The 60,948-nt window shown below is 44.8% G+C and overlaps 3 protein-coding genes across 5 annotated transcripts; 2 read left to right on the top strand and 1 right to left on the bottom strand.

Annotated features, from left to right (window-relative positions):
- Positions 1-13,611: 13,611 nt before the first annotated feature.
- Positions 13,612-16,715, bottom strand: PTTG1 (PTTG1 regulator of sister chromatid separation, securin; the record flags this gene model as incomplete). The annotated part of the gene is made up of 5 exons (XM_082489932.1): positions 13,612-13,756; positions 14,147-14,296; positions 15,147-15,240; positions 16,145-16,323; positions 16,634-16,715. 5 exons carry the CDS (start codon positions 16,713-16,715, stop codon positions 13,677-13,679), a joined length of 585 nt encoding a protein of 194 aa, XP_082346058.1. The 3' UTR covers positions 13,612-13,676.
- A 1,272-nt stretch (positions 16,716-17,987) lies between these two features.
- On the top strand, positions 17,988-33,501 carry SLU7 (SLU7 homolog, splicing factor). 3 transcript variants are annotated; one of them, XM_082489837.1, is made up of 17 exons: positions 17,988-18,158; positions 18,553-18,728; positions 19,370-19,523; positions 19,818-19,898; positions 20,483-20,647; positions 22,139-22,204; positions 23,770-23,817; positions 24,324-24,455; positions 24,735-24,832; positions 26,239-26,306; positions 26,810-26,949; positions 27,862-28,023; positions 28,478-28,582; positions 28,778-28,852; positions 29,140-29,244; positions 30,245-30,429; positions 33,036-33,501. In XM_082489837.1, exons 2-16 carry the CDS (start codon positions 18,565-18,567, stop codon positions 30,422-30,424), a joined length of 1,743 nt encoding a protein of 580 aa, XP_082345963.1. In that variant the 5' UTR covers positions 17,988-18,158; positions 18,553-18,564; the 3' UTR covers positions 30,425-30,429; positions 33,036-33,501. The 3 variants fall into 3 exon arrangements, with proteins under 3 accessions (XP_082345963.1, XP_082345962.1, XP_082345964.1); XM_082489836.1 differs by lacking the exon at positions 33,036-33,501 and having other exon boundaries at positions 30,245-31,131; XM_082489838.1 differs by lacking the exons at positions 23,770-23,817; positions 33,036-33,501 and having other exon boundaries at positions 17,989-18,158; positions 30,245-31,131.
- Positions 33,502-44,840: 11,339 nt separating this feature from the next.
- C1QTNF2 (C1q and TNF related 2) lies at positions 44,841-47,951 on the top strand. The gene is made up of 2 exons (XM_082490146.1): positions 44,841-45,967; positions 47,314-47,951. Exons 1-2 carry the CDS (start codon positions 45,697-45,699, stop codon positions 47,925-47,927), a joined length of 885 nt encoding a protein of 294 aa, XP_082346272.1. The 5' UTR covers positions 44,841-45,696; the 3' UTR covers positions 47,928-47,951.
- Positions 47,952-60,948: the final 12,997 nt, after the last annotated feature.

Genomic DNA, 60,948 nt, shown 5'->3' with positions numbered 1-60,948 from the left:
TTTGCTCCGTAGTTGCACAGAGGGTTTGGATGTTACCAGAACAGCCCAGACCCCTGCAGCTTTGCTCAGGGTCCCCCACGGCACCCAGTTTATGTGACCTAGCGTCTTAGAAACCCTGCCAGAGTTATTCTATTCAGGTTTATCATTCTCTTAATTATTTTGCTGTGACTGGCTTTAACATCTGCGAAAGTAAGACTGTGAGACGCAGTACAACACAGTCAGACCCCACACAAACTACAGCACCTCCGTCCTGGCCTGCAGCACCTCTGCTGCCTTGCTCCTGCCTGAGAGCTGCTGCCGGTGATAAGCCCTGGGCTTGTGTGCACCCTGCGCTTATGACAAATGGCTGTGGCCAAGATGAATGCAGCATTTCAACGGGTGAAAAAAATCTACTGCTGCCCTATCAGTCAGCTTGAGTGAAAAGAAATGATGCAAAGTAGTATCAGCCAGCACAGTACAATTTCTGTAACAAGCTTCATAGATGGCTTCACTAGATGCTTTGCAGTCAGAAGTTAAAGAAAACAGGAAGGTTTCAAACGAGTTACGAAGGCAGGAAGTGAGTCAGCCTTGAGCAGGAGGGACAGCAAACAGCAACCCCTTCCACTGCAGACACCCAGCCACGGGACACGGACGTCCAGAACCGGAGTGAATGAACCTGAGAGCAGAGAGTGCCAGCAGGGCAAGAACAGAGAGAAGGGACCCTTCTCAACTGACCACAGCCCAAAGGAGGAAAGATTTTCTCCATGCAGAAGAGTGTCTTCTAACCAGTTTTCCTTCTCCATGTAGAAGCAGCCTAACTACCAAGCCACCAGCTAGTCCCCACCCTTCCCAGGCACACCAAAGCCTCCTGCGCAGTTCTGCTCAGAAAGAGTGGCTGAGAAGAGTCCTCCAGAACAACTCAGCTGGGATCAGGATTTCAGGTCCCCTCAAGCATCTTGAAATTCGAACATTGGCCTCTCACGCAGTCAGATGAGTACTGTGCTACTGGAAATAGAAACACCAACACGTCCTCCTCAGTTGCCATCCTATTCTGCCCACGTCCTGCAGGAGAAGATATTGCTCTGAACATAATGTCACGTCAGCCTCCACAGAACAAGGAGGCCAAGGAACATCTTAGCAGGGCTTAGGCATAAACAAGACTCTAGCTGTTTGCCTAGAAACAGATGCTTATCAGAGAATTCATCTGGAGTAAACAGAAGAGCCATAAGCCATCAGTGCTACCACAGCTCAGCAGCATTATGGCAGGAGTTCTGAGGATCTGCATTTCAGGGATAGGTACACAAAAGGCACAGGTCCTTTGCACCTCCAAAGGTAGGTGCACCTCCAGGCACACAAATTACATCTAAAAATAGAAGCTGGGTTCTGAAGTCACACAGACAGCTTTGAAAATTGTACTCTAGATATTTGACAGTATCACCCATCACACAAAAATGCTGCATTCCAGGAAACAACACTCACCCCTTAAGCCTGGACAGTCACACAAGCACTGAGACCCCAGATTGGTAACAAATACCCACCAACTTTTCCAGGCTCCTAAATGGGACAAAATAGTTAAAGAATTAGCTGTTCCACAGACAGTGCAACAGGTTCTTAATATGTTGGCCTCTCTTTCAAGCACACTTTTGAATCTATTAAGAGGACAAATAATTTTTTCCTCTCTATTAATTGGAAAAATAGGATGTTAGTTCCAACTGAAAAAAAAAAACTAAAATCTGGAAGACGGGCAGAACTGGCTGAGTTCCAGTGCTAGAAAAGGCCCTTGCCCATCTGCTTCTTCTGACAATAATTTTCTATAAAGCAGCAAACAACTGTAGCAAAAGACTTAAGTGTCGCAGCACAGCCACATACACCAGGGTGGCGAACCAGGACAGAACTGAAGTAGAGTCTGAGCTTCTTCGAGGCAATTAGATTGCAATGCAAAGCATTTCCAGATCCTTCCTAGTTTCAAAAGAAACTCAGAATAAGGCGTGGGAAGATGGGCACGGAAGAACAAAACACTTCAGAAGAAGGTTTACTAACACTGAAAGAAGCTGCTGAGAACTTCTTATCTGAAAAAGAGGCTGGGGCAAGACTGGGTAGAAGGTACAAAGCAAAATCCAGTACTGGGTTGCAACTTGCAAGTTTTGAACATCTTCCAGTGGAACAATTATTCTTAGAAAAGTGCTGTGCTGTTGGAATCAATTTCCAACAGGAATGTTTCCATTTTCGTTTTGATTTTCATTTTTTTTTCTCTCACACATGCTTTGATAGGTCAGTGTGCTTCTGGAACTAGGGTGTATTGCATATACAAAATGAAGCTTCATTCCTGAATTTTAGAGTTAGATATTTTAAGTCAGCTTTTGAATTAGAAGTCTTGATTTCATAAGAATGGGACACTTTAACTGACAATTTTAAATATCTAAAAAGAATGTATAAATTCCTTCACAAAATCGAGGAAATGAAACATAATAGGCTCTACTCCAAGCATAGGATCACACAGCTGCTAAAAAAAACTCTCAGGGGTTGTGTATTTTTTAAGAAGGAAGGTGATGGGCAAGGACTAGGGAATACCTAAACAGCCTTAAGAAGAAAACTGTATGGACAAAGCTTTCAAGCTGATAACAGGTTGAGAGCAAAGAAACTGTCATTCATTGTTTGCTGCTGGGTTATGTTTGGACAAACAGAACTTGGTAAATTCCCTGAAAATAAACAGAATCCATCACAGAGAATCACAACTTCTTTCTCCTGCCTGGAGTTTCCACAAGCAGTGGGTACAAAGAACTCAAATTCTGGCTAATCACATTTTAAAAGGAGATTGCTACCATGCCGAAAGAAATGCAAAACCCTCTGAACTAATAAATTCTGGGAGCACCTTGTATTTGATTGAGAAGCAAGATGATAGGTTAGCTAAACATGATGTCAGTTTATTGATTCCTGAATCTGGAACGGTTTTGCTTACCTGGCTTACAGAAAACTGAAGCCAAACAATAACTGATTCAAGCTTGATTTGGGGTTGTTTGGTTTTTTTTCTTGTTCCAAAACTGAGTCATAGAGACTTTGCAGAACTGAGCTGTAACAACAGCCAAAAAAACCATTCCTGTTGAGGAAACAGTTCTGTTGAAAGCTGATATCCCCTGATGGGGACATCCCAGCACAGAGGGTGTTTGTGCCTGCTGAGATCTGCTGCGTGCCGCAGCCTGTCCCTCTCAAGCCAGATGATTCACCAGCGCATGGAGCAGCCGTTTTATCGCTGCTCTGCAGAAGTATTCAGCGCTGCTCTTCAGACCCCAGCAGGGACCTGTCCACCACACAGGTTTCTCAAGCCTGCCCGAGCTGCTTCAGAAGGAAGGCTGGCCACATTATTCACCTTGCAGGCTGGAGAACTGCCTGTTGGTCAGGAGAGCAGGCTGCAGGGCCCCACGGTTGGGATTTCCCCACAACAGTCCCAGGGACATCCCTTGCAGCAGGGACAGGCACGTGTTGGTTTTGTGTCTCTGTGGATGGAGGGGAGTTTACCAGAGAGGGAAGAACAGTATGATTTGCACTTCATGACCCCAGGAACTCTGCTCGCTCTCCCCTGTGCTCCCGCTGAGGCACAGCTCATCGTCTCGCCATCTTCTGAGGTGTACACTCACACTGCAGCCGGAAAAAAACTCTGTGGGGAATGTGAACGTTTCCAGGGATTTTTGCTTAAGCCCATTAATATCCAGTATCCCAGCTGGCTATTTATGGAAGATTAACAGCAGCATCTTGCTTGGATGTCAGAGGAAATTTGAGCAGCAGCAGTGGGGAGAAAAGTGACAGAGAACTATTAAAAGACACTCTCTGTCATTGCACAGCAATCACACTGTCACTGTTCACAAGGAAATATGTTTGGTTGTTTTTTGAAGAAAGGGTCAGCCTCTGCCCTCTGGGACGACAAGGGTCTATAATTCAGGATCAAGGAGAATTCTCCATCTTATTGGGATCCCCGTCACACACACAGGCTGCCGTGGCCGCGGGAAGCAATGGCAGTGGGCCGCGCAGGGAAGCCCAGCTGAGGCCTGTGGCTACATGGCGGGCAGAGCACAGGGAGCAGCAATGGACACAGGAGCCGTGCAGCAAAGGCCCCGCACGGGCTGAGGCCTCACAGACACAGCCCTCAACGAGAAGAATTTAGGAAAAGCTTATTTCTGTCCTCCTTTTCCTGCTATCCAGCGGCAGGGCTCCCTCCAGTGGCTCAGCTTGGCAGGAACGGCTGCCTGACAGCCAGGAGAGCCCCGGGCTGCCGAGAGCCTCCAGCGCCAGCTCCTCCTGCCACCAGCTCCCCCCGGGCTCAGTACCGGGGTGCTGCTTCCTATCCCCGGATCCTTCATCCGCCTGTACCCCTCCTCACACCAAGAGCTGTCAGCCACGTCCTTCCCCTCTCGTCCTTCCACAGCACCCACGCTGAAGCCCCTCAGAGACCATTACCGAGGTCTCTGGATCCTTCCACAGCCGTCCTGTGTGACCATTGACAGTGCTAACGCCCTCTCTCACCGGTGGAATGTTTTATCCGCAAGTAATCCAGATCATGTCATCTGCCTTTTGTGCTCATCCTTCAAAGCTGCCACCCTGACTTTTCCATTTTTACTCAGGGTCTGGCTCTGCCTTGTTTGAACGGCAACGCAGCAAGTTCAACACCTTGCCCGATGGCAAATGCCTCGTGACTCCTGTGTCGATGCACAGAGTCATGACACTAAAGGAATTACAAACAATTATCTTTGCGTTAAGTACATAGAAACATGCCCATATTTAAATTCATATTACCTTCTATATCCGCAGGTGAAGACTGGACCAACACAACGCTGAGCTCATGATCGTCACTGCAATAATGAGGGCCCGGCTTTCCCCGCAGGCAGCAGTCTGGCAGGAGGCGTCTTTCCTCCAGAAGGGCAGCCTTGTCCCTCATGCCACCACAGCAAAGGGCTGCCCATACCGAAGGGATGGGGTCTGTCTCTCCTACCAGCATCAGGAGCTCCCACTTCGTGGCTGTGGTGAGGAAAGCCCAGTTCTCCCAGTCCCACCGAGGGGCTGCCTGTCCCAGTGCTGGCATGGCCCCTCACTGTTGGTGTGGGGACATCCAACTCTGCCTCCACACGTGAAGTTCTCCCCATGGACTTTCCCACCACACATGCAGTACCAAACCTGAGAATTTTGACTAGTTTTCAACCCACAGCAGGCAACAGGGGAAAAAGGCACTGGGGAAACAGCAGCGCCCACCAGTACTGCTCAGCTACACTCACTCTGCAGAGACTTTGCACAGCAGTTTGGGTTTTGAGACATGCCAGTTTGACTACTTTATGAAGGACTAAAGGTAGGATTCCCAAAGTGGTGCTAAAGCACAATTCAGGAGAATTCACAGTCCTGCACGAGCACTACACAACTCGCAGGTACTGACAACGCTGAGGCTGCAGAACCTGAGGAAACACACGGGAGCCACCTTGCCGCTGGTGCAGCCAGCCACTGACGGGGCAAAAAGGCCAGAGCATGAGGGAGGAGAGCCAGAAGGCTATGGCATGTAAGCCATAAGGCTCTACAGGTCTGGAAGGAGGCAAAAGGGAATTTGGACGTGTCCACACAAGCTGCAATTACCCCCTCCTGACCACAGCACTTTTGAAATTCCTGACTGTTTTTACTCAGTGCTCTCTGAAATTTTGTCTGAGTTAGGAAAGAGCAGGAGATGCAGGATCTAGTCTCTAGGAAACACCAGAGCAGATCCCACAAAGTTGTTGAAGACTCACATGAAGGCAGGGCTCAGCCAAGGCTGCAGTTCTGTGAAAGGCTGAACTTACAGCATGCACCCAAGTGTCATTTTTAATTGTGCTGATGATTACCTCTGGTCTGCTGGGCAGAAGAAATTAGGTCAAATTTACCTTCAGAGCTGCCCCAATCATGCCTTTATTTTTTTCTGCAGGACCTTGTCTCAAGTTGGAAATACGCTCTTGCCACAAAGAGAGGCTGTCTGACAGTTCAGCTCCAAAAGACTTTTTTATCAAGGAGGCTCAAGGTTAATTGTGAAAATGAAACGAAATGCATATACCTGAAGCCAAACCGAAGGCCTAAATGTAAAAGGTTCTTTCCTAAATGTTTGAATAGCTCAAAACCCAGCTGTTTGTCAGTGATTTTCTCCAGAGTTGTCTTCCAAAGGAAAATATTCAACCCCAAAATACCATGGTTGTGAGCTGAAGCATGAATGCCATCTACACTAAGCACTGCTGCCAGAACATGCCTCAATGGTATGGCAAGGTAACGCAGGTTTTCCTCAGGTCAGAAATCAGTGTTTTCTGGGACATTCTGTTGGCTGTTTTAAGATCTGTGAAGCTTACTGTGCTGGTTTGAGCTGGGATAGAGATAATTTTTTTCACGGTAGCTAGTATGGAGCTATGTTTTGGACAGTGTTGATAATAGAGGCATGTGTTTGCTATTGCTGAGCAGCGCTTACACAGCATCAAGGCCTTTTCTGCCCCTCACACCGCCCTATCACTGGCCGGAGTGTCAGCAGCTGCGTGGTGCATAGGTCCCAGCTGCTGTTAAACCCCAACAGTCCTTTTAGGCATCCAACACAGGACTTGAAGGGTTCAAGATAACGACAGATTTGCTTGGAATGTACTAGGAAGAATTTATAGCTGTTATTGCTGTTTGGCTATTAATCAGCAGGCTCCTGTGCTTGCCATAGGGCTTGCTTACCTTACTGTATATTAATTACAGTCTAGTGCTTGTCGGTGGCTGCTTTTTGCTTTCGCTGCTTGCTGTACTGCCTATCACCTTACTCTGCTGTGCCTGGGAATGTTCTGATAACAGCGATGGCGATGCGCCTGGGCTGGCAGATGGCCAGGGCATCGCTGCTGGGTCTGTGCTGCTGTACTGGACAGGCTGGAACTCCAGTGTGAACTTGAGGTGAAGGGACTGCGACCTGTGGACGAGTCCATGTGGGAGCAGGACACCCCAAAGTCTCTGTAGCCATGAATAAGTCCACACCAGAGCAGGTACATCTCAAATCATCTGTGGCCATGGTTGCATCTGTGTTGTGGCAGGCCTACCTCTGAAAGGTTTGTGGCCCACAAACCAAGTCCACGTTGGACGCCAACATCTGTGGCTGTGGATAAGTACCTGCAGCAGGTACACCTTGAAGCATCAGTGGCTGTGTATGAGGTGATGCTAGAGCACCTCAAAGTGCGTGGCCAGGGATAAGGCCACAACAGAGCAGTCCCCTGGAGGGACTACAGCCATGGGTAAGGCCACATTGGAGGAGATTTACTTCTGAAGGGACTGCAGCTGTGGGTAAGGCCACTTTGGATCTAGAAGTTGAATTTAAGATACAATGAGGGAAATGTCGCCAAGAAGGATATACCTCTGCACACATCTTGTCTATCACCCTGCATCATTATGGCTATTCTTTGAATCTTCAGTGTCCCATGCAAAAAAGCTTTCCTTCCCCTCTTTCAAATCCCTTTGTGTATAGCTACACCAATCATTATACCATCTCAAAGGAAGCATCTCTAATTCCACCTTAAGTAACTGAAAAATAATACGAGAAAAATAATCTCCATCACCAAAATGGTACTTCCATCTTACTGATCTTAAATGTCCTCAGAAACTCTTAAGACAAGTTTAGCATCTCAGCTACTGATATCCTTGCAGACTGGATCTTAGGTCTTTTTCAGTGCTATGTAAATCATCATTACTAGTTACAATGAGACCAAACCAAGTCTGATCTTGTTCCAGGTTTAAACTTTTACAAAGTTAGTATTTGGGATGAGTTCAGGTCACTTCAGATGGTGATATCAAATACATAAGGGACATACCTGATATATGCCCTTAAGCAAAGGAGTCAGATCTGCAGGAAAAATACTCACTCAGAACAGTTCTCGAAGCAAATATATACATTATAAACTCCAAGCTCTCCCCTCTTCCAGTCTTTACAAGTTCTCAGTTTTGTCCCTTGACTAACAGAAAGGGGAATCACTTCTACTGGCACAATTCACTTAAACTGGCTACATGACACAGAGGGACTTAAAAGATGCTTTTACCCATTGGCTACATATTTTGAGCAGAAGTACTCAAAGGAAGCCCAGCCTGAGCCACTGAAGACCAATATCTGAAGGCCTCCAAAGGCTCCACCTTCCATACAGCTTACAGAAATAATTTGTCTAGCACAAAAATTCAAACATGATATGTAGAGCTAGAGGTATGCCTTCAGCTCCGCAAACCTCTCTCCAACTTCATTAACTGACTGAGATTACCTCATCTGTTAGAAAAGCACAGAACACCCACCTCAGTAAGTTGTTTGTGCACTCCTTTTTCTTTCTGGTATTCTTCACAATCTGACTGCAGGAAAATAGACATTAGGGCCATTTTAGAACTTTTCCCTATAATTTTGTAGATCATTCGAGCACGACAGGCCCACCATGCTTTTAACTTCTCCCAAACTGTAGTTAGAACTAAATTTATCAATTATGCTTTTCTTACATGCTTTGCAAAGTTATACGCAAAAACATATGCTTGCACAGTCAGATCCCAAACAACCAGTTACTAAATATATATTGTGTATATAAACTGTATATAAACCTCATTATAGACATGTTGATCTGATCAGTGCCTGTGTCTCTTGGAGCGCAGTGAGCACCACTTCAGAGTAGTTAAGAGGGACATTATTGCATTTCTATACAGTACTTCACTAACTCTAATTAAACCACAGCGAAACTAAAAGTTACAATATTCATGGCTTTGCTAACCCTAGAGAGACCAATTGCCTCCAGGCTTCTAATTTCTGTTTTTTTTAAACAATAAAAGATAAAAATGCCCTTGGCTGATATACTATTCCCTGTAGTCACAGAGTAAAGGCACACTGAATTCCTTAGTGCTGACTCTTATCCTCCATTTCACATTAATGAAGTAATGAAACCCATTACAGATGCCTGCACTGCGCATGATGTACCAAAGGCAAACATCATCACACCACAGCTGTCAGGTTGCGGGAGTGAGAAGCCGTAATACATGCTGTTACCATGGTGCCACCCGCTGCCAGATCATTACAAATAGGATGAATTATCTGATACGCACTGAAGTAATTTTACTCAGCCTGCTAAGAGATTATTTTTATATGAATCTCCAAGTTCTCCTTACAGAAATTCAGGTTAGGGTTTAAAGGGATTCTCACAGCCAGAACACTGTCAAAGAAGATGCTTTTCAGAGTCATGATCAACTAAAAAGGTACCTGCTCTGTGTACTTGGTTACAATCCGGATTTCCCAGTCATGGTACACAGTTACACTGGCCTATTAAGGCTCGTTCAAACTGAGAACAAGGCACCAAGCAAGCATTCATTTTCATCACAGCCATGCATTTAAAATCCCAAATATCTCAGATCTTTGCAGGAAGCAAAAACTGATCAAGCAAGTAAACCAAAACATTACAAGCAGTTTTAAATAGTACTTCTGTTGTGCAGGTTAGTGCTCAGACACCATTTTGAACTCAAGCTGCATCTATTCCTGACAATACCCCAACAGAAAATACAACTTGATAAGTATAAAAGCTGCATATGTCATATCAACATTTGAACAGTTCCTTAAGGAAGTTGATTTTTTAGTCATCAGTAGAAGGCAGTGTCAACACCTAGCTGAAATAGCAAGAAACAGTGCAGAATTCTCAGCGACCAGGCTCCCTGCATCTCAGGAAGACAGCAATTCATGCGCTGACAGCAGCTGGTTTCGCAGCTCTGAGGCTGAGGGAGTTTGCATTTTCTAAATAGGAGACTAAGCTTCTGTAGCTGGGATCTCCTCGAGTCACTGCAGGCAGCAAGCTCACTCCACAGGCTGAGTCTCAGCACAGCTGTGCTCTCGTGCAAGTCACAGGAACGTGCATTTCCCTTTAACCCCAGCCAGCTGAGTTGAAAAGTACATGAAATGGGGGAAATAAAAGCCAGCTGAAACAAATGGGTCTTTCTGATGAACATTTACAGAAGAAAGCTTTGTAAAAGCAAAAACTTGGACCCGCATTAACCAGAAATCCCGATGGGAACATGAAGCCCCAGATACACTAGGCACACTACTGCAGGAAATAAAGATATTCCCAGTCACCTAAAATTTAGTGCTGAGAATTAACATCTAACCAAAATTGAAATTAATTTAATCATTCATCTGCTATAGAGAGTTAACTCTAGCTTATCTCACACATGTGTCTAAAATTGGACATTAGCTTTTATTTATTTTTAGTCTTTTAAACCAAAAGGATCATGGCCAACAGTTTAAAAAGCTAATCAGTCTTTAAACACTAAGTATTCGTTAGCTGTAATGGTAGTAAAAATAAAACTGTTTTTTGTATTGTGTTGCTGAATGCAGATTTATAGCCCATACACAAGAATCCTAGCAACACTCCTGGTCTGGGCTACATAATGAAACATACCTTTTTGATCTCAACTGTTTACAGATAAAATCTTGAAAATCTTGCTTGCTTCTTATTCAGACCTAACTTTGACTAGCTTGTATTGCTTCCCAGCAGCTATGAGAGACAGCATTTGTAGAAAATCAGGTGAAACATCCAAAAAAGGATCCTACAGAATATGTTCCTCTGCACCCAAAACACCCTTTCATAATTTCACAAAAAAATAAAGAAAATTGGGGGTGGGTGAAGGAAAGGACACAAAACCTATGACTGTTTCTTTTTCCCTAGACTTTGAAATGATTTAATAATTTAAGTAAAAGAAGATTACACTAGTGTGAACCCATTTAGTTTATTCTAGCATTATTACCTTGTGTTCTACACCACAGCAGCACTCATTCTCATGCAGACAGACCAGCAATATTCCCAAGTCTCTGACACACACTGTACTTTATGCACACCCATTCTGCTGTCCCCACAAGTAACAAGTTTTTGGGCTTCAAGATTAAAGTCTATCAGTATCAAGAGGCCTATCTGAATCATCTAATTATCACCTTTACAAACATTATACAGATGTGTGTTCATTTTGGTATGAAATCAAACCAGCAAGCATGTTTTAAGTGTTTGATGTGTGTGCATGTATACACACACGTGGACATGGCACAAAAAGCTTTTTTTCCTGGAGCTTCAAATAATAGATCTATGTGCTTGATCACAGTGAATATTATAATTAACCCAAAATAATTTTTTACCATTATAAACTTCTGTAACACATACAAAGCACTAGTGTCTCTCTCCAGACGAGATATGTTTGTACAAAGAGTTACAACCTACATTTATGTTGGTTTAGTGTCGTATCCTTATGGTATCTCACACCACATTACCTGGTGTTTTGCATACCAATGACTATTTTTACTTGTGTGGCTGCATAACAAGCGGCCACGAGATGGCACTGTTTCAGTGGCTTAGTCACAGGCATTTTTCTGTAAAATTGAGCTTAGACTGTTTTCTCCCAGCTCATTGGAGCTGGTAAAGACAAAAAGTCAAAGGAAGATACATTTTGTCACTTTCTTTTATAACTATGGCTTAACTCCCATGGCTGGTAGACTATACCCACCAAACTTCAATCTCAGCCGAGATGGCCAAGTTATTTCAGTATCAAAAACTATTAAAATGCAATTAAGGATCAGCCAAAACCTGAAATCTCTCTATAGAATTTCCTTAATTGTATCTTTTTCTTCTGTTTAGTTTGATATTCCTCTGAATTCTTTGAAGTTTCGAATCAAAGACAAGAAACTAAAGATAAATTAAGGACCAGGTATTGTATAATTCATTACAGTTTAACACTTTAGCTGATACCCTGACAAGTTTGAGGGAGAAACAGAATGAATGTCTGTTTTCACTTCATCAGATGCCCGATAATTCAGAAATAGCAACAGCAACTTGATTGAAGGTCAGAATTTGCAACAGGCCAATTCCCAAAATGCCCATCTATCTCCTGGTAAGTAAAAAGCATTCAGTAAATGAAACAGGTCTTGAGGAAACATCCCAAACTAGGAAACAGTGAAAATGGGTATTCTTTGCTTGGCCTGTTACCCTTTTCAAGACTTGAAGGAGCCTTCATTACTATGCCATCACAGCAGGGCAAATGCATTCCCTTCAGCGCCTGCAAACCAGACAGCCTATTGGAAAACACAAGGGCGCCTTAGCTGCCTGCAATTTTAGGTTTTCTAGAAACAATGGCATGGAAGGAGTATGGTTACAGAGTCACATACCATCTTCCTTTGCAGTCCAGTTGCAGCCTCCAAGAAGCAGAACTGTGGGATACAGCACTGACCCAGGCCAAATTAACTCCATTCCTTAGCTAGAGCATTTTCATCTTTTAGTCAGCTTGCCATCATTAAAGCATATTTCTTACTTCAGACACTACTGTAAGTGTGAGCTGAAAAGCTAGTCTTGCCCCTGCCTGCCCTTATGTAGTGCCACATTATACTAATGGTAAATCTGAGACGGTAATTCCTCCTGTTCAGAGCTCAGGTGCATTTTGGAAGAACTGAAAGGCCTTCTACCTTAACAGATGACCAGAACACAGGCACAGCATTGTGATTCATGTTAAGGATGAGCTAAAATCCCCCTCACTACAAGAAGGACATTGAGGTGTTGGAGCATGTCCAGAGAAGGGCTACAAAGCTGGTGAAGGGTCTGGAGGACAAATCTTATGAAAAATGACTGAGGGAACTGGGGTTGTTCAGCCTGGAGAAGAGTAGGCTGAGGGGAGATCTTATCACCCTCTACAACTACCTGAAAGGAGGTTGTAGAGAGGTGGGGGCTGACCTCTTCTCCCTAGTGAGAAGTGATAGGACAAGAGGAAATGGGTTCAAGTTATGTCAGGAGAGGTTTAGATTGGATATTAGGAAACATTTTTTCACTGAAAGGGTTATTAAACATTGGAATAGGCTGCCCAGGGAGGTGGTAGGTTTGCCATCCCTGGGGGTGTTTAAAAGAAGGGTAGATGTGGTACTTAGAATTGCTGAGGTTGGAAGGGACCTTTAAGATCACCGTGTCCCTATGATTCCAATTCTAAAAGGCAGCTCAGGCTGCTGTAATCTGACTAGACCAGAGCACTATCCAGGAACTATAAAAGCAGTTTAACTTAAGTCAGTTGTAGAGGTCAGCCTTCACTTTATGTGATTAAGAACTGGAGTTGAGGCCATTACAATGCAAGAGAAGATTATTGAACCTGTGTGCTTATAATTTGAAGGATGGCGTTCCACCAGCCTTTCCTTACAGAGCACAGACAGTATCCAGCAGCAAGTGCCACAATGCTGTGAAAAATAGGAGTAGTCTATAGCTACATAAGAATCCAATATGTACCATCTTAGACAGCCACTGTGAAGATCAAACAAGTTCAAGAAAAGAATGCCAGAAGAGTACTAGCACTAATTTACACTAGATATACAGATTAGTCTTAAACTCTTGCATGTTTAATGGATAAAGGATAGGTTACATACACAGTGAGGTCAGAAGTGCCTCTTAACCTATTATGACCAAGTAGCCTAATCAGTAGATACTAAATCCTCAATATGGTTCACAACAGTGAATTAGTCTTGCTTAGAAGCTTATCCAGGCTCTGCTTTAATTGCTTGTCAGATAGTGTCCCTTTCAAACCACTATTTTACTACCTACATCTCAGGTCTACTGAAAATAGACAAGTCTGTATTATACAGATTAGATTACCCTTTATTAAAATACAAAACTACATGAAATTTGAACTCAATAGAAGCTTCAGAATATACATTAAGGGTCATAATTCGGAGGTGGCATGTCAGTGATCTCATCCAGGGTAGCAAGGAAGTCAGCAGTTGACTGTAGCAAGTCTGAAAGTTAGAAATAGAGTAAATCAGTTTCTCATGAAACCCAGAATTTATACTCTCCAACATAAGCTAGCTCTCAGTGGATTAGCATAAACCTCTTGAATGACTAAGGGGAATACTGTTTGATTGCATAAGCAGATTCCACTTAGCTGACCAGTTAGCAATGCACTGCAAGAGATTGTTCAGCAACATCACTTTGAGACCACTACCTGTACTAGTGGGGCTGACCAGTTAGATTTAGCTTAACTATATATCAAAAGCTGTTTGATACTAGTGTGCTATTCTGGTAGTTAAGGCAGCAGTGGCAGTTCACCACTGCAGCTAACTAGCTGTCCTCCCAAACCACTAATGAGCACTGTATGTACTGAAACTCATGCTAAAGTTTCCACTTACTAGACTCCCATGAAATCTCTTCAATCTTCACAGGTGAAGGAACCATGTTCACAAGTCTGTCATATGTCCTTTCAAATATCATGAGGGGAACACCACGCAGGTCAATATTGCTTATTTTGTGCTCTTCAGGAAGATCAAAACTCTCAAAGTCTGTTTGAGAAAGACACACTAGTTTAGTAACAGTGTACAGTAGCAGTAGCCTGGGAAGCTGCAAATTCTCCTAAATTAAATGAAGTGGGAGCAGGTCCAAAACACCACAATCCTACAGTCCCCTCTTATGGGGTATTTATTTGCAGTTACACTGTAGTTGTCCATAAAATTCCATGCACTGATACTTATCAAAAGACTAAACTGCATAACAACTGCTAATGTAAAGCAGGAGATTTTACCAATTTCTTTCCAATTACTATACTAAGTCAACTTCATCACACACTGCATATGTATTTCACCAACACTGCAGTCATCTTTGGTATAGTAGTTTTTGCACGCTCACTTCCACATGAACTGGATGTTTTAAGGACACACTTTGAAGGACTGAGATCTGCAGTGGGCTGTGCTAAGAACAGCTTTAAAAGTTTCATCTTCAAACTACTACATCATGCAGCAGTAGGAATCTCTTCAGTTACATCTTCTCCTCTTGGCATACAGTCTTGAGAAGTCTACTCTTCAGTACTGCTTCAGTATTCCTTTGAGTACTTGTCTACTAGTTGCCATTTAATTAATTCAGAGGCTATGGCATGGTTACTTGGAACTGGTTGCCTGCCACCATAATAATGGACTCTGACTACTACATATCCGGAGCACAGCTATTGCAGTTAGAAGTGTTTGCACCAGAATAAGATGGTATTTCAGACATAGCAAGCACCCTTGTGTTTAAGAAAGGACTCCAGAGAAATGCTATGGTGGCTTGTTTGCCACAATAGCTTGGCCAAAGTCTTACAATGTCCATACTCATGAAAGCCCGATTATTTATTTTAATAATTACACCAGTAGTTCTTACCTTGAGGATCAAAAGGAAACATATTTTCTATTTCTGGCCAGTCTTCTTCAGCCACTGCCTCACAGCTTTCTACACCAGCAGTCTTTTCAGTAATCTTAAAAAGAGAAAGTCACATTATTTGACCTACTGTAGTACCTTTGTAGGGGCTTCCCTGTGCTATATTGGTCTACAGACAAGAATGCCTGCCATACAGCCCTCAGTTATGCCTAAATTCTAACACCTTCAACACAAATAAGCTGGAGATAGGCAAGTACTCCAGTTGAGTTCATGTAGTGCAGTACTATATATGGTGGCAACAAGTCACTGCACTAGAACATGTAGGCTCATAATATTAAACTCCTGATACTTAACATATGAACAAGACCTTAACTCAGACTGTTTTCTCTAGAGCCACTTCTTTGCCATTCTGGGCCCCCTAAGCTGTTGTATTCCTTGCACCTATGTAAATGTACTGGTTTCAGCTAGGATAGAGTTATTTTTCTTAGTAGCTCATATGATGCCATGTTTTGGATTCATAATGAAAACAGTGTCGATAACACACAGTTGTTTTAGCTATTGCTGAACACTGTTTAGACAGCATCAAGGTCTTCTCTGCTTCTCATGACCCCACCAGCAAGTAGGTTGGGGTGCAAAAGACGTTGGAAGGGGACACAGCCAGGACAGCTGACCCCAACTGCCCAAAGGGATATTCCCTACAGTACCAGGCTAAGCAGTGAAAACTGGTGGGCAAGTTCGCCAGGGCTGCCATTGCTCAGGGACTGGCAAGGTGTCAGTCAGCCGGTGGCAAGAAATTGGTTTTGCTTTTCTTTGAGATTTTTAATTATTAAATTGTCTTAATCCCAACCCATGAGTTTTCTCACTTTTACCTTTCCAGTTCTCTCCCCTGTCCCACTGAGTGGAGAGTGAGCAAGCAGCTGTGTGGTGCTTAGCTGCCTTAAGCCACAACAGTAGGTAAACTATGTATTTCCCCACCCCACGTAGAACTGTGTTGTACTCACTTTGTTTGCAGTGCAAGGCTGATTTCTCTGTATTATCTTTTCTGTCTTGCCTGTGACTTCTTTAGTTCTATTAACATTTCCAAGAGCCTTTCTGACAGAGCAAGATGTGGCTGGAGATCTGCTGCTGTTTTTTTTAGGAAGTGGAGTGTTAACTTGCGTTCTTTCAGATAAGACTTTTGCTGGAGAGCGAGGGGAAGGAAAAAAGCAAACTTTAGTACCATATCAACCTAAAGCTTGTTTCAGTAAGTACACGTGCTGGAAAAATAGTTGTCATAAATGGTTAACAACTATTTTTATAACTCTGGAGCATAAGTCCCTTCTATGACAAAAGCACAAAGTTATTTTCATAGTATTTCACAAGTTCAGCAGAACTTATTAGACAAGTAGATGTAAGAACAGAAAACTATAACTGTTCAAAACAGCGACTAACAAAACATGATTTATGCACATCACTCGATCCTCTACTGGCTTAGGGCAGCATATACGCACAAGATCCTGAAGGAAGCCTTAGCTGATTCTTAGTAGCACCAACTTCACCATTCTCCTTATCAATAAGGATCAGTGTTGCCATCTTCACGTTGATAAGACCACTCTGGAAAGCCCATACAGGAAAAAGAGGAAATCATTCTTGTCATTTCTTCCACCACAGCACACTTTTTAAATCAAACCACATTAATGACAGCATAGCTGCCAGCACTGGTCCCTAGAGGAGGGGGAACAAACCTATATTTCACACCATTTCATAGTGGCTTAGCTACAGACTCTTATGTTTGAAGGCATTATTAATGCATGTATGTGGTAGGCTCATATTCCCAAAGGAGCTTGTATGAGTTTGGGAAAGTAGCAAGGTCTCACTAGCAATCCTACACAGGAAGATCTAATACTTTTGGTTTATTTTGTCACTTCTTTGTAGTGTTTATTGTTTCCTCAGTACAAGAAAAGAGACTATCTCCTATCTTAGCAACCCAGTCCTTAGCTCAACTTGTAGCACTTGAACAGTCAAGAGTAATACCAGCTATTTTACTAGCAGAAATATTTTCTTTACCAGAAAAAGAAACCATTAGAGGACACCCTATATAAATAGATTACTCCACTACTGTTTTCCAGCCCCATCTGAGACAGATCAGAGCATTCCCCTGCAGTGTTAAGAGCAGCCAGGCACTCTAGAGCTTATCACTGCCATTACGTAAGTGAGCAAGAGAAGTCTACAGAAGAAGCTGCTTTTAATTGGTACAACTTGAAGTCGAAAGATTAATCAAAAAGTCAAAGCAAGGCTGACAGCCACAGATCTCAGCACCCCCCATGTTTAAGCCCCCTGCTACTCACAGCTGCAGGAGCCCTCTCCCCCTGTACCCCGAGGAGAGCCAGGTCACACCAGCCGCCCCTCCTCCCCCGCCCAGCCACGCTTACCCGGGCGAGGACTCACCTCAGGGATTACCGGCAGCTCCGAGCGCTGAGGCAGGACAACAACACCCACAAAGATGAGTTACAGGTCGCTCCAAGCGGCGCAAACAGCGGGCAGAACCGCAGAATCCCCACCTCAGAGAACAGAGCCACAGTACCAGCCACCCCAACCACCGGCAGCTCTTAAACGGCCGCCGCATCGCCCATTGGCTGCTTTGACTCACGCTCAGCAGCCGATTGGCTCAGCAGCGCCGCTTCCGCGCCGCCTCACCTGCTCGCCCCGCGACTCCACCCCCTGCGCTCCGGAAACGGGGCAGGCCCTGTCGCCGCGTTGCTATGGTGACGGAGTGGCACCGCCCCTGGACGTGACATATCCGTGACGAGACGTGTTTCCAGGGGAACTGCGGTGCATTGTGGGGCGGTGGTGTGGCCTACCTGGTAAACACGGGCGGCGGCGGCGGCGGCGGCGGCGGCGATCGTCTGTTTGAGTGAGAGGCGGCCACTGAACAGCCGCTTTGGGCTCCGAGGAGGTACCCGTGTCCTCGGGGGCCGGGTCTGGGCCCTCGGGGGCGCCGCTTCCTCGCAGTCGCTCTCCTGCTTCGCCTTGGGGGTACGTATAGGCCCAGGTTTGCGCGTTGTGAGGGCCCCGGTCGGCTGGCGGGGCCTTCTGGCGGCCCCGGCCTGCCCGCGGGCCCTTCCCGTCCCTGCGTCGGTGGGTGAGTCCCTGTCCCCCTCGGCGCGACCGGGGAAGGCCCAGATAGTGCATATCCTGAAGCAGCGTGCAGAGCTGCTGCTGCTATTTGACCCCATCACGTATCGGATTAGAGAAGAGAAACATTAATAGGATTTTTTTTTTTTCAGTATTGATACTTATTTTTGTGGAAAGATGTATGTCAAGAATGCATAATACAGCGTTACTGGTTTAACTGAATGATACAAAACCACGTTGAAGAAATGTGCTGTCAAATGGTATTGATCTGGTTTTTTCCTTTTTCTGTTACAAGGGAAAAAACAAAATGGCATCAGGGACGGTAATGAATGCCACTCCCTCAGGAGGATCAAATGATGTGAGCCTGGAAGAACCAAAGAAGATGACAAGGGAAGACTGGAGGAAAAAGAAGGAATTAGAAGAACAAAGAAAACTAGGAAATGCACCTGCTGAAGTGGACGAAGAAGGAAAGTAAGTTTTTTTAAAGCTATGGTTATTCTAAAGCTACTGCTTAAAAATGTCTTATTTCCTGTTGTGATTACAGAATAATCATGAGAGTGATACATGATTTCTGCATGAGTCATTGTAAAGTTAAATAGTTGAACTTTGTGAATTTGCTATTAACATTCCAGTAATCTTCAGAAAACTGATATTTTCCAAAAAAAGTAGGTTCAGTGTTTATCTACTTTGATCTACAGTGCTGCTGAAAAGTCCCATCTGTGCAGCTAGTTACATGTGGTATTTTAAAAGCGACCAAAACACAGTACTGGGGAACTTTACTGCGTACCCTGTTCCCTCTCCCTTGCTTCTACAAGTCTCATCGTTTCTGAGAAGAGATGTTACTATTTTTGTGCTTTGTAACATTGCATAGAATAAGGTATTTGATTTGGAGTTAGGATTTTAGGTGAATTAGATGGCAACAAAATCTCAGTGAAAGTTGGTGTTTATCTAGTTAAATTAGAGCTTGCTTTGCAATGCATCATAACAACTTCATTATTTTGTTACTACTCCTAAAGTACTGAACTTTAATGTGAGAGTTCTTTGTTTGGCTAAGTTGTGGTTGTTTTTTTTTTTCCATGTGCCATGTATTTATTACACGAAATCTTTTACAGAGATATCAATCCTCATATTCCTCAGTACATATCCTCAGTACCATGGTACATAGATCCCTCTAAAAGACCTACACTAAAGCATCAGAGACCTCAGCCAGAGAAGCAGAAACAGTATAGCACCTCTGGAGATTGGTACAAACGAGGAGTTCAAGAGGTATGCAAAATATTTTTGTCATAAAATAAAAGATTTACTTTGATTTTTTTTTAGGAAATAAGAAACGAGACATTGACTCACTATAAGGACGTGTCTCTGGTTATGTTTTTGAGAGGGACAGGAACTGGGAATTCTTATTCAGCGGGCAAGTTGCAGTGTTTTGTAATAACCAAAATATGTGTTCTGGGTTTGGGTACACCATGGGCACTTCAGTTGTATCTAAAAAATGAATTAATTCTTGGAACATGTATATGAATCTTGCAACAAGTTTGTATAACTTTTTTTGTTGTTTAGCATGCTGTAGCAACTAGATATCGTAAAGGAGCTTGTGAGAACTGTGGTGCATTGACACACAAAAAGAAAGACTGCATGGAGGTAAACTTGACTTTTATTGATGTTTTAAGGGGATTGAAAACAATTTGAATTCTCATCTTAGTGAAAAATAGCTAGCTATTGATAAAGGAAAAATTACTCATTTTGAAAAAGCTGCTTTGAAAAGGGTTACAACTATTGGCAGGTGGTTTGAAAATTTATAAAGAAATTGTTTTGTAGAAAAAAATGAAGGGAAAAAATGCTACTATTCAGGGTTTTGCTCATCAGCTCTGTAATAAGTGGTGCAATAGTAGGTGAAAACGTTTAGCCATTCATGTTAATTTGCTTTAACTCAAGTACTGCTATGGCTGTCTTTCACGTCAGCTAGAAGCCATCTGCAGAAACTGTGTTTAATTGCTTTCTTAATTGTGGAAAATAGAGTTAGAAATTGATGGGGTTTGAAGTCAGTTGCACTACTTTAAAATACAGAAATGAACTACTTGCATTTATTTACAATTCACAGGTTTATTGTGCTGAATTTAACTGGCTTTAGAAAAGCTTGACTGATACTGTTTTTAAAGGGATGTCTGAGTGAGTAACATATTTTTGTCTAATGGACTGATCCAGCCATTTTTTTTTCCTTTCAGAGACCCAGGAAAGTGGGAGCAAAATATACAGGCATGAATATTGCACCAGATGAACACGTGCAGCCTCAACTTATGTTTGATTATGATGGAAAGCGAGATCGTTGGAATGGTTATAACCCAGAAGAGCACATGAAGATTGTAGAAGAATATTCCAAGGTTGATTTGGTACGTAGGTGATATGGTTTACTGGGGAAAGCTTCAGTGTTTGGCTTGGCTGGGAGGAGGAATGTTTGTTATGTGCACTGTTAATATTAGACATTGTGCTGTATTCTTAATGAACAAATGAGGTGGATTCAGTGTTTGTAGGAAATTTTGCTTGAACTGAAAATTTAGATCAGAAATGGCAGCTGAGTATGGGTCTGAACAATAAATTGTCTCTCCAGATTGCTTACTTTTTAATAGACAAGCCTTAGAATTTATTACCCAAGATGCAGATTGAATTCCAGGCAAGAAAGGAATTTATTATCTGCCTGTATTAGAGCCAATAAATGTATATCATTCATGTTTTTTCACTTATGAATCCTTTTCATTACCGCAATGGAGCAGTGGATTATTAGTACATGTCTCTGTGCAGATTGGCACCTTGCAGTTGCAGTTAACTTTCTATCTGTAAGCACCAAATCCACGTGGACACTATTAACTTTTTAGAAGAAAAAAAAATAGCTCACTACTTTGGCTGGATGTTAGGCTAGTTCCAAAAGGTAGTTAGGTCCTAACTAACTCCCTTCGGTGCCTGGTCCCCAATATTTTCCTATAGTGCACAGGAAAGCTAATGCTAAATGTGATCTAATCAGCATGTATAAATGTCTAATGGGAGTGTTTAAAGGCTCTTCTCAGTAGTATCTAGTGACAGGACAAGAAGCAGTGGGTACAAATTGAAATACAAGAAATTCTATTAAAACATAAATAAAAATTGTTCTACTGGAAGAGCGATCAAACAGCTTGCCTGGTAAGGCTGGGGAGTCTCCATTCTTGGAGTAACCAAAACCTGCATAGACACAGTCCTGGGCAATCTGTTCTAGGCAAGCCTGCTTTAAGCGGGAGGATTGTCCTAGGTGATTGCCAGAGGTACCTCCAACATCAACTATTCTGTGTGTGGTTCTATGATGTCAAACATGCTCAAAAATTCCCTACATGCTGCTTTAGAATCTCACTTTAGATACTAGACTTTCGTGCTTCCCAGCTGAAATGTAAATGCTTGCAGCATCAGTCATGAAGTAAGTACCTTGAGCACTGAAGTTCCTAACTAGATTATGAGGCCACAATAATAAAACATGTTTGTTCTTAAACACTACTGAGCTAAAATAAGCATCTCTTTCTTAAATTAGGATGCACACAGTCATGGTATAGCTTCATAAGCTCTAGTAAACTGTTTTATTTAACAGGATAATATAAAATAGTGAAATGTTTAATGTATATATAGTGTCCTTTCCTTGAAGCTCAAAAAACAATATGGTAAAGCATAGATAGAGGAGAGAAGCTCTAGACTGCTGTTGTTTTACAAGAACCCAGAGAATTCAAACCTTTTTTTTTTTTTTTTTTAATAAGGAATATGTTTTAAATGAAAGCAGTCACAAGAGCTGCTTATGATAAGTATTACCAGATATTTGCTATTTAAAAGAAATACTAAAACAAATGCATTTTCATGATATGCAGGCCAAACGTACATTGAAAGCCCAGAAGCTTCAGGAAGAGTTAGCATCAGGAAAGCTGGAGCAAGTGGTAAGTAAACTAAACCCTAATTTATTTTTGTTTAGGCTGAATAAACATACAACAGGTTACTTCAGCTCTCTGATGCATTTATTCCCTGTACAGGGTCTGCTATTGGTTTTTATGCCCTTCAGTAATTTAAAGATTTTCCTAGCACCAGCATATTCTGTGTCACATTCAAGAACGTGAAGCATCTTCTTTCAAATTAGAGTGGCTTTGTTTTCCCCTTACGGGCAAAAATTCTATGTGATTATTATTCTTGCTAAAATTAATTCCATCGATTTTTCAGTCAGAAAAACTTGTTTTCCATGTAGTAGTTTTGCTTATGTACTGAAATGCTTTTTTATATTTAAAATTGTTATGTCTGACTAATGTTACAGTAATGACTATTACGTGACTGTGGATTGTCTTAGTAATGCTTAGTATAATTTGGAATAGGAAGGTATTTTCTTTATCTTAGAAGTAAACTTGTTTCTTCTTCAATCGTTGTTATGACTATTTTCAGTGTCTCTGGTTATTTGAAGGCTGACTATATGTATTTCCCTCTGGCTTATAACTCTGCGGAGTTTGCATCTTCCACTAACTTCTAGAAAGTCCTCTTATAAAATTCTAATTTTAAAAGGCATTTCTGATAATATTATAAGTTTATAAAATGGGAAAAAGTAGAGACTGCTACTGGTCAGAAGCAGTTTCTTTAATCAACATGGTAAGAAAGAAAACACCAAGCAAAAGACTTACAATTGGGCCTCAATTTTCCAGAGGTTGTCACGTTGCATTTTGTCACTAGGTGGCAGAGTGAATTTAACCTCCAACCCAGCACAAACTACAGCGTTCCGACCTTTCCTGATAGAAAAGATTCTTTCTCTTTTTGATGCCTGTTTTCACTACAAGGCAACATTGTTGGCTTCGTATACGTAGTCCTTACAAAATGGACCTGAAAGAAGAAAAGTAGGTTTGAAATATAAGAACTATCTCTGATGGAGAGGACCAAGACTGATGCCAATTTGCTGGTCAGTCTTCCAGGACTTGCTGTTGTTTCCATTTTTACTGCTGCAAGTATTCTCAAGTTGGAGGCTAAGCAGGTTAAAAAAAAATAAATTCTGGCTCTGTTTCTCCAGATTAAATTATGGCTTCTGATTCATGCTCAGTATTCCTGTCAATCCTAGCTAAATACTTGCATATGTATATCTTCTTAATTATTTTTTTAAGTTTTCAGAATTGAATCTTGGTTATATTTGCATGATAGGAAATATTCTACTCTAAAAGGTTAGTGTTCAAAGGCATAGCAAGCTCTAAATAACAGTGACAGTCCTAGAGTTTGCCATTCTTGCAAATGCTTGGAAAATTAGTTGGGAATACAGTGAAAAGGTCTCCAACATGCATCTGTAATAGAGACATTTATAAGCCCTTTCCTAGAACATTCAAAATATAGCAGTCTTTGTGCATTGGGTGCCACAGGTAAATTGTATTTTACATCCAGTATCAAAGCTCTGCTTTGATTACTCTTTACCTCCCTCCCATCTTTCCTCTCTCCACTATCTTGTCTTCTATGCTGATGTGCTCTTTGTTTGCTGCAGAACTCCCCAAGACACCAGTGGGGAGAAGAGGAACCAAATTCACAGACAGTAAGATGATTACCCACTGCATCACGCCATGGGCAGAGAAAACGACTAGTAGTTAGTGAAACAAGGGTGGTGTAAGGGTTTCAATGTTAGGTTCATGCCACTGGCTGCCTATTCTTTTGGGCAGAGGTTGTTTGATTTCATAGAGGGGGTTCTGGTTTTGTTTTAACTTGTGTGTTGTCAAACCTTAAAGATGCAAGCAAATAACTAGTTTTTAATGTGGCCTATTTTGCCCAAGACAACTGTTTTCTTAATGTCGTCACAGTTATGTTTTTGTAACTTCCCATACATAGAAGTGGAAATCCTTTAAAAAGAGTATTTTTGAAAACTGTTGAATGTTAGATTAGCATGTTACTAGCATGACAGCACACTTAAGCCCAACTATATGATGCTAACTTTTAACCACAGGATTGCAGATTTTTTTAATGAAACCACTAAAATCAGATTCTCGTACTTGTCTCTAGAGCGAATGTTCCTCTTTGATTTAGAAGTTTCCCATCTCTCCTCAGGAAAGAGATCATAACAGTGAAGATGAAGATGAAGATAAATATGCAGATGACATTGATATGCCTGGGCAGAACTTTGACTCTAAAAGACGTATCACAGTTCGAAATTTACGTATTCGGGAAGATATTGCAAAAGTGAGTAAAGAATTCTTTACAAATGTTCTTTTCTATTCATGAGAGTTAATTTCAAAAAAATTGTATGCTCAGTTACTAATGAGTTTGCGCATGGGTTTTGGGGTTGGGAGGTTAAGGTCTGTTCTGAGTTTTATTCCTGCTCATGTTAGGACTTTGTTAAGGTCATCCTTTTACACAGATACACGTTTTTAAAATGCTAAGCTGGGGGATACATTAGTAACTCCAGTTCTCTTAAAATCACAAATATTGAACATCTTCTATGCTGTTTTCTTTCCCTAGTACTTGAGGAATCTAGATCCAAACTCTGCTTATTATGATCCCAAAACAAGAGCGATGAGGGAGAACCCATATGCCAATACAGGCAAGAATCCAGATGAGTAAGTTAAAAGTGTCATGCTTGCCTATCCAACAAAACTGTGTTAAAAATGAGATTCATAGTTTTGTATTTTCTTTTATTTGTATGTCCTTTTAGTAATGAATCTCTAGTCAGCTATGGATAGAAGTAAACACAGAAAAAATTGTTTCATTTAGCAGCACTTTTTGTTTTAGTATATGAAGGTGGTATCTTAGTAATCCTAGCCCTTAATCTGCAGGGTTAGGTGGACCACCGTTTAGTGTAATGATCTGTACAAGGATTAGAACACTGCTGTATCTAGAGGTGATACCTGTAAACAGTAATGGCGTTTAGGTAAAGTATTTCAGTAACCAAATCTTAAACTTCATCCCTTGTTTGTTGGGAGGCGATCAGCACTGGAGACTAGCATGGAGTATCTGTGATACCTAACTAAATGCCCTGAATTAGGAGCAAAAGCTCCTCGTATATTAATGGAGTCTGCATAGAAAAAGTCTGAAAGCTTTGGCATTTTCTAGATAGACAACTTAATTAAAGAATGCCATAGGCTGGCTTTTGGCTGTACACATGGCTGTCTCGCTTAATACCCCGGTCAAGCACTTGAGCTGTGAACTTGCTATGACCTGCAGAGGACTGTAGACATACAGAGTAGACAGGCTGCGAGTAGAAACATTTATATAGAGTACAGTAATTGGATTATCTCACTGCCTGAAATAGAATGGCAGTGGGTAAATGCTAGCAAATAACGCTTTTTCTACCTCTCCTTGCCCCCAGCTAGAGTAATGCCAGTCAGTTCTTTTTTTTTTTTTTTAGATGCAGATGCTTTCACTTCTCTCCAGAGTCATAATTTGACCTTTGTTGAATCTGTGCTTCTGCCACAGCACTGCAGACTGTAAATTTTTCAGTGGGAAACTGGATTGTTAACATTATTTGATTTTTCAACCTGTGTTTCATATATCCATTGTGAATCTCTTCAAGGGGTGTGCAAAAGGTGATTGAGAGCAGTAAAGCTATTACCAGGCTTTAACTCACTAAAATACACTGGGCTGGGTAGGAGGAGAGGTTCATAAATCCAAAAGCTGAGAGTCGCTATCCTAGAATATCACTTAACCATTCATGCATATTTATTGTGCAATTAGATCCAAGCTTGACTTGTGGTGCTTGGTATCCCAGACAAAGCTCCAGGTCTGTCATAAATGTTTCTGTATAAACACAGGCATCAAGTATTCCGAGTTGCTGTCTTTCACGTAATACTTTCGTGACTCTATGGGGAGCCTAGACTTTCATTTCATAGAGTTTCTTTCCTCTGCCTCCATTCATAATTCTCGGGCACAAAGGAGAATTTTTACTTTCTCGTTGATGTTCCATGATTGTGTTTAAAAGGAAATCATGTTACCTGAATGCTAAGAATCATACTGTTCTTTTCTGCAGAGTTGGTTATGCAGGTGACAACTTTGTTCGCTACACTGGAGATACAATTTCAATGGCACAGACTCAGTGTAAGTGGGTTTTGGGGTTGGTTGTTTTTTTTAAGGAAATGGACTTAAAAGCCTTAAGTTAACAATGCTTCTTTCCTGCAAGACAGTAATGAATGTTTTTAGATTGTGGCTTTTTTCCAAATTATTACAAAGTCAAAGATCATAATTTGAGGGAAGGACTTCTTACTAGGGCATGTAGCGATAGGACGAGGGGGAATGGCTTTAAACTGGAAGTGGGCAGCTTCAGATTAAACATTAGGAAGACGTTTTTCACTTTAAGGGTGGTGAGGCACTGTAACAGGTTGCCCAGAGAAGTTGTTGAGGCCCCATCCCTGGAGGTGTTCAAGGCCAGGCTGGACGTGGCCCTGGGCAACCTGGTCTAGTGGGAGGTGTCCCTGCCTATGGCAGAGGGGTTGGAACTCGATGATCTTCAAGGTCCTTTACAACCTAAACCATTCTATGATTCTATGAAAGCACTTGTCAGTTTTAGAATAAGTAATGAGTGAAACCTCTTGTGTACACAGTGTTTGCTTGGGAGGCTTATGACAAAGGCTCTGAAGTTCATCTTCAAGCAGACCCTACAAAATTAGAGCTACTTTATAAATCCTTCAAAGTGAAAAAAGAAGATTTCAAGGCACAGCAGAAAGAAAGCATCCTAGAGAAGGTAACAGATGTTTGGTTTTATTTAATAAGAATTCTGTTGAGTTTGAAGTCTGGGTCTTGGGGAACAAATAGGATTACTAACGCTATATGAAAATGCATCAGCTGTTCCCAGCATCTTAGATTTATACAAAGATTTTTATGTCTATACACACTATCTCATCAATTGGATTGACTGTGTTACTTAACGTAGGGACCTTTGGCATTTCTTTGGATTATTGGGAGCTGTTTACTTAACCGTCAGAGTTTCTCCAGTGAAAAATCTGACAGCAGCATGTAGGAGGAGTGGGCATTTAGATTTATTTTTTTTAAATAATACGAGTGGTTGAAAAAATTCTTCTGCTGTTTAAATGTGGTATGTTTTGTAAAATACCCAAGTAACTGTCTCCCAATATTATTTTTAAATTTTCCTTTGCTTTTAATGTGACAAGCAGAATTTTAGACTTGAGTTTTCGGTGCAGTCTTCTAGATAAATATTTATTTTATATTTTGCTACTGCTTTCTTGGACAACTAATAAAGAACTAGATAATCCATTTAGAATCTAACCTTATCAACATACAAGTTCAAGAGGAACATGAAGTACTGCTGTGGTTATACCACAGCCGTTTGGTTTGGTCTGAAAAGTTTTCCTGCTTTGAGTGAAAAATATCACTGTTGTAACTGTCCAGGCATTTTAAACAACAAAAGCAAAAAAAAAAGCCAACCAAACAAACCACCACCAAAAACTACCATGGGGGCCATAGGAGGAGATGTATTTCTCTTAGCTGTTCACTAAAGATTAAACTGTCTCTGTCCACTTCTTTTGTGTCTTCTTCAGAAGGTACTGAAGGTGAAGATTTTGAAGTGTATGCTTAACTACGTAAAAGGTGGGAATTTTTGCAAAACTATTAAATGTCATTTCTGTGTGCATTTTAGTATGGAGGACAAGAACATCTGGATGCCCCACCAGCTGAACTGCTGTTAGCTCAAACAGAAGATTACGTGGAGTACTCTAGACATGGAACAGTCATCAAAGGACAAGAGAAAGCTATTGCTTGCTCTAAATATGAAGAGGATGTAAAGATCAACAACCATACTGTAAGCCCTAGCTTATGTAAAAATTATAAAAAAATTATGTTCCTTCCCATTGGAAGAGTATGAGGTATGGTAGAACACAGTATAATATAATTAATACAGCAAATAAATTTTTCCTGTCTCAAATGTGACACTCTCCCTTTTCTGTTAAGGATGAATGTTGTCATGGTTGCAACGTGAATTTGAGGAGTTGTGAAGGCAATGTTAAACCGAAGGGGAAGTTACTGTATTTCCCTTCAACTTTGAATATGAGTTGACCACATCCTGTTGCTTTTCTCTTTGTTGAAACTGTACCTGTAAGGCCAATGTAAAATTGTGAAAGTATTTTCATAACTTTCCCTTCTGGATTGTTTGAATAATTTTATTTATCAGTATATAACCTCAAGAATAAATTGCAGCCTGCCTCTTAACGGGAGTGTCATCGTGGACATAACTGCTATGGTGTCTTCTCTTGCAGTGCATTTGGGGGTCATACTGGAAAGAAGGCAAATGGGGTTACAAATGCTGCCACTCGTTTGTCAAGTACTCATACTGTACAGGAGAAGCTGGGAAAGAAATTGCTGTAAGTATTGTCTTATTTAGTCACTTGGAAAGAGCTAAAAAGCATTCATCTTCCTCCCTAAGTTTGAGACTGTTTTGCTTTTGGGAGGAGTCTTGGTTTGTTTGGGGGTTGTGGTTTGTTTTATTTATTTTTTTTGTCCTTCACCTTTCAAACGTGCTTAGTAAATGGGTATCCTTCCTCTTGTCTATTGTATAGAATACTGAAGCAAGCTTACTGGAAGAGCAACCCAGGGAGGAAGAACACATGACAAAACCCAAAACACTGATGGAGGTAGGTTGTTTCCCTTCCTCAGGTAGGCAGTTATTTCTCTTCAGCATTTGAAGAGATGAAAAGATATGTATAACTATACATGTATATATAAATATATATGTATAACTACAAAATTATGTAAGTCATAATGAGTCTGAAAATTATTAGACTGCATTATTAGATCATTAACATCTCCATTGAAAACTAAGCTCTCAAAGAGCATTAGTAGATGCTTGGGATTTAGTGTCTTGAGCATTAGTAATGTTTGCAAGTTGCATCTTAACCGTAGCTGGTTTTCCACCTTACAGATCCACCAAGAGAAACAGAAAGAGAAGAAAAAGAAGAAGCATAAGAAGAGCTCAAATTCAGATAGTGAGGGTGAAGAGAAAAAGAAGCAAGAAAAACTTAAAAAGGTGCACTGTATTCTTCAGTGGTTTTGTGGCAAAAAGATCCTTAAATACGTTTTACAGCAATGTTGGTTTTATGAAGCCTGTAATGCAGTTCTCGTGGTGTTCTGTGGGATGTTCTTTGATGCTAATTTTGAGAGAAAGCAAATTTAAAATGCTGTTTGATGTTCTAAAGTACACTTCCTATTTCTCAGACAAACACGCAATAAATATTTAGTTTTGGAAGCCTTAAGTTTAGAAGATTTAGAACACTTCCTTTCTAGGCATCTATTACAGGTGTAGATCTATAAAAGACATTGGAGAACACAATGATTTGGGTATTGAAGAAAGATGGAGAGATCAAAGGCACTGTCAAATCTTAACTTAGCACTTTTTATCCCAGACTTGGGCCCAGTCTCACAGTTGATGCAATAAGTCCACCACCAAGCTATCTGCTGACTGCTGCTCAACAGCCCTTCCACAAGCACAGCAGCCTGCCTCTGGATATTCACAGTGTAAAACTGATATCAAACTATGGTTAATCAAAGCAATGTACAAATGCAACTTCTTTACAGTAGCGAGAATGAGCAACAGAAGTAGTTTGAGGAATGGGATAATATGTATTTCAAAGAGCTTTTAAAAAAAAAAAAACCAACACGCAGATTAAAAAAAAAAAAAAAAAAGCAAACCCAAACCCCTAAGATGATATGCTTGCTTATCTGCTTTTGTACTTGCTGGATCATGTTTACATTTTAGGTAAAGCCAAGGAGTTTCTTTCTTGATTTGGGCAACTAGAAAGAGATTAAAGTATCTTGTTTGCTAAGTACCATTTTACCATCATTTTATGTTAAACACTAAAAATTGAGGATTAAATGAAATGTGCTGTAGGTGGGCCAGACAGATGTGCGCTGCTTATACCACCATTCTGCCTGCTGCTTGTTCATTATACTAGAATCTAATACAAACTTTCATTGCTATTTTTGCTTAACTTTTGTTGTGTTGTTTTTTTTCTTTGCTTTCATTTCAGGCGCTAAATGCAGAAGAGGCTCGTCTTCTCCACGTTAAAGAAATCATGCAGTTAGATGAGAGGAAGAGACCATACAACAGCGTATATGAAACCAGGGAGCCAACAGAAGAGGAAATGGAAGCCTATAGAATGAAACGTCAGAGACCTGATGACCCCATGGCCTCTTTTCTTGGACAGTAGTCATGGTGAAAATCATTCCAATATACAAGACTCTCTTTCATACTTGTTTAAGGCTCTGTAGACACTTGTTACCTTCCAAGTGTGGAAGTACCAGAAATAGCAGAGACCTTTTTTTGCACCAGGGAAGTTGGTGAAGACTTCTTTCAACAGACATAAGCAGTCCAACGCTTAAAGAATTTTATATGTGTGTGTACATATACGTATACAGTCACAAATGTATATATACACATATATATAAAATTATATGTATATATAAAATACATACACCTACTCTATAAATTCTTTACTGGAAGAGAAAATATCTGATACTGGCTGGCATTCTAGGTTTGTATGGCCAACTAATATATGCATAAAGTCATGATACATTCAGTAAAAGACTAAAAAAATGGTCAGCAGATGTCGTTTCATATAGAACAAAAATTGTTGAAAAAACAATTTGATACACCTACTGAAGCCTCTTATTTGTAAAGGGTGTTGCCTGTCACATGGCTTTAAAAGGAGATATAGTTTCTGTCTTGATCACTTTGCAGTAAGTATTTTGGAAATGTAAAAATAGATTGCTTTGTACAATTTTGGTTAAATTAATACAAAGGTCTTAAATACTGTCCAACCTTTTTAATGAAGAGGTTAGGAGAAGCTGACTGTAGAGCTTTTAAATTCTAATCCTGTTTCTGCAGATGTTAATATACAAATTTCAGTTGCAAAGATCTGAGTTTTTTGGTTTGCTGTTTGACAACAGTATTCACCTTACCCTTACAACTTCCAGAATCCTGTTACATGGTATCATACCAAGTGTCAGGTTCTAATACCTTGTGATAATGTGAAACAGCGGCTGCTTTGTGTTTGGCGATATTAGTCCTTAAACTGGGAGTTTCCCCTTTAACTATTAAAAGTTGAAGAAATGAGTGAAAAAACTGCACAGCATGACTTGGAAGGCTTAAGAATTACTTCTGTTATGGCTTAAACTGTCTTATGAAATATGGCTTTTATAACCACATTTAATGTGGTTATATTAATGGTAGGACAAGGAAGGCTCCGTAATCTTGGCTTTTCTTCTTAAAATTAAGAACCCGATTACAATTTCCACTTTGTAAACAATAAGGAAGTTGAAGTTACTGGAAGAAAATGAAACATGTTATGCCTGTAACATGGTGTACCTGCAATTTCCACCTGTAAAGCTGGTTTCTTTTTTTATCAGGTTTTCTCCAAGTCTGCTTCCCCCTTTTTTTTTTGTGTTAGAGAATTCTAATGAGTAAGGCTGTATACAGACTTTATTTTATAAAACCTATAAATCTGACTGCGGACTTTTTTTATTTTGTAAAACTTGATTTTAAAATCCTCTTAGCACTTGCAAAAAAATATAACCAACTAGTGAGGTCAAAGATCTGGCAGTGGAATTGTTAGTATAACCAAATACCAGGAAGGAAAAACTTCAAAGAACAGAAATCAGCTTTTGCAGAAACTGCTTTTATGTTTTCAGAAACGATGTGGATTTAGACAGTCGGAGAGGGGAAAATATTAGGGATATAGTTTTCCTTCCACTACGCTAGTGACTTAAAGTTCTAGGTTTCCCCATCAGTTCATGTTCTGACCTTTCGAGGTTATGGATAATTTCAAGGGGAAACTGCTCTTTTCCACAAATAATTACACACAATAAACATTTAAGTGTTGGGGGTGTGATTTCACAGACACTTTGAGGATTGAGTATTTTAATTTAGCATACAGAAGTGCTAATAATGGAAATCCTGCATTAGTCTGCAGTGTAGTTCTATGTTAAATCTATCTGTGATATTTTCATTGATGATCAAAATTTTAGGTCAAGTGTTCAACTGTGTTCCAGAGATCTTCTGGTATGACCTGAATGCTGACTGTCCTTGGATGATTTTGCTGAGTTAGCTGCACTGTAAACTCTTATTCTTCTCAGGGCTGTAACATCTGGAGTTCTGGCCAGCATACCTCCAGCTGCAGAGATACCAACTGCTGTTGTCTTAGTCAGTGCCAAGTTCAATTTGAGGAAACAGGAGATGTCAGAAGGGTCCATGTTATCAGTTCCTTGAGCTATTTAGGTACCTTTCTAAAAGTAGCTAGAGACTTGCAATTCAGAAATAACACTGAAAAGAGCAATTTAAAACAAACAAATAATTCACCAGTCTAGGCAGCCTGTAAAGTTCAGATTTAAACTCTTGTTTTGTAAGTATTTTTACATTCAGGAGAAAACTGGGGAGAGCATTAAAGGTGTACGTATTTTAGAAGCCAATAAACATGTTCAGTGCTACAGAGAGATATGTTTATTACAAATAAACATACTGAATTCCACCTAAAGCTGACTCATGCGGATGGATTTTCTTTTCAGTACCAGAAGACGTGACTGTCACTTACTTTCCGCCATGCCCTGTTTCGCTCTGCTAAGAGAGAGCCTATTAGTAGCGCTTTATTAAGAATAGAGGTCCTTGAGCTTGTGACTGATACGCAGTAGATCTCGAGTCTCAACAGTTAAAGGACAAATAAAGCTGAAAACATGTTGTCCTATTTATATCATAAAGGTTAAATGTTAAAGAACATTGTGGATCTGATCATGAGGATTAATTTTTCTCCATCTGCTTCCCCTTAGATTTGGCATGCAATATGACTGTGCATATCCAAAGACCGCTTCCTATTACACAGAAGAATTTTTCCTTTCTCAGATGAGTTTGAAACAAGTTTGTAAGCTGGCTTGGACAAAAGCAAACACACAGTGAAAATGCAGAGGCAGCTGAAGTTGGGAACGTCTGTTCCTTGCACGCACAAAGATAGAAGTGAGGCGAGAGGAAATTTCTGAGCCTGGTAACACAGACTAGTCAAATTCTCAAATCGTAATACAAGACAGACCTTCCCAGCACAGTTAGGATAGCTTTCGCTGAATCTTGCCCTTGGCAAAACTCGAAAATTATTTTCTCAACTCCCTTTTCAACAATTACTTGGATTGCCTCATTTTTCATCCTGTTGAGTACTGTCAGTCTGCGAACTGTGCACTAGCCAGCTGATTTGAAGAGGTTTGCATTTTTAAAATGTAGATTAAAACATTCTCCTTTTTGGTTTTTTTTTGTGTTTTTTTTGTTGTTGTTGTTGTTGAAAAGTGTAGCGTTCTGTGTTACCTTTCAAGGCACGCCAGAAGGTAGTTCTTTTACTGTCTCCACATTACTTTGTAATTGGATCTTTATGGCTTTCCTGAGTGGGTTAATGAAAGAGATGCACTGTTCTACGCGAGCGTAATTGTTTTAGGCTGTTGAGGGATCAGAAAAAAGCAGAAATGATAGCAATTAGTTAAGGAGGAAATGGAGTTCAACTTCTAGGAAAAAGAAAAAACAACAGCAGGGAGGATTTTCTGTGCCCACTAGTGCCTAGTGCAACCCAGTAACTGCAGTTTTCCATGCTGCTTTTGAGTATAACTTTACTCCATTCAGGCCCAAACACTGTGGCCTGAACTATGTGCAGGCAACTCCTTATCGTTCTGTTAGCACTCCTGTTTGCATCCATTTTGCCGAATGCAAAAAAGAGACAGAAATATTATTCTAACTTAAAAGTAGTTATTTTACATGGAAGAAATTTGTTCACGTTTCTTAAATGACCTAACCAGACAGAAACCTGCCAGGGTAGTAGATAACGATGATTTTTGCTTCTGCAAAAGGCATTTCAGACCTCAGTGGAACAGAGAAAAAATTCACTTTGCCTAAGAAAACCTTGCTCAGTGGACAGATGAGCAAACCTGAAATTTCTAAGCTACAATATCTTAAAAGTAGGTCCGGTAATTCCAAAGCATTGTAGAAACGGCCTCCACCCAGCCACTCATTCACACAGCATTTGGATCTAAGCCCAGTCCTTGCCCTGTTCCTCTGTTACCTCCCACCACATCTCTTTAAGAGCGGGACCTTTTTTCAGATGCGTTTACCTCTTTAGCATATTTGCGTACGCATTTGTTCTTGATATTCAATATACAGCTAAGGACTACAAATTTGGCTCCAACACCATCTCACAGCAGAGCTTTAACCCGTTGCTGCTCTTTATTCACAAGCTGCTACAACGTGTGCTCACAGCACATGGGGCAAGCGGCTGCTGGAGCACATGCCCTGAGGTGGACGTTGCCCTGTTAGCAGGGCAGCTCTTGCAGCAGCACGGGTGACGCAGGAGTCCGCTCGCACTGGCAGTGCTCAGTGTTCTGCACATCCTGGTCGGGAAGGGGTTGTGCCACCAGCCTCTGGGCTGCATGAAACGCAAGCTGGGGGGGGGGGTGGTGGTGCCACCAGCTGGCTTCTGGTTTCGCTCAGCTGTCCCTTCTTGCTTTACCAAGTCTCATGCTGGGCACGTGCAGAAGCAAAAGCCCTGGGCTGCAGGGTTTAACACCGGAGAGCAGCACAGCCCCACACTATATTCTGACAATATACTAATATTTTCTCAATATTTGAGGAATAGCTGAAAGGCCATTTTTAGCATATTATTGGTTGTCTAAGAACAGAAAATCCAGTTCTAACGCAAAATTCTCAGCTTGGAAAGCAGCAGCAAGAGAGAGAATTTTCTTTGTAGCTGTTACTATGTGCACAGACTGTCACCGGTCACTCACAATGGAAGTAATTTTTCACTCATCTCTAGGGGTTGCTGCTTTGCCCTGAAGGATAGAAGCACTGCACCGTGACACAGGTAAGTGACATTTGTCGCTGGCTTTCCTGGCTTGGGCAAATGCTGCCCGTGTCCCCAGGTACTGGGATTGCGGCTGCTGCTACAGGCTCCAGAAGTGGAGCTGGAATATTTTGTATTTGGGGAAATACAAGGCATTTTAAGAAGAGCGTTTTCTTGTCTAACTGTGTTATTAAACACCTAGGCGGGAGCCAATTGTGACAAGTCAAAAAGATTGCTGAATTTCTCTTTGAATTAGAAGGTGCACGAGACAAAAGAAAAAACCTCAACCTTAACACACATCTTCTGCCCTGTGCTTGCGGTGGCTCACGGGTGCTTGGGCTGGTTCCCACTTCCCTCTTCCTAAAATAAGCTCTATTTATTTTTATCTTAATGGGTTAGGACTGCAGTGCCTAAGCAGAGCTAATGGTCTCAAGGGCATCCTTGAAGTTTAAACAGAGATTTGACTCGTTTTTATGGGGGCTTTTGGAGAGAGACAATCACTCTCTGAAGACTGCTCACAGACTTCCAAACTCCTTTTAGGCAGGGCAATAAAAATTACTCAAATCACCAGTCCACGCTAAGCCAGGAGGCCTGGCGAGTAGAAAAATGCTTTTTCCCCTCCCATTAATATCTCCAAAAAAAAAACCCCAGAGCGCCGACACTCATCTTTGAAGAGAGGTACACTTTCCTTGCCATTGCCCCGCGCAATGGGAAGGCTGCATTTTAGGCTGCCTCCAGCCTCTGGGTGAATTGCAGCTATTTTGGCATTTACTGAGTCATTTTATTCGGTTAAAAAGTCATCGCTGCGAGGTTGGCATCTGCGATGGTGAAACGCCTTAGCGCTCAGAAAGCAAACAAGGGAAAATCCTTCCTCGCCGGGACACAGTCCCATCCTGCCATCCCAGGGCGGGCGCCGAGGACCGCTCGCCTTTCGGCGCTCCCGTTCACGCAGGACACAGTGTAGCTACAATTACACTTTTTACTCCGTAGGTGCTGGATGAGGCACCTTTCCCTTGCCGCACGAGCCATGCCTTCCCCCAACCAGCTTTATCTAAAGGCTGCGAAGGCAGCACGCGCTGTGCCGGGGGCTGCGGACAGGGGGACCGGACCACACCAGCCCCGGTGAGGCAGCACCTCCTGGACCCCTGCGGGGAATACAAGGGGCGGCGTGGGCAGGACGGCTTTGCTGCGAGGAGGAAGCACCACAATAGGCCCCAGCAGCCCGTCCGTGGTGGGTACCGGCACCCCCAGTCCTGTGCCTGTGCCATGGGGGTCCGCCGAGGTGGGCTTCAGCCCAAGCCGGCTCCCCGCACTGTGGCACCAACCAATGGTGACAACCCCGACAGTCACGGCGGGAGGCTTTTGCTAAAAAGCAGCACAGAGGGGACACAATCTCCTGTAACGCTTCCCTGCAATGTCTAGCTGAGAGCGAACCGAGAACCAAGTCTCAGGGCTGCTCTGTTTCACTGTGAACGGGCGGTTTATTTATTTAACAAAGCGTGCTGCCAAACATGTTCTCCAGCAGAGCTGTCTGGGACCCCGGGTGAGCTCGCTCAGCGTTGCAGCACAGACATATTTTCCATCTTCCTGGCAGGAGCTCCCTGGTGCTGCCTCTCCCCACACCGCCGAACTAGGTCAGGCTCTCGCTGCCTTCAACACGCCACAGATCCGGGCACAAAACCCCCGGTAACTGCAACTTCCCCAGTCACCCCTTGAATTGCCCGGAAGGACTGCTGTATTTTCAAGCATCGTTTCATCCCCGGCCTGTTTTGCACCCATCCCAACGCTCCGGTGTCCCAGCACAGCTGGCCATGGGGCAGGCTCAGGATACCCTGGAGGTATTTAAAAGCCGTGTAGATGTGGTGCTGAGGGACGTGCTTTAGCGGTAACGTGGCAGTGCTAGGTTAACAGTTGGGCTTGATGATCTTAAAGGTCTCTCCCAACCAAAATGATTCTATGATAAGCATAAGGGCTTTTTCTTCTCAACACCATTAGTGTCTGAAGAAACTGCTGTGGCTTCCCAGGCCGATCCAACTGGCACCATGGGGAAGTTTCCATCTGGTTCCACAAGAACCCTGAGGCAGGACCTGTGCATGTGCAGTGCTTTGAGCCTTTAGGCTGACTTCAGCCCCACGCCTGGCTGGGAGAGCCCCTCCAACAGAACTGGGTTCCTACAAACTTTATGGAAACAGGCAAAAAGTGAGACTTTGTATTTGACCCATCACCAGAGCTGCCCCGGGGAGAGCAGCTCTCGGAGCCCATGCCTGGGGGTGCCCTCGCCTGTGCTCACCCCAATGCCAGAGGGGCAGCGGGGCCGGGGGCAGCTCCCCACGGGCACGCCAGAGCTCCACAGACATATGGCATCTTTTCTAAAACAGCCTTCGCCCCAGTGAAATTTAAGGTGATGATTGTGTGGGTTTGGGGAGGGGGGTTGTTCTCCTGGAGGTTGTTCAATGGCAGGGAACATCGCTGAGCCATCAGGGGGCTGGGGGACAGGGTGCCGGCTCTGAAGGAGCTCTGCGGGACCATCGGCACAGCAGGAAAACAGCCCTGGGCTTCCTCAGCCAAACATTCTCACCCCTCCCAGGAGCAGCTGAACAGATTACAGTTTACAAAGCAAACTGCATACATAATTCATTTTTACGTTTATATCCATTCCCACTATGTTCCGACAGCAAGTAGAGGAGATAGCTTAAAAAACACCCAAAAAACAAAAAAACCCAACACAACAGCTCTGATAAGGATGAATTCTGGCAGAGTAAGGAGTGATACTTCCAGTGTACTCCCAATCAGCCGATAATCTGCACTGAGCAGAAAATATTTGCTGGCTGGAGAGCAGCAGGGCCGGCTCCGGAGCCCCGCCACCGAGCACACGCCTGTCCCAAGCCCCGCGCAGGATCCTGGCCGGGGCAGAGCAGGAACCACACACTGATGACCGGGACCCGCAGAGGCTGCGGCCAGGAGCACCAGCGACCCACCCGGGGTGGGCGAGGATGGCCCCAGGGCCATCGCTGCCCTCCCGGCAGGGTGATGGGTCCCCCATAACCTCCCACACTGCCAGCCTGGGCACCTGTGGGGGCCAGGCTCCGCGTCCGAGTCACCTCCCAGCTCCTGTTTAGACTCTCCCCACCGGTCCCTTAAAAAGAGAAATCTGACCCGTACCACCCCGGCAGCATCACAGAGCATCCTGCAAAGCAGGGAGGGATGGAAGGGGTGGGCAAGAGGGAGCGGGGTGAGGAAACTCCTCAACCCCCTGTTTGCCTCTCTGCACCTCCCTGGGGGCTGTTAGGGAAGCACTGTCAATTTTGAGATTTGAAAGGCATTTGCAAATTCTGGGTTTGTGGGCTGGTACACACCGGGATATCAACACTGCTCAGAGGCTGCAACACCATGACTTGCTGCAGCGGAGAGACACGAAGGGACAGGGATTGACTGCGACTCAGCACCGTGTTGGCAGAGCTAAAGCTGAACTCCGCCTCAGCCACTGCTTCTGGTGTTACTGCCTCACCTTAAGCATTTGCTAGCGGTTTTGCAATTCCTTTGCAAGCTTAAAACAAAATCCCAACCCTTTCCAAAGACAGGAGCATTCCCGCCCTGCCACCCCTATGGCAAAGTCTCCGTGTTTTGTCTCGCACATCTGCCTGAAGCAAGGTTAAGGTACATGCAGTTTCCTCTCAAAATTCGATTTTGCAGTGCTGCTGTTTCACCACGATATCCTTGAATTCAAGCCTGGAGTGATCTGCCATTAATTGTTTGTCTAAATTGTTTTAGAAGCCTGTTTCCACCCTTACAACAAGATTTGCTTCCCTGGCTAATGCTCCAGGACCAAGTGTGAAAGTTTTTCCCTAGTTCAATCCATGTTACCCGTCCCCTTACAAATTCTGCTTGCATGGGCAGCGGCTACAGCAGAGAGAGGCGGAATTGGTCAGAAATGATCCAGGCAACTCCCGAGCCTTTCATTCGAGACTGCAAGGGAGAGAGAAAGGGAAAAGCTCCCCGAGCATCAAGAGCTTTCCAACCATATGTGCGTAATGATTTCTTCCCGTGCCACGTGACAGAGGAAGAGGCGCAGACCCATTACACAATAATAAAAATATGCCTTTGGCAACGTTGAGCCAAAACCTGGAGCTGCTGCAGGAAGCTAGCAATCCGCACAAAAAGGATTAAATCGTTAATAAAAAGGAAAGACCGAAGTCAATATTGCACACCCCTCGGAAGGACGCCGCTGCGGCAGGACGGGGCTTGGGCTCTGCGCGTGACAGCGATCTGCAGCAAAACATCTGCTTAAAATCGCGCAGGTTTCCAGCGCCTGTCAAGATCTCACTAAAGAGATTAGTCGTGGTGAGTATATTCACTTTTCTTTTTTTTTTTTTTTTTTCCTCCCTCCTCTTAACCTTAACTTTGAAAACTTACCAAATAAGGTCTAAATCACCGAGCACTCAGGTTTCCAATGCCTGCACAGGAATCCATAAAGGCAACAGTCACCAGTTAAAAGAAATACTCCAGGAAGGAAACGTTCCTCAGACTTCTGCTGTGAGCACCCACCTCACGCAGCCGAAACCACAGCCTCTCCCTTCGCTCCAGTACCAGTCAGCAGCTTCTGTAACGGGGCTTTAGCTCAGGGGTAGGAAATGGGGATGCAGGCTCGGGCACAGAAGATGCATCGCTCTCCTTTATCTCCTTTGACATCGCTTTGTGCAATAGCAGATAACAGATCAAACTCGTATCTGCTATTACAACTTCATTGGCTTATATCAGAAATTAAATAGGTTCATTTGAGTTGCTGTCACTGGCAGCACTCCTTATTTTATCTAAATCAGCTCCGTGCACCCAAAGGCTCCTTATGCTTCCCCCTCCAGGGACGCCGCAGGGCAACCACTAGAGCTAAGAATTAGGCTCACAGGGATAATGACTATTTTGAAGACTAATTAAGATGCCTTGAGGTATGCTGAGAAATTGTGAAGCAGGAAGATGGTTGTTTTGTTTAAGAAAGCCTCGAGTATTGACAGGAAACAGAGTAGAAAGTCAAGGTCATTTGCTCGCTGCTGGGTCCCCTCTCATGCTCTCGGACCACCCCGCTCCTCCCTCCATCCCTCCCTCCGAGCAGCGATTCCCCCCAGACTCTCCTCTTCTCACCCCCTCCGTGCCCACTCCCCCCCACCCCCCCGTGGGCAGGCACACGCCATCACTGCATGGCACAGGGTGGCTTCCCTGGCCAAAAATCACCATCCGGCCACTTCACGTGCCACCAAACCACCCCACGTCCAGCAAACCCTGGGGGATTTTCCCTCTGAGGGGATTTCAGTGCAGCTGCCCTGTAAGCACCAGAAAGTACAACCAATCCTTCACACCTGGGGCTCGCTCTTACAGGCAAAATCTTTTCTTACAGAAACACCATTTTTAATGCCTATAGATCTATAGAATTGGTCTGGTGTCTTCACGGGGAAGTGGCTGAGGCAGCCCACCTGCAGCAGGGCTGGGCCGAGGGTGGTCGCACAGGGGCTTGCCGGAGCCATGCGGAGCGGGGACGTTGTGGCAGCCAAAGCCATAGAGGAGACACGTCCCGAGACATGTCCCCCCCAGGCTCCTGCCGGCAGGGCCTCTCCAGCAGCAGCCAGCCCGTCCCACGCTGCAGCGGCCAGCAGAAACAGGAGCTGCGGGCCCAGCCTGGGGGCTGCACGGTGCCCTGTGGGGGCACAGCTCCAAGGGAAGGAGGTTTTTGGGTGACAGAGTGACGTGCTATGGCTCCAGCAACACGGAGTGTGCACAGCAAAGCTATTGGAGTGGACGGGTTTGCAGTCCCCCCGCACAGGTGCTCCGTGTGCTACAGAAGCTCGTGGGATGTTCAGGTTTCGGCATGGCCGGGCCTGGTTCAAACCCCGCTGAGCGTTGAAGTGTCTGCTTCAAACAGGCTGGTTGGGGCAGCGGGGGGGTCAGGCAGCCCACCCGCTCCCGGCATTTCTCAGTCCCGAGGAAAGCTACAGCCCAATCTCACGTCCCCGTCCCCCGTGGCAGGCAGAGCCGCGGCACGGGCAGCCTCTGCCAAGGGCTCAGCTCCAGCGGGAAGAAAAGGGCCCACCAAAGCAATGAGAGATGACAATAAAACATCCTAAACCAGAAAGGGGGTGTCACATAAAGGCCATGGGGCAGAGTCAGAACATCCCATTTCAGACACACCCTTGCTTTGAGTCATTCATTACTTTTTATTACTAATTATAGTGAAGACCCCTAAACTTGCAGCTCGTTAGGAAGAGAGAAGCCAGTAATCACCTCAGCTCTGCAGGTACCACACTTGCAAACCCGAGACACTCTGTCTATTGCTTTATCTGCCATGAGGTGTTTCCTATAAAGGTGTGCCCCAGCTCTAAGATTCAGGAGTGAGCGCTTTCCAAAACTGACCCCTTCTTGGTTTGCTTCCTGACAAGTATTCACCAAAATTACCCAGTGGGAATCCACAGGACAGTTTTACAGACTACATTGATCCCAAGGGACGCCCTGGACCCACAGCACCAATTTCTGTTTATTCAGCTAAAGGACACATTGTCTCCCAAGCCCAGCTGATGTCACTCCACCTCTCTGAGCCTCATACTTCCATCTCAGGGCCCAGACATTTGCGGTACATTTTGGAGCCTCTCTGCCCTCTCTCTGGGTGGAAGTTTGATGCAGCTGTGATGAGAACACGAGGTCTCAGCCAGAGCCTACCCAGCACCTGGGAGCACAAACGGTTTTTCCTCCAAGACCCTCTACCTCAGAGCAACTCAGTGCTGCCCTTGTCCATCATGTACCCACCACAAGTTGCACCATCTCCTGAGACGAAGGGCTTGGTCTTCTTCAACTGAGCAACCTAGAAAGCACCATTGCCACTAAATATTTCAGAAGACATCATTTCAGAGCGAGTCCATGGATAGGATATTTTTAAGCATTGGAAAGAAAAGCATTTCTGTGTGCATGAGGTCTTGCCCATCACCAACATGCTGTCACCGAGGGAGAGGCACTCCACACGTGAAGGGCCGGAGCACCTCTGCTTTGGCCCAAGCTTGGCATCAATGCGTTCGATAACCTCAAGCAAGTCCCAGCGCTGCCCCAGGCTCTGCTGGGGAGAAGCCGGGGCACGGCAGCCCGAAGGCCTGGCCAGCCGTGCCCATGCTGCGGACACCTCAGCTGCTTTGTTTAAGTGAAGCTGGTCTACTTTCTTTGCCTGTGCTGAAATCACTGCCCGACACTGGTGTGCTCTCCCCAGGTGCAGAGGAGATGAACATTTACATTTCAGTGGCAGGTACGAACTACAGCCATCACCTGTCCCCACGCAGACAATGCGCAGTCTCCTCTCCTGCCCAAGCAGCCCTCCACCACCATTCAGCTCTCGCAACCCCCAGGGCACACTCCTGCACAACAGGCATCGGTGGTGGCCAAAAGGTCTCCAAAACCCTATTAACAAAGACGTTAATTAAAATGTCATTAGAAAGTAAGACTTCAGCTGAAACTGTGCAGCAGGGGCTCCAGTGCCAGCCCTGCCGCCTGGTCTGCCGAGAGGAAAGATGCTGATCTGTTTCCAATTTGCTTTTGGAGCTCATCATCGAGGAGCAATTTTCCTTTTAAGGTGGAACAGCATGAGGTTTGTTTTCTTTCAAAGAGAATACTTGAAGAGGTTATTTATAGAGCCTCTTGTGAATGTGACTGTGCTTTGCATCCCAGACACGCTGCTGTGATGTGGGATGAAAAGTTCTTGTGGAGCCATTAATTAACACCGACTGGGGAGCTGTGCAAGAGCATGGCTCCAGGTAGTCAAATATTCCCTGTCTATCCAAGTCCCGGTACTACTAACCTCCCAGCCTCGGGGTATTTTGTGTTTGCCACTTTTTATCCTATCAGGTCAACTAGCTGGGTTGTCTGGCGGTAACAGAAGTACTTATGGTGAGAGACTTCAGGAAAAGGAGCTGCCCTCCTGCCCTGTGCTCCCTCTTGCCCGTTTCTTCTCTACGTGAAGCAGTCTCAGCTTTTTTCCAGGCTATGCTCTACACTGACATTTTTCCTTGCCACAACTTTTTAGTGTCATCCACCTCCAGGCACCTCTCACTTCTCTTCTGCCCCACTTGAGGTGGTTACTAGGAAGCAGGGATGGAGCTTTCTTTGGGATCTCCCCACTCCACAGGCATTTTAACATTTTGTTTCCCTTTCCTTGAATCGAGAAGCCTTTATTCAACTGCCCACATTAATACTGGTTGGCGATTTCCATCTCACAAAGACCATTAAACTGACACCTTTCACCAGCAGCAAATAAACTTAAGTATAAGAAAAGCAAAAATGAGCTGAAGAACAAAATGGCTTAGCAGCCAAATCCAGCCCAGAGATCTGGTTTGCATTTCCCACTCCTCTGCATGTTCTTAATTATACATAGTGCAGAACTGGGGGGGGTCCCACTCAGCATTAATATGGAGCATATCACTCACTGGATTTGAAGCACGTAATATGCATTTCCACCTCCTTCAGGAGCTGATACCAGGATGAGAGCACTAAGGCCAACATGGAATTTATACAATACTTTATAGCATATTATTTCCAGTGCAGCATAACACTACTGGGGAGATGCTAAAGCCTCCCAGTATTTGGCTTAATGCCAAGCAGGACCTTCCCTGACCAAAAGGCCACCAACAGATTGAAAGGTCTGGGATAGCCTGGCTCATCTTCCACCGCATCTGTGTTCAACTACAAATTTGCTTCAGCACCAAAGGCTGAAGAAATATGTGAAAGGGAGTTTGCGTGCTTTTCAATCCTCGCTTACATTCTCTATTTTGTTAGCAGGACTTGAGGATGTGATAAGAAAGCCCTTGCAAATGGATGATTCTTGTAAAATATTTAACCACCTACCATCAGAGGTAGCTGTAAAGACAAAGACTAAATTTCATTGGAGTCTTTTCCATAAAATAAGATTGTGCACCTCTGAGCCCAGGAGTAGGCGTTGTATCAAAGTGATACATGGCTAATTCCTTTAAAAAAAAAAAAAATCCTTTGGCTTTAGCTTGATCTCTCCTAATCAAAGAGCTACTGAGCAGAGTGAACCAGCCACACATTTGTATGGGGCAGTTTTAGGCTTCGTGTCTCATTTCCCCAAGGGCTACTTCAGCTTCAGAAGCTGAAAAAAATAATTTGAGGCAGGGAATGCCTTTCATCCCCCACCAGTTTGTTTCCATATTCACACAACTGGAAAACAGCCCAACTCCATCAGCATCTCCCCTCAGCCCATGGTCAGTGCCCACCAGGGAGCCGGTGGCCATGGCCGTAACCTCCCTCACCAGCAGAGCAACGGAAGGAAAAAAAGTCCTCAGTCTGGGCATGGGGAGGCCTTCTGTTCTGGAGAGGGGATGGCAGGAACACCTTTACCCATGGGTAATCAGAAACCGATACCATAGGGGAAAACCTCTTTTTTACTATTATCTGTAACCATGCGCAGAACCCAAATTCTATTTTAAATGCTTCTAATACCCAGAGTCTTGGGTGGGTCACACATTAAGACAGGCTCTCGTCAGTCAGCCTGATTTTGAGCATCTTCTCTAAGCTGCTGATGTATCAGAGCACTATTTCAAGATGCAGTGGAGTTACTCGGGAGTTGCACATGAAGCATAGCTATTTGTAAACAGATCCATGCGCAGACATCCAGAGGGATATTTTACTGTCTATTAACTGCTCTGTGTCATTAGCAGGTTCATGGGAATAGCTTTATTCCAGAAATTATTTTCTATCACTGTCTCCCCATCCAGGAGTGGATTAAGACAAGCCCAGGAGGCTCAGCCTCCCGCTGTGAATGAAGGCAGAGCCTGGGATGCTCCAAAAAAGCCCTTGGCAAGGGCTATACTTAAAGCAATGACTCCCTTTACAGAGCCAGTAGACGAACAGCGGCTGGGGTTTCAACAGTTACCCCTCCTTCCAAGGTGAACATCAGCAACAAACATGAAGACTGACCTCCTGCTCCCCCCAGAGAGGCAGGGCAGCATGGCAAGGGGTGAGGAAAGCCCCGGCGGAGGCTGCAGCGGGGCTGGTCACAGCCGCACCCCGACACGGAGACAGAGATTCGGCGGGTGATTCGGCTGCAGGTTGTGCAGTGCCGCGCAGCCGAGCTGCGATGAGGAATGGACTTTGTCAGCCAGCTAAGGGCTCAGCTCGTACTGCCAGGCAAAACGCAGTAAGGACTGCCTTGGCCCAAAGCCTCCGCAAGCCCGTCTTCTCAATTCAGCCCTGCATCCCATGATGGGTTTCGTGCTTGGTAAGAAACCGCAGTGACCCAGCCACCGGGCAGGTCTTACTGGGGAAGTTTACGCTAAAATCATTTCTCCTTCCTCCACTCCGCTAGTCCCGAGTGGCTGCTTTCTGCACCCCTCTGCCATCGCTACTTGTGTTTCAGGGAAAAGGAGGGCCAGGGAACAAAACAAGGGACGGCCACAGTTACTGACTTAGAGAAGAGCAAGTTTGAAAAAAAAAAAAAAATACTGGTCAGACCTAGAAAACTCCACGCCAAAAAACGCCCAATTATATCCCATTTTCATGCAAGCCTCTACAACGCTCCGTCCCGGTGGAGGGGACACTGCTGTACTCGCACACACTGGCTGCCACACACAACAGCCATGTCCCATCTCCTTTCTACAGGCTGCGCCATGATCTCTGCTGTCCTCCTGCTCTGGACTGTGCCCTGCGTGGCAAACCACATCCTCGGGGGCTTTGCCAAGGGAGCGCTGCAGGAGGGTCCCCAGCTGGCGTGCAGCCTGCCAGGACCCCCTGGGCCACCCGGCCCCCCCGGGGCACCCGGGGCTCCAGGAACGGTCGGCAGGATGGGCTTCCCGGGCAAAGATGGCAAGGATGGCAAGGACGGGGATAAAGGCGAGAACGGCGATGAAGGTACGAGAAAAGCATTTCTTAACACAAAAAAGGTAAAATGTAAAAGCAATAGTGCAACAGCCCAGTTAACAGCAACCTGTCATCCCAAATATGAGCCCCGGGACAGACAACATCTTGCAGGAAACTCTTCTAGAAATTTCCACGCTGCCCCCACCCCAACGTCTCACACTTGTCAGCTCCTGCCAGGGGGGCTCAGGCTCACGTTATTTGCTGATGGCATCTTAACGCTGTGCACTATTGGCTTCATTTTGTAGTGAAGTGAGATTTTCCCTGTTTTGACATATGCTCTCTAGTTGAGACAGAGTGGTGGTCTCCGAGTCCTGCTCTGTAGCAAAACAAAGTCAGGTGAAAAAATTAAGTACTGACTCCCCAGAGCACTCTAGCTGGGTGACAGGCACTGCCCTGACCGTGCTCAATCTAAATCAAAGCTAACAATAACCCTTCTTTAATCCTGAGGTGGGGCTCTCCTTTAGACCCCGCTGTACAGTCAGTAAGCGCCAGGACCAGCTATGGTGAGAAAACAGTGATTTCCCGTTGCCACACTAGAGCGCACTCCTGATTCAGCGTAACGCCAGCGGGCCAAAGCTGCATCTTACTCTCCTCTCTTCTCCCACCCCCAAAACAGGGAATCTGGAGAACAGGTTTCCACCTGCAGCCACGTTTAAATCTAGTCTTGCTACAGCAGGTCAAGAGACAGGGTTCAACTCCCCATGACTTTGGCTTATATCAGCCACTACCGCAATCAGCGCTAATCAGCAGTTTCAGCATCTCTGTGACAGCCCAACTTGCTTCCCGTCTCGAGGCAGTCCCGGCACCAGCTGTCTTCTGGTTCATTACCGGTTCATCCCCCAGCTAGGCTGGGCTTTTTACTACACCTAGTTTTTTTTTTTACATTTTTATTTTAAACAAAAGTTTCATGTTAAATGTTATAAAAAAAAAATAAAGACAGGAGATTAGAAGTACTCCATCTGCTCAAAACTAGGTTCCAAAAGCTTCACAAACCTGTCCCACTCCTGAAAACCCTAAATATTTAAAGCTTGTTCTTGGCCAGCTTTATAATTAATTGCTCCTTTTTCTCAAGTGAGCCAGGTAATTGAACCAGCCTTTCAGCCCTTAAAAGGGACAGACTGCCCTGTTCCCGAGTCCCATTGTCACCGTGCCAACTGCCTACCTAACACGGTTAGTCAGGCCTGACAGATGTCCAGCCCCAGGTGGTGTTTCATCAGGATTCTCACCAGCAAGGTTTTCCTCCTAAATGAAAATATACCGCTGCCATGACATAATCCCTTACCACTTGCCGTGTAATGTCTTCCACTGAAAAATTTACAAGGTTATTTGTCTTCTAGGTCCACAAGGCAGAACAGGAAACCCTGGCAAGCCAGGACCGAAGGGGAAAGCAGGAGCTATTGGCAAGGCAGGCCCACGCGGGCCCAAGGGCTTAAAGGGTAATCCTGGAAAAAACGGGGCACCAGGAAAGAAAGGGCCCAAAGGGAACAAGGGCGAGACGGGGCTGCCGGGACCCTGCACGTGCAATGCCAACAAAGCCAAATCTGCCTTCTCTGTGGCGGTCTCCAAGAGCTACCCGAGGGAAAGGCTGCCCATCAAATTTGACAGGATCCTGATGAACGAGGGAGGACATTACAATGCTTCCAGTGGGAAATTTATATGCAGCATCCCAGGTATTTACTACTTCACTTATGATATCACTTTGGCCAACAAACATTTGGCCATTGGCTTGGTCCACAATGGGCAGTACCGGATCAAGACTTTTGACGCCAACACTGGAAACCATGACGTTGCATCTGGATCAACCATCCTGTCTCTGAAGCAAGAGGATGAGGTATGGCTGCAGATCTTTTACTCAGAACAAAATGGGCTCTTTTACGATCCCTACTGGACAGACAGCTTATTTACTGGCTTCCTGATATATCCTGACCAAGATTATCTCAATGAAATATAGGATGAGAAACTAGCCTGTGGAGACAAAATAGGAAATGCATGAGACGTCCGTGTACAGGCTACACTCTGCTGGACTGGCATGTGTGGGATTATCATACAATTCCACATTTTTGGTGCTAACAGCCTGCATTGGCTATTTAGAAATGTACTTGGTGTCATCAACTAGTCCACAGGGTACCACGACCAGTACGACTCGCCTTTAAGCAGCCTCACGAATCTCTAAATCTCGAAGCCACCCATTATGTTTTCCATGATTATTCTAACATGCCATGGACCTGCACACAGAAAGAATGGAAACCAACAACCGTTTCCTGAAAGCTGGGCTCAGAAGTGCCACTGATGCTGGAGACTGTATCACTGCGCCTCCTCTCCCTGCGCCCTCTAATAGTAATAATCCTTGTCAATCCAGAGTTACACTTTACCAGCCACTTTAGCTGACAATTTCCTGACTCTTAAGTTATAAGAGTACTTCTCAGCCTCATCAAAGCAGTACTAATAAGCAAAGGCATCTGGTCTAAATAGCAAACGACACAAAAGAGAGATCTCATTTTTAAGGTTAAAGGTAAGACACTCTGTAAGACACAAGGTGCCGCACTGAGCACCACTGGCGTTTCTCAGATTTCAGCCTCGATATACCAGGGCTGGAACCCCGCACCTGGTTTCAGACAAGCGCTGGTAAGCTGCGACCAGAGCCTAAACTGGACTGTGCAAACCAAATACCTGCGGGTCTCCGAGCCACAGTGGAAGATGAACTTTACAGATAAGACTCAACTGTCAAAGACAGCGTGAACCTTCACTCCAGAAACACACTCGTTAATATCCCCCCTTCCTTCACCCTTGCCAGCTTCTCCTGGAAGGAGATACTTGTGGTGCTGATGAGATCCTCCTCAAGGGCTTAATGCTACAGTGAGACCCTACCTTACTGCTGCTTTGCTTTTTTTGATGTTGCATGTCAAATATTACAGATGCTCCAAAGTCAATGTTTTGGTTCTAAACAGCACGGGGGGAAAAAAAAAACAACAAAACCAAACCACACACAGAGAAAAGTCAAAAACTGAACTTTTTTTGCTTTTGCTAAGCTGAGCTTCGCAATTTTTTTTCCTCCTCTGTATCAGCTAATATAGGGACATGCTCCAAAATGGTTCGCTACTACCAGAGCGAAGAGTTCTCCCACTACAAAGCTGCCCAGCACGGCTGCCTTGCCCCAGGGCGCCCAACGCTCCTGTAACAGAGGTCTCCATCTCAGTAGCCCGATGGAAGGAGTCTCTTCCTCGCTGTCAGATGCATCTTCTTGGTTCCCAGCCATATTTCTCGTCTCCTTTACCACTTGGTGAAAATTCTCATGAACTTCCAGCTCCTCTAATCCTCATATTTAGGCATTGTATGGATATCCCATAAGAACAAATTATTTTTTTTTTCCAATCTTACTTTTACAAGTCAAAATATTTGCATGATTTTCATGAACTACAGTAATTGCATTATACCTTACAAAAATATTTTCAAATAAATTTTATAAAATAAAGCTGAACGAAAGCATTGGTGGAATAGTCTTGATACTTATGAGTGGTTTCCCAGAAGGTATTTCAAAACTGCGTTACAAATTCCACAGACGCTGTTGGTTTAGCAATGGATTTTTTTAGGGGCTGGTGCAACAGAAGTATTTCCCCTCTCCCAGCCCAGCAAGCTGGGGAAGGCACAGACTTTTCTGCTCTCTATGCAAGAAAACCTGCAAGGTGGAAGAATAGGATCTGTCCCTTCCCCTGAAGCTGTTTGCCCACACGGCAGGTGTCCTTTCCTTGAGAGTGGTCACTCAGACAATATATTTCTCTTTCCAAAGCTCCCTCATTTAGGGTGCCCTGGGGTGCATTTGCAAGCAGCTTCCCAAAGGCATCAGCAGTCCAAGAATCCTGCGATACCCAGCCCTGCACTCCCACCCCGACAACATGGGCACCGATGAGGGAAACGGCCACTTCTGGGCTGGGCTGAGTTGCCCGCGGGTCTCTGCCCTGACACGGGTCCCCCAGCAATGGTACACATTAGAGGCAGCTCAAAGGAGGTGGTGGGACACACGGGAGGATGTTGCCTCTCCGCACCACCACCCTGCTGTGCTGCACCTGAAAGGGAACTCACACAGTACTAATTAATCCAGTGGTGCTCACAGCCCACTGCTGCCAGAAGACAGAGACCCCACTTCCCTCCTCAGTTCTTTCCCCTGGATTCAGTGCATTACCCATCCCCAAAAGGGGGTCTTTTGGGGGTGTTGGGTGCTTTTTGTGTGTTTGGGTTTTTTTTTTTATTTATTTATTGTTTGGGGTTTTTTTATTTATTGTTTGGGGTTTATTTGTAGTCAGGTTAGTTCTCCACTGATTTTTATGAGCTGAGCGCACTTGGCACCGGGCAGGTAGCAGGGCTGGGAGGGGATGGGAGAGCACCACAGGGAATAAGCCTGACAAGAGGAGGGTGGAGGGGAAGCAGCAGTGCACAATTAGATCAGTTCTGCCGCTCAGTCTTCCCTTGTTATCCCCAGAGAAGGCCCCAGCAGGGAGCACGTCCTCCTGGTGTCAGCCCTCTCGGGGGGACATGAGCTGCTTTCCCCAGAGGAGAAACCAGGGACGTTATTAACTGTCTAGCAAAGCATCCTTTTTATTCCAGCGAAAAGGAAAACCTGCAAATGCGTCTTAAGTCTGGAATATCAAAATGCAAATTATGAAGACAATCACTGGCCCCTGCTGAGCACCCAGCGCGATAGCGTTTGCTCTCAGTTTGGGACTAGGAGGTCCTTCCCACAGGAGCAGCCCAGGACCGCTGGATCCAGCCTGCTCCCGGCCACCGTGCTGCCCTCTGCGCTGCACAGCTCCAGCCCCAGCCCCGGGCATCTGCCGCCATTGAGGACTCCGAGCAATGGAAAACCCAAACTAATGATATATAGCAGGTAAGAAGGAGGAACAGATTATTTGATCTCCCGCTGGGCTGAAGTCATTTAAAGATATTGTAAGTATTTCTGTGAAAGAGGCACAAACATTTGGAGTGATGCATGTGGGCTTTTCTTGCACAGGTCCTTCTGATGAATTTCCTCTTATGATGCCTTAAGAGCAACTCGCGCGCTGAACAAAATGTCTCCACTCAGCCCATGACTGCAAGAAGAATCATCTCAAGCAGCTGTGGGCTCCCCTCACCCAGGAGAGGAGGGGGGGAAGGGCAGCTGGCAAGGTACAAGCGTGTCTGGGTCTGAAACATTGAAAGGGGGGGACACAAAACTCAAAACAACTGGCTTAAAAATAACACATTCTGGCTTGCTCCTGTATCTTCAGGCTGCATTTTGGTTTGTGCTGCCGTTGTCTTCCAGCCAAGCAGTGATTTACTTTGTTTTTAAACTGAAACTGAGATTTACATAAAGCATCTTTATTCCAGAAACAGGAAGTTTCTGGAAAACCACCAAATAAAGAGCTCTGGTTTTCACAGCCAAGCTGTCTCAGGAGAGCACCACTCCCGCGCAGGCTGCTCGCCCCAGCCCGGGCAGCTGCCTGCGCCTCTGGCATGGTGGGAGAAGAGCTGGGAATGGCGGCGGCTGGGCCGGCACAGGGGCAGATGCCATCAGGAAGGAAGGAGGAACATCCTGGCTGAGCAAGATGCCACCCACCTCCGCCACCTTCACGCAAGACCTGCTATGCCGCAGCATCCTCCTTCACCGCAAGCGTCAGAGCTGCCCTCTGCACCACCTTTTGGCACAAGCGAGTCCCTCTGGCGCATCCAGCGTGCCAGGGCAGGGAGGCAAGGAGAGGCAGGAGCGCCCACCTCCAGTGTTCAGTTAGCAACAGAGAAAAGGCTCAGCTGGTTCTGCTTGTGGCTCACTAGAGACCAGCATGGACCCAGCTGTGAACACGTGTGCCCGCCCAGGTCCCCTCCAAGGCAGAGGAGGGTTGTTCTGCCACGGGAGCTTGTCTCCACTCCCACAGAGCCTTCTCCCTCCCACATCCATCCTCAATGCCATCCAGCTGTGCTCTTCCAGCTGTGACTCCACACTCTCTGCGCGAGCACTCCACACAAGCAGCCGCAGGGTGGGAAGCACTCAGCGCTGGGTGAGCCCAAGGACAACTCCTCCTGCCTGGTGCAGCCTCTGACCCCGTAACTCAGCCTCCAAAAGCCCTTTTCCTCCCCTTCAGGGCTGGTCTACACAAAAGGACCTTAAGGGGTTTTTTTGTTGTTTTTTTCTTCACAAAAAAAACCAAAACACAACACCCAACACACATCAAACATACATTTTAAAGCTAACAATGAAAAGAAAGGATAAACATCAAAAAATAGAGTGTCCTCACCTCTGCCAGCTGCAAGGGACCAGAGCTCCCCAGCCTCTGACCAGCTTCCTAATGGTTCTGCGTTACCTGACTCAGCTAGGTCAGTAAAACGAGGGCACAGCTTACAGAATCTCCCCCTGCATGTTTTTTTCTGGCTCAGGCCCTCACTGCCCAGTCCCACCAGTGCTGGCTCTTAGAAGGGAGAAGACAACCCAGACTTGGGCACAACTCCACAAACCACATCATCCCAGTTTGACACTGCTAAAGTAAGAGACCCCACTTACCTCTCACTGCTCCAGGCTGTTCCTCCTTGCTGCTTGCTCGGTACTGGCTTCAGATCTCTCTGTGAACCAGTATCACTTTCTAAAACTGCAGAAAACTAGCCCAGTATAAAAATCCGGTTCAGTAGAGCAGATCAGATAACAAAAACGCAAGAGGAGCAACAGAGGAACCACACAGACAGAGCTGTAGAAAGTATGGATAGCCAGGGAAGAACCAGAGTTGATAAAGCCCTTCCTCCCCATCAGCAGGAAACCATTACACTGTGTAACAGCACTCAAATTGGCTTAAATTAGTGCTCAGCTGTTGCTGAGCCAATCTAACTTTGGGACGCTGGTGAAATGGGAGGCAGCTGGGCAGCAAGAAGCTGGGCTGCTCACCTGGGGGGGGAAGAGCCCTGGATTCCGTGCAGGTATGAGGTGGTCCCTCTTTGCACTGGGCTCCTTGCTGGATTTGAGGGAAGCTCTTCTCCACTTCCAGCAGCAGGTGAGGTTGGCGGGTAGAGGGGTGACCGAGTGGCCTCTCCACATTTGCCTGACACCCGCGGCCTCCCTGGCAGGAGCACAGGCACGAGCAGATGCTGGTGCTGCCTGCGTTATACCCAAGACTCAACCGAAAACCCTGTTTTTTTCTACCTGGGCTTAACCAAGGACCTTACTGACACGGGTGCAGCCTCCCTCAGGGCTCAGTGCTGTCTCTATACCACCGTACTTCCATGGCGCTGCTTCCCCAGCCGAGCCCCAGCCTCTCGCGAGCCCATGGTGCTGGCAGGTGCCCCAGGTATGGGCTGCCTGAACCACTCCCGGCTCACTTTGGGGTGCTTGGTAGCCTCAGTTATTTTCAGATAGTTTTGTTACCTAAAAGCAATTGTATTGCCTCGGCCCACAGAATGGTAGTACTCGTGGTAAAGATGTCAACTTGCTCAGTTAAACTGATTTTTAAGGGGAAAAAAATAAAACATCAACATTAACAATTTCATTGACTTACACGCTCTGTTTGCATGAGTGAAGTTTTACTGACTTTTATGCACCTGTGCTTTACCCAACCATGAATTACTAATGATGAAAGAGTAACATAAAACTTCTCAAAGTTAATATAAACTATGCAAACCTACTTTGGGAATCTCCACCGGATTTCACTTTTATGTCTCTCAGTCTGTTTTTTAAAGCACTTGGAAATTAAAACAATGCAGAGCTCCTGTGGCTAAAGCCTATATTTTAACCTGAACTTTACCCATTAAATCAGAACCTGACGAGGATTTGAATGATCCCATTTGGACGGGAAAAGATACACTGTGGCTGCAGTCAGTTTTTACAGTACCAACGAATTAATGATAATGTCTGTGTGTTGTTCATTTGACTATCAGATGGAACAGTACCAGATTCCCTGTTCTATGTACACAGCCTTGTGGCACTCCCTCCTCCAAAATAAAGCAGTTCCAAGGTTCAAGGCTACGGCTGAGCTCTTAACAAGCCCAGAATTACTGCGCTCTCTAATTTGTTACTGTGAACATTTTATGATATCAAAGGCACTGTTGCTTGGGCTTTTGTTTTTGTATTTTTTTTTTAAATCAGGAGGGCAGTCTCTTTGAGCCCTGCTAACAGCTGTGCTAGAGAAAGGAGAATCTTATTCATGCAAGTGCAAGGTCCCGCACCTGGGGAGGAAGAATGCTAGGCACCAGTATAGGTTAGGGGCGGACCTGCTGGGAAGTAGCTCGCAGGAGAAGGATATGGGGGTTGTGGTAGACAGTAAATTATCCATGGCCCAGCAATGTGCCCTTGTTGCCAAAAAGGCCAATGGAATCCTGGGCTGCATAGGGAAGAGTGTGGCCAGTAGGTTGAGGGAGGTCATTCTCCCCCTCTGCTCTGCACTGGTGAGGCCACAACTGGAATACTGTGTCCAGTTTTGGGCTCCTCAGTTCAAGAGGGACAGGGAACTGCTGGAGCGAGTCCAGCGAAGGGCAACTAAGATGATTAAGGGCTTGGAGCATCTGCCTTAGGAGGAAAGGCTGAGAGAGCTGGGACTCTTTAGCCTGGAGAAGAGAAGGCTGAGGGGAGACCTTATTATGGCGTACAAGTATCTAAAGGGTGGGTTGAAGGAGGATGGAGCCAGGCTCTTTTCAATGGTTCCCAGTGACAGGACGAGGGGCAATGGGCACAGGTTAGAACACAGGAAGTTCCGTTCAAATACACGGAAAAACCTCTTTACAGTGAGGGTGACAGAGCACTGGCACAGGCTGCCCAGGGAGGTTGTGGAGTCCCCTTCTCTGGAGATGTTCAAGACCCGCCTGGATGCAGTCCTGAGTAATGTGCTCTGGGCAATCCTGCTTTGGCAGGGGAGTTGGGCTAGGTGATCTCTAGAGGTCCCTTCCAACTCTGAAAATTCTGTGATTCTGTGATTTGTTTCCATTTTTAATATCAATGCAGTTGCTGAAGGAAACTTTTGATACATCATACTTAATTTATTTTCAAACGGAACAAGTGAAACACGTGGACCGTATGCTGGAAAAATACAATCTTTTGGCTGCAAATTTAAAACCAACATTACATGGAACGGTTTTCTATTTCACGTGGAATCTCAAGATTTTTTAAAATAATACAGATTCAAAAAATACAAGAGTTTTAAATCAATAGATGATATGGACATGAGTTTCTGAAAATCCATACCGTGTTCATATTGAAACATTATTTCAAAGACATGATATTCTTTCTTTCAAATAATACACTGTAAAAAGAAAAAGAGAATTATATTGATGTAATACATGTATATAAAAACTGTTGTAGAAAATTAGTATATTATTGTATGAACCATGAACTGCCTACTTGTAAAGAAATGCTGCGATTGTTATTCAAAAAAATAGCTAAGCACATGCTCAGTTTTAAGCAAAAAGGCAAGAGGTTTTTTTCTCTGCTTTAATTGAAGGCACGTAAGTCCTTTGTTTAAGGGATACCAGGATGTACTTAAAATAGGGGAAAATTATTTCTGATGGACACTTGGTGGCAGCTTTTGTCTGTAGGCTTAATAGCTGTTGCCACTTATCTTCACTGTTTCTCTTTTATAGCAAGGGACAAGCCTGCAAACATAGACTATGAACAACTGGGGTGTGTTTTGGTCAACGACTTTCTTTGATCACAAAAATATTTTCCCACAAACAGGAAAATAAACACAAATATTTATTTTGACCAAAGCAGACAGATTTTTGTTGTTTCTTTCATTTAGGAAACCAACCAAGGAACAAATGTTTTCTGGGGTTCTTTTGCAAATTCAAGTGTAGAATGAGTCGCAATTATTTCTTGTTTTAAAAAACCGCCTAATTCTAAAAATGAAATGTTAAATGGGAACACTGTTGCTAGGCCTGGTAAACTTTCTCATGAAAATTCTTCATCCTTGATGGATCAACAGTGAGATTTGGGTATAAGACAGGTTGCGTGGTGACTTTTTGGCTCCTGGAATTGCTGAAGCGGAGTGCTAAGAATGACTTGTTGAAAGATTTCAGTTCAGTCCACTGAAACATCCCCCGGACTATAAACATGGCCCTCCGAGGCCTGGGAATAAAGCTGTGCGGTGCCAGACAGCTTCTTGGGCTCTTTGGGTATAAAACTTGGAAAGGATGAGGGTCCTTGTGCTCCCAGGGCTAAGCAATGCCTGAGACCCAGTCTTGAAGCTTTGGCCAGGCAGAGCTCTGCCGGCAAACCACGAATCTGAGTTCTGTGGCAGCACGTCAGGGTCTGCTACCGCTGGTGCTGTGCACTGCCCTGTAACAGGGATGGGACTCGTCCCAAAGACACCAGATGTGGGTTATCTCTGACGTACGGAAAACACGGGAAAGTGAATCCTCTGGCAAGTCCCATCTCAGCGTCTGCACAGGACAGAGTTGGTTTCTGGCACTGTGAGAGGGGAAACCTTGACACGCGGCCCGAAAGGGAGCTGTGCTGCTGCCAAACCTCCCGCTCGGAGCCAAGCAAACACTCCTACAGGTGTCTGGCAGCCCAAGAGAAGGCGTCTTGTCCTGGGAATCGTAAAACAAGGAAAAACTCGATCTCCTGTGTTACTATTGAGCATATTTATTGAGTATCCAACGCCTTCGTTACTGGGAGAAGCTGCTGGGAGGGGGCTGCCCCCATCCCATCCCATCCCATCCCATCCCATCCCATCCCATCCCACCCCACCCCACGGGGCTGTGGGGAGAGCACAGTGCTACCGCCGGCAGCCCGCGGGGGCGCAGAGGGGAAAGAACTGCCCCTGCCTGCGGCAGCCAGCTGTTAATTAACGCTAATTAACCGAAGAGCCACGCCGGCGGAGGGGGTAGCAGCCCACCCCTTTCCTGCCCTCCCCCCCCCGCTGCCCGGGCCGCCCCGCGGAGGTTGCGGGCAGCGCTGCCGGCCCCCCCCCCGCCGAGCCGGGCCGGGCCATGGCTGTCGCCGCCTGCTCGCCGAGCCGGGCTGGGGTGGCCCCCGCCGCCGGGCGGTGGTGGCTCCGGTCGGCCCCGGCCCCGCGTGGGCGGCGGGCGCCCGCTGAGGGGCTGCTCCCGGCGGGCGGGGGCGACCCGCGGAGGGGGCGTTCAGCAGCGCCCTAAAGGCAGTAAATAAATTCATGCGTTAAGTGATTCTTAGCGGTAATAGCGGGGCGCGGGAGGCGGGCGGGGGCCGGTGCGGCGGGGAGGGCCGGCGGAAACAGCCGCGGGGCTTCGGGCGACTTGTCCGGTTTGTTCTCCCTCCCGGCAGAGCGGCCCCGTCCCTCCTCCGGAGCTTTCCTCCGCCGCAGCAGCGCCCGGGCACCGGCCGGCGGGGTGGGAAAGGGCCGTTGAACTGCCCGGGCTGAAGCCTGGTGTGGGAAAACTCGCCCTCGGCAGGTCCCAAAGCAGCAGGTCTGCCCTGAGCTCTTCCCTGGGCTCTGCTTTTTAATCGAGACTTGTTCGGAACCAAACCTGTGAAAGCTGCTACCTAAAAAAAAAAATACCTGCCTGCAGCTCTTCAGGAGCTTTCACTCAGGCGGGGTGTTGTTGATGACCCGTTGCATTAAATGCTAAGAGGATGCTCATGTTGACCCGCAAAAAATCAGCGTATTGTGGGATCCGGAGAAATAGCACTGCATCTTTTTCGACAGATAAATGCTAAAGTTTGAGTAGAAGGTAGGATCCTGTTCCCTAGCAGACTGTAGGAGAGCCGAAGGATGTACAGACGTGGCTTTTCTAGAAGTTAGTGTGTCGTTTCCACACGGATTAGAAAACCAGTAAAATAAGTCCTGCAATAAGCAAAATAGTCTGGTCGCTGCTTGATGAACTGCTGTGCTTGTACAGAGAGCGGGCAGAACTAAGGCTGTACTTTTCACGTTTCCTTAGGCAGACTCCCAACTTTGGAGACACTCTAAATGCAGTCAGTTGGGTAACATGAGAGAGAGCCCTTTGCAAATATTGACTACCTGCACTTGACACAGCTTTTAAACTAAGCTATGGCTAGCCAAGTTAATGCTTTAGACATTCTGTTCCATTTGTTTTCTTTCCAGGTATTTAGCAATAAATTATGTCAGGTGAGTTAATTGTTATCAGGTCTCTCTGAGGGGCTTGGTCTGTTCCCATCTCCTCCAGCTGAGGCAGATCTTCCTGGGCCTATGGTGGGGGGAGGAATAACTGAGAGACTCCAACTGATGAGGTGTTAAAAGGCCGGGAGAAGCTTTGATATTATTTTTTCTTTAGGGTATCCATTATCTTTTAATCAACTATTTCATTCATCACCCTGCTTTCTGGATGCATCTGATGACTCTAGACTATTAAAACTTCTTTGTATATGGATACTAACCTAGGGCAGCTGAAATGACGAGAATTGTTTGAATTCAGAGAAGCTGCAAAGAGGGAGAAGGGTCTCTGGGCTGCTGTTTTTGTTTTCTGCTCTGAGGAAGGTCTACAACTCTTTCTGCTTGGACAATTTTAATCCTAATTCTGCCAACCTTGTTAAGCATGACTTTTTTTTTTTTTTTTTTTTTTGAATGAAGTACTGTGTGAGAATCCAGAGTGCAAGTATATCAAGCAAAAATAATCACAGCCCCTAAAACTTCTTTGGTTCACTCTCTGTGAATCCATCCTCCCCCCCACCCCCCCCAAGTAATAGTCTGTAGAAACAGCTTTTAAGTATATTGCTCGAGTTTGGCTTTTTTGATGTCTAAAGTGTCAGAATTTACTGTAGAACGTTGTGGAACTCCTCAAAAGGATCCTTCAGCAAAGTTCAGGAAGATAAGTAATTTTGAGGTACTGAAGTCAGCTTTGTGAGCACGGACCAGTTTTGGGGATGCCTGTAGCCGTTGCATAGAACAAAATAAGCTGCAACAGTGGCATCCCCACTGGAGTACTCGTGTGTTAGTGCATTATTAGTGTATTAGCATGTTAATACCGGAATAGAGAAAATTCAGGCAATGGTACTCTCAAGCCTAAATGACCTCTCTAGTTTAAGATACTTACTGAGGGATCCTGGTCTGGAACAGTGTGTGTCTCTGGTCTTGGGTGAGAAGAAACAGGTCTTAGTGATTCACAAGTCCTGTGAACCTGACAGGGAAGTTACTTCGAGATGCTTGTCAAGGAGGTTGAAATGCATGTTGCAGGCTACCCCGCTTTTTTTGAAGAAGACACTTAAAGGCTGGAGTTACGGTGAGGAATAAAATGTCCCTTTTAAATAACATAACTCTTCCTAAAACAAGTGTAAGATCATTAGAAACACTTTTTTTTTTTTCCCAAAATAATTTAGACACACAAATATGGGAGATGTACGCCTACTATGAAACAACACGGGTTTTATGTTAACAACTGGAAAAAATATTACACCATCCCTCCCATCCCCCCAGTTGGATTTGGGAGTTCTTCTTAACCTCACTGAAAGTTGGTGTCCTTTGTGACAGGCCCTACGTTACTGCTAATGGGAAGGTACCAGTTGTGCCAGGCAGCTGACTTCCGTGTCAAAAATCCGACGTCTCTTGAATGGACTTGCAACATCTGTGCAAAACTCTCCTGGCTGCTCAGTAGCCCTGAATATTCCAAAAGTGTGGAAAGCTGAGTAACAAGTCAGCGCTGAGGTTTCCTTGTTGTTTAAAGTTGAGGAAACACTTTGCTTTTGAAGGCAGTCAGAGTGTCCCACAAATAAGTGATGTCCGTTTGCTATTCCCTTCCCCATTTTTGTGCTTATGTTGGGCTGTTTCCTTCCAGGATATGTTCATTTCCTGTAATTAATGAGAATTACTAGATCTGCCTGCATTTCCCTTTTTCTCTCTTTTGCAGAACAGGGCCAAATTTTACAGGACCTGTTGCTTGTGGATTTAAAAGGTTAATAATTGCAACTTGATCTTTTTAAAGGCAGTCCAAAGTACTCTCAGGGAGCAGTTCCTTTCAGCCAGGTGAGGAGAGCTGATCCTCTTCCTGCGGAAAGCAAACAGTCCTTTGCCGTTAAGTGGTAAAAAGTCCGAGTGATTTCCGCCAGGTGAGAGCCCCTCCACACCTGTCTCTCGCCTCCTCTTGGTTTAAAGATCTTAATGAGGAAATGCTGTTTACCACTGTGGTGTGTTTTTTCTCTTTTGACGTGCAATGTTGCCCTCGGCTTGGTACACGGTGTCGGTTCGCGCTGCAGTCTCGACAGCAGGGGTGTAATGCGCGCAGGGTTTGTTGTGAGCAGCCGTTTTCGTCACTGGCCTTTGAGTACTGTCACCATAAAGGCATTTCTTGCAGTTTTAAATCATCCTGTTAGAAGTAGTGCAGGATCCTGTTATTAACTTTGTTCAGTAAAAACTTGGGTAAAAGCACCACCTCTCCCTCTCCTCCCTGTGCCGCGTATGTCCCTCTGTTTTCTGCAGTTGTGCCAAAGCACTGGTTTACTTGACCTGTTGGTAGTGTGAAGGTCTTGATGTAACAGGTACTGTTTTATCTTTTGGCCTGTAAGTCCACTCTTGTCCCTGTTATTTTAAAAACTAGACATGCCTTCAATGCTTAATTAATTGAACGGTGCGTTTGATATATTCAGGTGTGCCTGGCACAGCCTGGAAGGCGGATTGGCACAGCCTGGGCAGTTACACTCTGAACAGAGGGAAGGCGTTAGGGCGTTGCATAGGTGCTGCTGCTGGGTTTTATTTTTAAAACACAATCTAGATGAGAACTTCAGGGGTCCTGGATACCTGCGGACATGCAAAAGGTTTGGAGCTCTTTTCCATTTCATTTAATTGAGAGCATAAACCATTAATCTTCCATTCTGATGCACCTTTCCAGTTTGAATCAGCTGTAAAAGAAAGTAGGTGTAACAGCCATTGAGGTGTATTAATATCATGGTTTTTTATGCAAAACTGGCAGCCCACCTACAAAAGCATAATCTGTTCGCTTAACACACACAAAACCTCCTAGCTTTTGAAAATCAGCAACAATAGCGTTACTGGTTGCTAGCTATAATTTACTTATGTTGTAGATGGCAGCATGTG

Source organism: Vanellus vanellus (assembly GCF_965231255.1).
Source record: "Vanellus vanellus genome assembly, chromosome: 13".
NCBI lineage: Eukaryota > Metazoa > Chordata > Aves > Charadriiformes > Charadriidae > Vanellus > Vanellus vanellus.
This window is presented reverse-complemented; position numbering and strand designations above follow the sequence as displayed.

What these genes read in the sequence shown, in the direction of transcription:
- SLU7 (XM_082489837.1), top strand. Translation starts at nt 18,565, where the DNA reads ATGGCATCAGGGACGGTAATGAATGCCACTCCCTCAGGAGGATCAAAT. An exon ending in ACAGGCAAGAATCCAGATGA is followed by an intron (nt 24,833 to 26,238) that starts GTAAGTTAAAAG and finishes TCTTTTCTGCAG; the next exon opens with AGTTGGTTATGCAGGTGACA. An exon ending in AAGAAAGCATCCTAGAGAAG is followed by an intron (nt 26,950 to 27,861) that starts GTAACAGATGTT and finishes TGTGCATTTTAG; the next exon opens with TATGGAGGACAAGAACATCT.
- C1QTNF2 (XM_082490146.1), top strand. Translation starts at nt 45,697, where the DNA reads ATGTCCCATCTCCTTTCTACAGGCTGCGCCATGATCTCTGCTGTCCTC. An exon ending in AGGCGAGAACGGCGATGAAG is followed by an intron (nt 45,968 to 47,313) that starts GTACGAGAAAAG and finishes TTTGTCTTCTAG; the next exon opens with GTCCACAAGGCAGAACAGGA.